This window comes from Papaver somniferum, chromosome 8 (assembly GCF_003573695.1).
Source record: "Papaver somniferum cultivar HN1 chromosome 8, ASM357369v1, whole genome shotgun sequence".
NCBI classification, from domain to species: domain Eukaryota; kingdom Viridiplantae; phylum Streptophyta; class Magnoliopsida; order Ranunculales; family Papaveraceae; genus Papaver; species Papaver somniferum.
Window position 1 is genome coordinate 30,177,619 of NC_039365.1, and position 60,948 is coordinate 30,238,566.

Here is a 60,948-nt window from a genome sequence, read left to right on the forward strand (position 1 = left end):
AATCGGTGATAACAGAGATAACTCAGTTTTAAAAATTTTCAATTCCATCCCATACACATGCATCAGTGAAATCTCTCTAATTTTTTCTCGATTACTTATGTTTTCCTATATCGTTACATCCTGATTTCTCAAGATTTACTGTATTTTGATTTTGATCTGTTCTTAGATTTTTGTTTTTCAAATTTTGAAATGTCTAACTAAAACTGAATCTCCTCGTTGTGTTTACAGATTGCTTAGTCATATTATGTAGTTTGCCGGGTATGCAATGTTGATTATTGCGTTTGCTGTTGTTGTATTATTTCTTGTTAAGCAGAAGTTTTTCATGAGATCATCATTGTTATTAGTTTTTTCATCGGTATTATCAGAGTTCTCAAAGAATCAAAAAAGGATAGACTCACTCATGGAAACTAAACGTGCAAAAACTACAAAGTCCGTTACAAATTCAAAATGGTAATATCCCTCTCTTTCCTTTGGTCAATCATGGCTCATACTCTTATTTTATGTTTCAATTGATTCCAAAAAAATGAAAATATTTCATAGCCGTTCTATTCACAGTAAGCCTAATCTCAATATTACTTATCTAACCTTCAAATCCCAGAAACCTAAAAATCTTGTTTACTTTCCAAGTAAGAAGAAACTTATGGCAAAAAATCAAATGAATAATGAGATGGATCAAAACTCAAGCACTTAACTATCTGATTTATCCTTGAAATTCAAAAAGGCTACTTTGGAGCTCCAATCTGCTGAAGAAGTTGTGATACTAACTAATGATAAAGGGGATGTGGTAGAATGTGATTTTTGTTTGATTGGGAAAATCATTACTGAAGGGAAAATGGCATATGGGATTGTAGAGAAGAATATTCAGTTCACTTGGCCTTTCATCCCTTAAGAAGAAGTCAAGATTATTGAAATTGAAACTAATGTAATGATTTTCATGCTAATGAATCAGGATTTAGTTGATAAAGTTATTGATGAAGGGCCATGGAACATTTATGGGAAGCTATGTATCTTGTATGACTATTTCCAAGGATTGGTACATCATAATCTGGACTCGAGTAAGCAAGTGTATTGGATACAACTTAAATACTTGCAACCATAGCACATGAATGTGAAATCGGTGGAGGAAATGGGTAAATTTTTTAGTGATATTCTTGCTATTGAACTAGCAAATTCCATTCCAGTTAATGGTATACATGTAAAGACCTGTGTTACAATTGAACTCACAATTCCCTAGAGAAGAGGTGTTCTGGCTATCACTGCAGATGGATCGACCAAGTGGGTACGAATCTTCTGAAAGAAAACCAAATAAAATTTATAGGGATTGCTTTATTTTGAATCACTGTAAATGATCGTGTGGAGCAGCAGCTGAGTACCTGAAGGTTGCACATGAAAAACCTCTACCATTTGGTGGTGTAGGAAGAGTTAAAAAGAATACAACTATTCTTAGTAATGCTAACATCACTCCTAAATCAGTTGCTAGGAGGAATGTTAAACCAATACCTTTTGTTCCTCATGTTGATGGCAAGTTAGTGAAGATTCAGACTACTACTGTGGAGGAAGATGAAACGGGAAGATTAAGGAAAAGAAAAAGATTCATAGAGGGAAAGGAAGGAACTAATAACAATGATGAAGAAATAGTGAAACTTGCACCATCTAGAATCACACTAAAGGACAAGCATTATGGAGACATTGCAAGGGAGAATGAGGTAAAATCTAAACTTTACAAAAAGTCAACTTTTTTAGAGCACTGCTCGGTTGAACTCGCAAGCGTTGTTATCTCAAGCTTGTTTGTCAAGTTTAGTTGCCAAAACTATAAGTCTTAATTTCTAGTATATTTATAGCTAAGTATCGGACTAGGATAGAAAGTGTAGTTGAGCTCTAGACTCCACGGCGTTCATCATGCAAAGACGAAGAACTACTCAAGGAACTGGTGGAACTTCGTCGACTAAAAGGTATGTGGAGACTTGAACTTATCTATCACTCAAAAGTCTATCTACTCTATCTCCTATCTTGAGATAAAAGTCGTATTGCTATATAGACTTCGATCATACACATTTTCTATTTCGAGTCGAGTCTATCTCGCTTATCTATTTCTCGAAATATGTGTTGGTAAGCTTTCTATTTGGCCAAGTTCATCTTTACAATTGACGAAAGTCATGTTGATTATTTCAATATCTTGAAAATTGCTTTAATGAAAAATAGTGTGTGAATAACCTTTATTTAACATCCTCTAAGAATGTTTCAATGATTGAAATGAGAGTTTAGAATATATAACCTTGAATGGATATAAACATTGTATGTGAATTCGTACTTGTGTAAGCCCAAAATCCTTGAACTAAAGTATGCGTACTTTACTGGTTCGGGATGTTCGGAAGCTAAGTCCGCGTACCCGTACGCATACTGCCGGAAGTTCACATCCTGTGGATTTATGCTGGAGTTTGTGAACTGAAAAAAAACTCAATCCAGGTACTTAAGTATGCGTACCGATATGCATACTTGAGTAGGTTATTTTCAAAAAACGGTTTATTCGTGAACTAAGACATATATAAACTAAGGAATGCATATTTGCAAACCGTGGTTATAATGTTCATGAATCGATTCAATTGAATCAAAATCGTTTTTGCTTCGATTGTATCTTATATACTTCTATAAGATCTATCAATTGAACAACTCTCTAACTATTTCTTATGAGTCATTTGAACTAGTTATGGTGAAGATGAATAACGTTGATATGAAAGTGCTCATACGGCTAACCATTGGTTAACTACTATTGAACCAATTAGGTGTACATGTTTAGGTGCGGTTACACCAACCTAAATGAACGTGCATTTCATTTTTGTATAACAATCTAAGTTTGATCTAACGGTTGAAAGATATTATCTTGAATCTAATCAGGTTTTCATCTAACGGTGAATATTGAATGCTTTGTTACCAAGGTAACTTAGATTGCAAACCCTGATTTGGAGACTATATAAAGGAGAACTCTAGCAACTGGGAAACCTAATCCCCATACCTCATGCGTGATACTAGTTGTATAAGCTAGAGTCGATTATATTTTAACCTTAGGTTTCTAATGAGACCTTATAGGTTAATGACTTGAAGATTTCATTGGGATTGTGAAGCCAGACCCAACTATTTTCTATGTAGTTGCGTGATATGATCTTGTTGTTTCTATCGTGATTGAGTGCAATCGTAAGATTGGCTTGAGATTAATTTCTCCGATAGGCAAGATAGAAAAGTAGTCACAAACATCTTCGTCTCATCGTTTGTGATTCCAAAATATCTTGTTTTGTTAGTCGATTAAGATTATTGTGAGGTGATTGATATTCCTAGGCTGTTCTTCGGGAATATAATTCCGGTATATCAATTGGTTACATGTTCACCTTGATTTATCAAAAGACGAAACAAAAACTCGTAGGTATCTCTGTGGGATACAAATTTATCTATTCCTGTAGAATTTTCTTTGTGATACAGATTTGTTTATTAAAGTCTTCGACTTTTGGTCGTAGCAACTCTTAGTTGTGGCTGAGATCATCTAAGGGAATCAAGTGCGTAGTATCCTGCTGGGTCACAGATGTAAGGAGAGCAATTTTACCTTGGATCGGTGTGAGATTGATTGGGGTTCAAATACAGTCCATACCGAAGTTAGTTTGTAGTAGGCTAGTGTATGTAGCGGCTTAATACAATTTGTGTTCAATCTGGACTAGGTCTCGGGGTTTTTATGCATTTGCGGTTTCCTCGTTAACAAAACTTCTGGTGTCTGTGTTATTTATTTTCCGCATTATATTCTGTTATATAATTGAAATATCACAGGTTGTGCGTTGAATCGGTCAATTGGGAAATCCAACCTTTGGTTGTTGATTAAAATTGCTTGATCCTTGAACATTGGTCTTTGGTGCCGTTCAAGTTAATTTATCTTGTATTCAATTGGACTCGCATATTTCGATTTGCTTGAGTAAGTATTGTATCGAGAAATTGAGATACAACTCTTTAATATACTTTTTATTAAGATTGAGTCTAACTGTCTAGTTGATTCTCTTAAAAGTATATTGGAGTTAGTCCATACAGATTGCTAAGCGAAATATTGGGTGAGGTTGTTGTACCCCCACTTTTTCAATTGGTATCAGAGCAGGCAAACACGTTTTAGACCTCATAAGTCTGTGTTTGTAGCAATCTATCTCTGTGGACGGAAGATTATCTCTTGTTGTTGCTCACACCAAAATGTCTTCCAAAACTTTCAATTATTCCAAATGTCTTCGGATCACCTCAAAGGATAACTCCTTAGATAATTCTTCTGAATCCCGAGGTAGATGTTTTATCAAATTCTGATAACATTATCTCAAATGAGACATTTGAAATTCTGTCAAAAGCTGAAATGGATCTCACCAGAATCTCAAAAAAATCTACCGTGGCTATTGATTTTCATAATCATGCTCAGCTCATTGATGAATTTGAAAAGTCTCTTGGTAGAGAATGAGAACTCTATAGTATCGTTGAATCCTTCTCCAACAATATCGAAAAACTTATTCAAGAAACTATCCTTCAACGTGAAAAAATTAGTGTTCTTGAGAATATTGTTAAAGAAGACTCAATTAGAGAAAAACTTTTGATCGAGACACATTCATCTGAGCTAAACAGACTTCGTGTGGAAAAAGAGAATCTAGGTGCTTCCCTTATTCTTAGGCCTGCACATAGGCCGGTCGGCCCGGTTTTTAGGCGAAACCGGCCACCGAGCCGACTAGGTGTCGGTGTTCAAATCTGAAACCGTGGCCGAGCCGACCATCCGCCGGTTCGGTTTTAAACTGGTCCGAGTCGGCTCAGTTCAGTATCGGTTTTAGTCGGTGTTTTACCGATTTGATGATGCATTCTAAATCTCTAGTCTAAATCATGTTCTATTTCAGACATGCAAAATAAAAGTGAAGAAGAGTCATTTTATCCTTGATTATTCTGTCGTTGTAATGATGACTTTGGCCATGACCCATTGTAGGACTATTGATATTAAACCAAAATCCTAAGTTTATTTGTATAATCTCAAAATTAAAAATGATCTCAGTAGAAGAAACTAATTCAAATCTCTTAAAAATTTTCATCTGAAAATTAAATCACATCACATATACAAAATTCGCACAATGGTAGACACATTTTTGTGTCTAATTTGATCTCAATACTATATATTGTTGGCACTCGAGTTTGTACCAATTTTGGTGTTTTATATGTTTGTAGGCACCTTTGGAAAATAAACATTTTTTGGAAAATTCGGCTCGAAAAGTTGGTAAAAGCTCCCAGGAGGACAAGTGTTATTCGGACTCTCACTTTGGATAAGGGGCACCCCATGAGGGGCATGTGCTAAAGGGACACCATAACTGGATTAGGGGGAGGTCAGTTTTCTTACCAAATTCAAAACATAATTTTGGCGGGAAAACTGGTTATTTCATGCATATTCACTGGATAATTTTGGACTCGAATTTTGGAGCAGATTTGAAGAGATTCAATCACTAGAAACAGCTGGGCTGAACGTGATTAAGCTAAACATGGCTAGTGCAAGTGATTTCACGAAGCATATTGGGCTGGATAATTTGTTCTCGGCAAAACAGAGCCATGAGTTATTACGGGTCCTGTTTGGTTCCAATTATGGAATTTACGTGACCAGATGGGTAAGAAGATATTCTGATTGATTTGGGTACATCCTATGAAGATTTTGGAGAGGTTAAAACAAGCCAACAGACGCGTACATGGAAAGAAAATTTCTTGGGAATATTTTCATTCACTGCCGAGTAATGGGAAGATTTTTTGGATTAATGAGAAGTTATTCTTGGTCCAAAGGTGTATAAATATAACTCTTGGGTTAGCGGATGGAGAGTTTGGGAGAAGTATAGAGCATTAACAGAGCGAGAAAATCAAGTTACAGGAAAGTTTCTGCTGCTGCTGCTGCCATTGAAGAACACGAAGAACGGACAGACCAGGGCAGTCGTTCTTCAACAGTGATAACGACTAACACGTGAGGGTATTAGAATTACCGTCAACAACAGTTTATTTCTATCGTTGTGTAACAGTGTTCTGCAACAATTATAAGTGTTGCAAACACCCGATTTACTCAATTATTTTCCTTTTCATCATTTGTAAAACACTTATGAGCATCAATGAAATATTTTGAGAGGTTTTCCAACATGATGAGCGGCTAAAATACCTGGTGAATGAGGCGACGGAGGAGCTATTCACTCATGTTTGATTGGTAAATTCTTTTTATAATTTCTTAATTATTTATTTTATTTAATTCACTTGGATCAATAAAAAAAAGAGATAAAAATGATTTTCTTAATTAGTTGTGAATCAGTTTGATGTTTTATGCTTAGAATTAATTCTTTGATAAATCATGCTTAAGGATTAGAATTTAATGTTTGGACACCTTATAGATTAATAAGTGATTTAATGGAAAAAGAGCTAGATAATAATTATGAAATATTTTTGTAACCAATCAACTTGAAGTAATAGTGAATCCGGAGCCTTAGTCCATTTTAAATCTTGAAATCACTCTTTGAAAACTAATTTGCTTTATTTTTATTAAATCTAAAAATTATTTCCTTCATAAATCTGAAACGAATCTTTTTACCACTATCACTACAACAACTTTTGAAAAATCATCAAATTTTTGGCGCCGCCGACGCGGATTTGTGCTTAGGTAGAATTTTTAGGTTTTTATTATTTTCATTTGTTCCTCTTTATGTTTCTTTGTTTGTGTCTTTGATTTGCAGGTTTGAAGATTGGACACTAAGGACTTGGAACAAGGCTCAAAGCTAAAAGAAAAGAAAAAAAGAAGACAAATAATTTTTTAGGATTTAGTTTTATTATTATTTTTTTTAATTTTTAATTTTTTTTAGAATTGTATTAGGAAATTTTTGTAATATTTTTGCACTTTACTTTGGACTTTGGATTTTTTTTTTTAAACCCTACGGAAGAGTACCCTTAAATACAAACTGTTTGCAGGGAAGGACGACGATTACAATATCGTCTCGGCCCCTCGGATTCGTACACGACATAGGAGTCGTGGCCCGAGTCGAGTTCAGCGGTTCTTCGCCCGTCTGGTACGGGAGGTAAGTCTTTCGAAACACCCGCGAATCTCCTGCAAGCGGGTTTACTGTATGCCTTAAGGTGATTATATGTTGAGGACTGAACCAGTTGCTTTAAATTCCTAGTAAAGGGCAAGGACTGGCCATACAAGATAAGGGTTCGGATTTCATCACCGTTCTCTTCTTGCCCACCTTAGGAAAACGAAACCAAACGCGAACCTAAGCCTAAAATTTTGAATAGAACGAGACCTATAGGGTAACGAGCTTAATAATACAGTCATTCGAAAAATATTGGTTACTCTTTTGAGCATACTTCGAAGTTCAGGATGGTTTCTGTGAGTTGAATGCGTGACTGCGGCGTCTTGAATACCGGTGAGACCTTGGGTATCAAAGCTCCACTGAGCTTCCCTCACCTCTATTCAACTCACTTTGACTCGTACTGATTCCAGAGAATTCGCTCAGATTGTAACGAATTCCTTTTCGAAGGATCAGAAGCTGGTCTAGAAACAATCTAAGTGGAGCCATCATGATTTTTGTTTGCTAGAAAATTTTAGGTTTGATTTGGTGGAGTCGGCCTGCTGTGTGTTTGCTTAGAACCTCCTTTCCTTAGGATTTTTGTTTGTGTATGCCAAGAGCGCTCGATTCCTTTACAGAGCGTGCTTGGAAAAGAGATAATTTTGGCCGTTTGATTAGTGACGAGCCTAAAAGATCTTCTTGTGGAAGCGGGGAGCTCGAAGACTCTTCTTTTGAGAGCCCCGTTTTTGGAAACTTCAGTTTTGAGAACCTATCTCTTCGTGAGGAAATTACCCCTAGTACTTCTGCTGTGCCACTGATGGCAACTTTGAAAGATTACATGTTCCCAACTAGGTCCAACCGAGCTTCGTGCATTAAATTGCCAGCCACTACGGCTAATTTCGAGATAAAACCTAGCGTTCTTCAGATAATCCCTATATACTTAGGAAAGGATGATGAGAACCCTTATTTTCATATTAGAGACTTTGAGGAAATTTGTGGGACAATTAGAATAAAAGACCTTACTGATGAGGTCTTGAAACTTAAGATGTTTCCCTTTTCCTTGAGAGATAAAGCCAAGACCTAGCTAAACAACCTACCATCTGAATCCATTGAAACATGGCAGGAACTTATTGCTGCTTTCTATATGAAATTCTACCATAAGCATAAAACTACAGCTGTTAGGCAGAAAATTAGTGCTAGTATGCAACAAGAGGGAGAATCTCTTTATAGGTTTTTAGAGAGATTCAATGATCTCCTATCCCAGTGTCCTCACCATGGATTTGATAAGATGAAACTTGTAGAGATTATTTATAATGGTTTAGACTATTCGACCAAAGCCATGGTCGAGTCTATGTGCGCTGGTGAGTTCACTAGTAAAAATGTTGATGATGCTTTTAACTTCTTAGGAGCTATCGCTGAATAATCCCAATATTGGGAGTCTTGTGTTGAACCCCCTAAAAGACTCTTGGTCAATAGAAGTAGCACCAATATGGTAAATACGAGTTTTGCGTCAGATGCTAAGTTTGCTGCTTTATCTAGAAGGTTAGAAGCATTGGAAATGGGTCAATCTAAAAATAAGTCCCTTGTTGAACCTAATAGAGCCTCTCAAGTCTCTAGTTGTGGAATAGAGCCCGATAACTCATTCTGGGAAGGTCAGGTTAGTGAAGAGCAAGCTCATGCTGTTTATAACAATGTTAGGTTTGAAAATCGTCAGAAGTTTGACCCCTACTCAGAGACCTACAACCCTGGTTGGAGAAACCATCCCAATTTCTCTTGGTCTAAGGGCCAGAATCAAGGCCAGTCTAGTAATTCTCAGCCTCCCCCAGGTTTTGGTTATACTAAGAACTCTTCAGGTCAGACCCAGAACCCATCTGAGAATAGAATAACTAGCTTAGAGGAAACCCTTAGTATATTAAGGAAGAGCCAGGAGATGCTATCACAAAGCCATGAAATGTTAGTAAAAATGCCAGGGTAATTTTCAAGAGGAAACCAAACAGAATTTTAAGAATAGTGCCCACTTGCTAAATTAGAGCTTCAAGTCGGCCAAATAGCTAAGTTTATAAATGAGAGAGAAGAAGGAAGGTTCCCTAGTCATACTGATCCTAACCCTAGAGGAGATAAATCGTACAATCATGTGAACTCTGTTACAACCCTTAGGAGTGGAAAGAAAGTTGATAATAAGGTCGACATACCTGAAAGTGAACATGTTGTAGTTCACCCTTATGAGCCAGAAAATGAGGAGACTGATAGAGTCTCCAAAGAGACCAATGAGGGTCCTGATGAGCCCGGCTTTGTTCCCAGAGCCCCGTTCCCCCAGCTGCTAGTTCCGACTAAGAGGGAATCCAACTATAATGATATATTGGAGGTTTTTAAGCAGGTTAATATCAACCTTCCATTATTAGATGCAATTAAGCAGATTCCCTCTTATGCCAAGTTCCTTAAGGACTTGTGTACGCGAAAGCGTAAGCTCAGTGTCCAGAAGAAAGCCTTCATAGCTAGTCATGTGAGTTCTATTATTCAGAATACCACTACTCCTAAGTATAAAGACCCAGGGTCCCCTACCATTGCTTGCACAATAGGTAAATACCGTGTTGAGAAAACGTTGCTTGACTTAGGAGCCAGTGTGAAATTACTTCCGTACCATGTGTACCTTAAGATAGGACTTGGTGAGATGAAACCTACCCAGATAACACTTCAGTTAGCTGATAGGTCCGTTAAAGTTCCTCGTGGTGTGATCGAGGATGTTCTCATAGAGGTTTACAAGTTTATTTATCCAGTGGATTTTATTATCCTAGATACCCAACCTGTCCCTGACCTAGAGAACCAAATACCAGTGATTTTAGGTCGCTCGTTTTTAGCCACGTCTAATGCGATCATAAACTATCGAAATGGTATTATGAATCTATCTTTTGGTAATATGACTATTGAGTTGAATATTTTTAATGTCAATAAGCTACATTCTGAGCTAGATGACACGTGCATTGAAGAGGTCAACATGATAGGAACCTTAGTTCCGAAGTCTGTACCAAACACCGAATCGGAAGATCCATTAGAGAGTTGTCTAGCCCGTTTTAGCATGGATTTCGACGATGATAGGAACATTGAACAAGTAAATGCTCTGTTGGATTCTATTCCTATGTTAGATACCGAAAGATGGAAATCTAGGTTTGAACCATTACTAGCTACCGAATCTACCTTAAGCCCTTATTTCGAAGAGCCTAAAGATCCTCCTAAGTTGGACCCCAATTATGTATTTGTAGGACCATCTGAGATTTTGCGTATAACTTCCGATTTGGATAGTGATCATGAGATTAGGCCAGTAATCGTGCTTCAACACAATAAGGAAACTCTAGGGATGACCATAGAGGATATGAAACATATAAGTCCTATAGCTAGTATACCTCAAAATAATTTAGAGGATGAACCACCTGATTATAACTCAGAGAAAGCAATTGACCTTTTTCAGGAACCGGATGGTCTAGAAATTAGGAATACTGTGACTAGTTCATCTAGAGACACCCAAAACTCTAAGTTTGGGGATAGTGAACTAGAAGAAGCTCTAGAGTATTTTAAATACTCTCCGGATCCGGAAATTCAAGCCATAGTTAAAGGTCTTACGGAGAATAGTGATTACCCTAAATTTGGGGGTAGAGATTGTCAATTATCCCCAGTAGAAGTCCCTAACTTGGGATTCAAGCCTAGTGCATCTGAGGTATCGCTTGAGTCTATTCAGACTCCACAACCTGATCCGCCTGATACTGTTCAGGAGGAAATCCATATATTAGAAACCCGTTTTTCGGATGAATCTATTTTTCAAGACACTCTTATGAATCCCAACTGGAGGCTCTGGATAGATCCAGTTGTCTTGCAAGAAACCTTAGATGAGGATGTGCTCCTTCTGTTCATTTTTCTGAACCAGTGCAGTTGTCTCATATTGGATCCGCCTGATACTGTTCAGGAGGAAATCCTAGAGATTTATGCGTATTCAGGATGACACTAACTAATCTAAGTGGATGGAAGCATCTTGGTTGTAGGAGTTGAGGAACCAATCTGATTAGATGGAAACATCTATAGAGTCTATTCATAAAAGCACAGAGCTCAGGTGTTAGAAATAACATGATAGTTGCACCATATCTCGTTGAGTCCTTTTCATTTTTTTATTTTTTTTATTTTTTCATTTTAAACTATGTTTCTCTAAGTGATTAGGTGGGGCACACGATTCAAGTTGTTACCACTGCTAGGGTGAATTAGAGTGACTGAGTTACTAAAAAAAAAAAAAAGAGACCGGACCAGTTAGACCAATCGGAATAAGTATTAACACTTGGATAGCAATATGCGTGTGTTCTCCCTGTTTCTGTCGCCTAAGCAAGCGTGGAATGCAGGACCCGTGGGAACTATCGTGTAATCTGGTGACAAGAAGCATGAGCTTGGATCAAAAAGATCTATTCATGCCGTTAAGTTAAAAAAAAATGGTTATTGTTCTGTGTAGTCAACTGCTGGTTCCCTTGTATTTGCCAGTTTGTTGATCTAGATTTAAGTTATTGACCACTGGTTCCCTTTTATATGCCAGTTGTCTTGATATTAGTCAGACCGGTATCTCAGTCTATTAGGATAGGTTCATTCTGGCAGTGGCCTTTAGACAGATATGTGAAACATCGATCATTTGGTTAACATCAAAACCATCTACATTTTTCTATTTCCATCTCCTTTTTTATCCATATGATTAGTTTGACTCCGAATATGATGTCCATAGTGCAACTATCTGAGTAGAGCTCTGTCACTTTATATGAATTTTAGTATGCTTGAGTGCAAACTCGTGTACAACAATTGGAATTTCGCATCAGGGTACTTCCTCCTATAGTCAATGATTGTATGCCAACCAAGGAGATTCTTTAGTGCCTTCCAAGGTTCGTTGTAGATAGCTAGGGTCTGGAGTAAAGGTTTTGTGGGTACACCTCTGGTAAACCCTCCGGAGACAACACTCCGCCACTAGGGACACCTAGTGGTTTAACGGCTTGCTGCACGTGCTAAGTATAGTCATTTTACTTTCTAGATTAGATTTGCTCGAGGACTAGCAAATAATAAGTTTGGGGGTATGTGATAGACACATTTTTGTGTCTAATTTGATCTCAATACTGTATATTGTTGGCACTCGATTTTGTACTAATTTTGGTGTTTTATATGTTTGTATGCACCTTTGGAAAATAAACATTTTTTGGAAAATTCGGCTCGAAAAGTTGGTAAAAGCTCCCAGGAGGACAAGTGTTATTCGGACTCTCACTTTGGATAAGGGGCACCCCATGAGGGGCATGTGCTAAAGGGACACCATAACTGGATTAGGGGGAGGTCAGTTTTCTTACCAAATTCAAAACATAATTTTGGCGGGAAAACTGGTTATTTCATGCATATTCACTGGATAATTTTGGAGCAGATTTGAAGAGATTCAATCGCTAGAAACAGCTGGGCTGAACGTGATTAAGCTAAACATGGCTAGTGCAAGTGATTTCACGAAGCAGATTGGGCTGAATAATTTGTTCTCGGCAAAACAGAGCCATGAGTTATTACGGGTCCTGTTTGGTTCCAATTATGGAAGTTACGTGACCAGATGGGTAAGAAGATATTCTATTTGATTTGGGTACATCCTATGAAGATTTTGGAGAGGTTAAAACAAGCCAGCAGACGCGTGCATGGAAAGAAAATTTCTTGGGAATATTTTCATTCACTGCCGAGTAATGAGAAGATTTTTTGGATTAATGAGAAGTTATTCTTGGTCCAAAGGTGTATAAATATAACTCTTGGGTTAGCATAGAGGGGATGGAGAGTTTGGTAGAAGTATAGAGCATTAACAGAGCGAGAAAATCAAGTTACATGAAAGTTTCTGCTGCTGCTGCTGCCATTGAAGAACACGAAGAACGGACAGACCAGGGCAGTCGTTCTTCAACAGTGATAACGACTAACACGTGAGGGTCTTAGAATTACCGTCAGCAGCAGTTTATTTCTATCGTTTCTGTAACAGTGTTCTGCAACAATTATAAGTGTTGCAAACACCTGATTTACTCAATTATTTTCCTTTTCATCATTTGTAAAACACTTGTGAGCATCAATGAAATATTTTGAGAGGTTTTCCAACATGATGAGCGGCTAAAATACCTGGTGACTGAGGCGACGGAGGAGCTATTCACTCATGTTTTATTGGTAAATTCTTTTTATAATTTCTTAATTATTTATTTTATTTAATTCACTTGGATCAATAAAAAAAGAGATAAAAATGGTTTTCTTAATTAGTTGTGAATCAGTTTGATGTTTTATGCTTAGAATTAATTCTTTGATAAATCATGCTTAAGGATTACAATTTAATATTTGGACACCTTATAGATTAATAAGTGATTTAATGGAAAAAGAGCTAGATAATAATTATGAAATATTTTTGTAACCAATCAACTTGAAGTAATAGTGAATCCGGAGCCTTAGTCCATTTTAAATCTTGACATCACTCTTTGAAAATTAATTTGCTTTATTTTTATTAAATCTAAAAATTATTTCCTTCATAAATCTGAAACGAATCTTTTTACCACTATCACTACAACAACTTTTGAAAAATCATCACACAACTAAATTAAGCTTCAAAGTAACAAATATCTAATTTTATTCATCATGGTTACAAACTTACAATTACCTATTTCAATAATCAATGGCATCCAAATCCCTCTTTTCAATTGATTATTTGAAACTTGCTCAAATCCATGAATGAAAACTATTAGAGTGAAACTCATTCAATAAAAAGGAATAAAAAGTAACATAAGAAGAAGAAGATAAAGAAAAAAACATGGTGGTGGTGGTCGCCGTTATCGCTGGTCGTGGTGATGGAGGTGGTGGCAGGGGCTGTTGCTGTAAGGAAAACGAAAAAATCTGTTTGATGATCATATTCATATAAAGATCCTATTACTCGTAGTGGTGGTGAACTGATGAAGGAGGTTTGTTTGAGTGGAGGTGGTGACTGTTGAGATGAGACACTGAGTGAGAGGAGGAGAGCGGAAGAAAAAGACTAGAAGATGAAAAGAGAAAAAGAAAATAAGTGATTAAATTTTCTAGGGTTTTGTTTAGGTTATATGGATAGCTAGGATTAACTTGACCTATGGCTAATAGGAGTCGGTTTTCTCCACTCAGTTTGGCCGGTTTTTTCCCTCATATCGTGCACCGAGCCGTGGGGTAGACGGTTATGATATCAGATACCGTCACCGGCCGTTGGACAATCGGTACGGCTCGGTTTCAGCTCGGTGCAGCCGGTTTTGGCCCGGTGTCTCGACCCGGACGGTTTCCTGTGCAGGCCTACTTATTCTAGCCCAAGAACAGTGCAAACTCTTGAAAAAGGAAAACTCTGTTTTAATAAGAGATTCTTCTGTACTCGATAATCAATTCTCAGACAGAATAGCAGTACATGAAGAGATGCTCTCCAAAGAAAGATTTTGCTAAGAAGTGTTTACATAACTTGTAATCTTCTAATAGGGCTATGAATTCAAAACAGGTTCCTGTTAATGTTTCTCCTCCACGAACATGATCCTTCTGTGGGAAAAAGAATCACTATGTTCATCATTTTTTTGCTAGAAAGAAACAGATTATGATCTTCAAAATCTACTTCTTTTCGCTGTCGAAAAAGTAAACTCTCTAACGACCACTATAATGGATTTCATCCCTGCAAAAAAACAGGATTCTCATAAGATAGATTTGAGTGGTCACTCATATCGATACCCACAGGAATCGTGTTCCTCCGAATGGTGCAAAAATACACTTTCTCAACATTTATGAGAATAAGTCTGGTAAATCTAAGTCTAGATGGTAGAGACATGTCTCTCCTAATTTTATGGAACCGATTTCTAGAGTTCCTAAACTTAATCCTCAGAACAATGTTTCTGATGGATCACCTGACAAGGTTATATTGAATTCTTATGGAATAAAAAATAACCGAAGGAAGAGAAGAAATACCAGGTTCAAACCTTCAGATGGAATTTACAACTCATCTCTCAATACTCATAGTGGGATTACATCTCACTTGACTACCTAATCATAGGCGTTCTTATTCTTGTATCTAACTTGAGAGATGCAAGCATGACTTTTGGGAGATACTCAAGTCGACTGTAGTTTTCCATTTGTATTATGTTTAACTATGTTGTTTTCTTTTGTTGTGAAAGTAGAGTCTCTTGACTCGTTGTTTCTATGTATCTCACTCTCATGCTCTGATTAAACTTTTAATTATTGAGTCATGATGATGTGGGATATATGAAAACACAAGTATTTTATTCTTTTTGAATCTTTTCTATTCTGTTATTTTCAACCAGTCCACGAACGTCCGTGTCTCTCTTGGGAGTTTAGGGTTTCCACAACAAGGGTGTCACTCTCTTTCTTGAATATATATATATATATATATATATATATATATCTTATATTGTATGGAAAACTCCTCGAGACCTCAAGAAGTTGTGAATCTTGAGATGGAAGAAGACTCTAAAGGATGCAATTCTATTCAAGAACTTTTCTTGAAAAAGATGATGGAAAGGAAAGAGTACAACTCCTGGGTTGGAGAATCTGTCAAGGATTTAATTCTTTTTCGGAATGACTCTAGGGTCGAGTTTGCAAATCTTCAACTGCAAATAAATCAGCTTATTGATGGACATGCCAAAATCCTTGATAATCAAAACACCTTGATCAGGAATCAGAAGAATCTCATCATGGATTGTGTCAAACCTAGGCATCTTGCCCGTATTGTTGATCGAAAAGTTAATGTTCTCACTCATGAACATGGGGTCTCTACGGTAAAAAGAATCAAGGATATCAGTGTCACCTTTTATGATGGACCCTTTCAAAGGTATGATGTTATCAAAGAAAGTTGATTTCTTATTTTGTCTAGGAAAACTTCTTATGGGAATTTTATTCTTGTGTTTTTAAGAAGAATAACTAGAGTTTGGAATAGCCATTATTGTGATTACACATAGCTATGTCCAATGTTTTTCATCTTCAATGTTTTTAGATTTATTTATTTAAATTCTAAAGTTTGTTTGGAAGATGATTTTTTGCAGTATTAATCTTTATGGTTTTTTATATTGCAATTTGTAATGGGATATATGTGTTTGCGTCCGTGAACTATGATTGTCCCATACGTGGTCAAAAGTTAAGTCTGTCATATGTCGATATGCAAGTATTGATAAAAGATTGAATGAACTTTTGACAAACAAAAGTTAAGTCTTTTATGTCATTATGCAAGTATTGATGGAAGAAAGGATGAGCTTTTGTTTACAAAGTTTAAATCTATTATATGTCATTGTGCAAATAGTGATGAAAGATAGAATGAATCTTTGATTATTCCGTATTATTGATCTTCCCCGATCCATATTTATTATGTATATATTGTGTGGCTCCGTAAGTTCTCTTATGTTGAGCATTTCCCGATTAAATTAATCATGGGTTCTCTTGTGGTTAATTTAATTGAGAATTTGGATACAAATTCATGTTTCACGTGATTTGTTAATGTCCAAAGAAATCATTCTTTTCTTGTGAAAGTAAGGTCGCTCTTGTTGTTCTTTCGGGAATGACATTTTATGTGGGAGAGTTCTTAATTGAACTTGTGCTTAATTGCCAAATCTTTGTGGGGAGTGCAGCTGTGGAATATTATAGGGGTTATCGTGTATCTTTATAAAATCCTTGATGAATGCACTTAGTTTCGGCTATATGATTGCATCTAAAAAGTTGATATGTGCTTTATTTTGGTCATGAAGTGTCTCTATGGAAATTTCATTAGGATCCCACTAGTTTTCCTACCTTTGCCAATTTTATTGACAAAAAGGGGGAGAATTAATGTGTAGTTCATACTACAAATACATATGGTTTTCGGATCATTATGTAAGGGGAAGTAGTTTTCATGTGAGATGAAGTATTGACTAAGGGGGGTGATACATATCACCATAGTATTGTTGTCAAAGTTCGGATCATTATGTAAGGGGGAGTGGTTTTCATGTGAGATGGAGTATTGACTAAGGGGGGGTGATACATATCACCATAGTATTGTTGTCAAAGTTGTGATACAATTTAAATTTGATGATGTGTAATAATACTATGACACTGTGTAACAATGATTGAGAACTTTTGTTTTCTCATTGTTATGGCTACGTATCTTCAACAAAGACGATGTTGATTTGAATATCTTTGGAATCATTGGAGTACTTGGAAGTGACGAAGATTTCGAGTAATGTTGAAGAACCAAGGAGATCACGCATGTGGAAGAGAAGCTGTTGCAGATGGGGAAAAACGGTTCGCAGGTTTTTCAGGGAATTGAAGAGACGAGTGTGTTGTTGATACTCCTCAACCGAGAAAACTGTTCAACCCCACACAGATGCACTGCAAAAGGAGCGCTTAGATTCTAGAGATCAATATGTAGGACTCCGGCGTAAACCAAGTCAATGGCCGTTCCAAAGTCAATTCGGTCGCAAAGAGGGAGATAGGTTGATCTGTATGAGGCAAGCTGAGATTTGTGTGGGATCAATGATGATCAATAATTGTGGATGTGTTGATGGTTTCTGCAATTTTCTGTGAACTGATGAGTTCAAATAAGTTCTGGGAGATTGACGAATTCTTGAGAGTAATTGCTCGAGAAATTATATGTAGATGAATGTTGTCCATGTCCTTCAATCATGGATTCAGAGACTTATTTATATTGTCAGAATAGTAAACACCTTGATCCCTGTAAGTGTGACGGTTTCTTGAGTGAAAGAATGGGAAATCGTGGTGAAACCAGTTCCAGGTCGTGCGGAGACTTGGTTAACCGTCCACCCAATACTTTGTTAACTCCTTCAACCGCTTACACGACTTACTCACATTTCTCATCGTGGATTAATCCACGTGCCGTAGGCCGCCAGACCAAAACCCTAATTGATATCCCATGTGACGTGATTGATGTCTCGCGATTGTGAAGTCTGCATGACAGGCGTGTATTTAATTAGTCAATTGTTGACTATTTAGACAATGAGTCTAGGTTTTTATTGAATTGAGCATGAGTGATGAATGCTCAGTGATTCATGGATCGAACATGTCTGTTGAGACGTAGTTCTTTGAATGATGTTGATATTGCGCGTATTAACAAAGATTGTAAATTCGACGATGAATTACTGAATATTAATAGTTGGATCAATATTCAAGCAACTGAGAAAGTATTGCTCAATTCGACAGATTACTGATAAATTACTGAATATTGATATTGATAATTGGATTAATATTCGAGTGATTGAGAAAGTATTGCTCAATTCGACGAATTATTTTATTGGTAACGTGATCCAATAAAATATTAATTAAAATATTGGTAGACTACCAAATATTATATAAATCCAGACGTTGATTGCTGGATCAACATAAATTTTATTAGTGTTTGAACTTACTCGGAATGATGATTTCGTGGAGCGTTTGTTCAAAACCCTAATTTTTGATGAATTGTTGAAAATAAGTCATGAGAGAGGGAGGGACCGAACACATGGAATGAGAGAGTCCATGTGGCGCCCAAGTGCTCGAGTGAGCGTGCACCAGGTCCTTAGTTGTCCAGTTGGTGAAAGAATGATGATTTAAATCCCGGTTTCATCATTTATTGAAATAGTGCTCGATTGAGCATTAGGTGATAAAACCTAATTATGGAAAAGTAAGGGACCGACCAATAGGTCATGAGACCGGCCCTCGGTGGTCGTGGGACCATATGATGGTCGTTTGAGAAAACTCCAGGTTGGTTGGAAAGAGTTTGGACCCAGTATGAGCGGTTGCGCAAATTAGGTCAAAATTATGAAAATGTGTGGGACCGGCTCCTTGCAAGCCTTAGGACCGGCCTTGGTCGGTCAAGGAAGCATGCTCGTGTCACCATAATTCCCTTGTCTCAGTCCTGAGAGCTTCGGTATTTTCTGATGTGCGTTTGAGCAATATTTTGAATTTTCAGAAGAGTGATCTTTGACTGAAATTCTTGATTTTGCTCGAATGAGCAAGTAGAACTTTTGCTCGTTTGATCAAAATTTGGAAAGTATGAAAATAATAATATTTTAATATTTGGCGTGAGTAGCCTAGTCGGTCATGTGACCATCTGGGTTTTTGGCTTTTTCATGGTTTGACCAATATTTGAGAAAATATGAAGAAATCATGATATTTTGCTTAAACGGAGGAGTTTCGTGAGTAGTTATTTATTATCAATCCATAGGATCAGCCGTGGATTCGATAATGAATTCGGAATAATAAAACGAGTATTACCATTCCATGGGATCGTGGATTCGACCACAAAATCTGAGTAATGAAATTATCTATTACTATTCCAGATTATCTATTACCATTCCATGAGATCAGCCGTGGATTCAATCATGAAATCGGAGTAATGAGATAAAATAGATTATCTTCTAGGAATTCAGTGGTGAATATCACGTTAGAATTAATCTATTGCAGAAGAGATATTAGCCAGTTAAAGTGTCATACCCGTTCTAAAAGTTGCATAGTCAGGAAACAACGAGTGTTGCCGAAGTCCTGAATGCGTTAATTCTCTCAATCTTACGGAGAACCGCCTGGATCTATACACGGTCTCTCTACATAGTCAGGGAACAGTGAGTGTCACCGACGTCCTGAAGGCGTTATTGCTCTCAATCTTACGGAGAACCGCCCAATCGTTCTTCTATGTAGAGAGGAATCTCTATGTAGTCGGGGAACAATGAGTATCACCGACGTCCTGAAGGCGTTATTGCTCTCAATCATACGGAGAACCGCTCAATTATGTTATTCTACATAGAGAGGTCATGATGAAATTCATATCATCGAACGCTCAGCTGGGAGGCCTTTCGAGAATCATATTCATCATGGATCTGAGAGGAACTCGATCAGAGATCGTGAAACGGTTCACGAATCGTAAAATATGAATCATCACATGCGTTCCTGAAGTCGGGTCAGAAACATGTAGTATCATGATTTTACGATTTTGACCTTTGTCGAAAATCCACCATCAACAGCTGCAAAGTTTATTTATTTTGTATTTCATATGTATTGATAGTTTTGTCACTACAATCGACAAAGGGGGAGATTGTTAGAGCACTGCTCGGTCGAACTCGCAAACGTTGTTATCTCAAGCTTGTTTGCCAAGTTTAATTACCAAAACTATAAGTCTTGATTTCTAGTCTACTTATAGCTAAGTCTCGGACTAGGATATAAAGTGTAGTTGATCTCTAGACTCCACGACGTTCATCATGCAAAGACGAAGAACTACTCAAGGAACTGGTGGAACTTCATCGACTAAAAGGCATGTGGAGACTTGAACTTATCTATCACTCAAAATTCTATCTACTTTATCTCCTATCTTGAGACACAAGTCGTATTGCTGTATAGACTTCGATTATACACATTTGCTATTTCGGGCCGAGTCTATCTCGCTTATCTATTTCTCGAAATATGTGTTGCTAAGCTTTCGCTTTGGCCAAGTTCATCTTTACAAATGACGAAAGTCATGTTGATTATTTCAATATCTTGAAAATTGCTTTGATGAAAAATAGTGTGTGAATAACCTCTATTTAACATCCTCTAAGAATGTTTCAATGATTGAAATGAGAGTTTAGAATATATAACCTTGAATGGAGATAAACATTGTATGTGAATTCATACTTGTGTAAGTCCAAAATCCTTGAAATAAAGTATGCGTACTTTACTGGTTCGGGGTGTCCGGAAGCTAAGTCTGCATACCCGTAAACGTACTGCCGGAAGTTCACATCCCGTGAATTTCTGATGGAGTTTGTGAACCGAAAACAAACTCAATCCGTGTACTTAAGTATGCGTACCGGTATGCATACTTGAGTGGGTTATTTTCAAAAAACGGTTTATTCGTGAACTAAGACATATATAAACTAAGGAATGCATATTTGCAATCCGTGGATATAATGTTCATGAATCGATTCGAGTGAATCAAAATCGTTTTTGCTTCGATTATATCTTATATACTTCTACGAGATTTAATAAATTGAACAACTCTATCTAGTTCTTATGAGTCATTTGAACTAGTTATGGTGAAGATGAATAAGGTTGATATGAAAGTGCTCATATGACTAACCATAGGTTAACTACTATTGAAGCAACTAGGTGTACACGTTTAGGTAAGGTTACACAAATCTAAATGAACGTGCATTTCATTTGTATATGACAATCTAAGTTATATCTAACGGTTGAAAGATATTAGCTTGAACCTAATAAGGTTTTCATATAACGGTGAATATTGAACGCTTTGTTACCAAGGTAACTTAGATTGCAAACCCTGATTTGGAGACTATATAAAAGAGAACTCTAGCAACTGGGAAACCTAATACCCACACCTCCTGTGTGATACTAGTTGTATAAGCTAGAGTTGATTCTCCTTTAACCTTAGGTTTCTACCGAGACCCTATAGGTTAACGACTTCAATTCTTTATTGTGTGATATGATCTTGTTGTTTCTATCGTGATTGAGTGCAATCATAAGATTTGCTTGAGATTAATTTCTCCCATAGGCAAGATAGAAAAGTAGTCACAAACATGTTCGCCTCATCGTTTGTGATTCCACAATATCTTGTTTCGCTAGTCGATTAAGATTATCGTGAGGTGATTGATATTTCTAGGCTGTTCTTCGGGAATATAAGTCCAGTATATCAATTGGTTCCTGTTCACCTTGATTTATCAAAAGACGGAACAAAAACTTGTAGGTATCTCTGTGAGAGACAGATTTATCTATTCCTGTAGACTTTTTTGTGTAATACAGATTCGTTTATTAAAGTCTTCGACTTTGGGTCGTAGTAACTCTTAGTTGTGGGTGAGATCTGCTAAGGAAATCAAGTACGTAGTATCCTGCTGGGATCAGAGACGTAAGGAGCGCAACTGTACCTTGGATCAGTGTGAGATTGATTGGGGTTCAACTACAGTCTAGACCGAAGTTAGTTTGTAGTAGGCTAGTGTTTGTATCCGCTTAATGATAGACGCATTTATGTGTCTATATTGTCCTCAATTTTCTGTATTGTTGGTATTCGATTTCGTACTTATTATGGCGTTTTTTGTATTTCTAGGTATTTTTGGGAAATAAACATTTTTGAAAAATTCGGCTTGAAAAGTTGCTCGGGGCACCCGGAGGACATTTGCTATACGAACCCCAGATTTGTCTAAGGAGCGCCCATGGCTATGTGTAGCCCAAATTCATCCACAACACCCATTTTCTATCGGCACCCCCACTCTGGTTAGGGGGCCACCCATATTCACGGTTTGGAAGAACAGATTTTGCGGGAAAGTCCACCTTCACCCGTGAATCTTTGGATTGAATTTTTGGAGAGATTTTCTCGGGATTTTTCGTTGATATGGATTGGGATACACCTGTTTAAGTCAAAAAGGGTTGGTAATAGTCTTTAAAACATAAAAGGAGAAGATTCGCAACAAAACAAGGAGGTTTACGTGGTTTTATTGAAAAAGGGAAACAAAATATTATCGAGATATTTTGAGTTATTCTCGTGTGTACACAGCGTGTCTAACTACTTCAGAATTGAGGGAGAAACGATTTGGAAAGATTCTGCATGAGACAGCTGAGGATATTCGTACGAGAAGAGAAAACAGGGAAATATTTCCCGTAATTAGCTTTGGAGATTATATCGAGTTATTACCAAGATTTCTTGGCCCTGTGGTGATTATAAATAGGGTTAGGATGTCATAGAATAAAAAGGAAGAGTGAGGGGTAGTCTGAGGTCGAAGAATCACGCTGCAGGAGGAGTTGTAGCAGCAGCAGGAAGGAGAAGTTCCAAACGACGCACAAAGAGTGTCGTTGTGAAGAACACGAAGAACAGACGCAATAAAACAGTCGTTTCTGTACAGTGACAACAGCAGAACATTTGTAACGGCTTTATTCAGAATTGTAATAGTTATCTTCGTGAGCCACAGTTCTTTAGGTTTTATTCGTAACAGTGTGTTCTGTGACGCTCGTACAGCGTTGCGAATCTCTGTTTTATCTTATTTCTTCATTAAAAACACCATTTGAGCTATGAGTTATCTTTTTGAGTGTGTTTTTATTATGAGGAGCTAGACCCCATCACTGGGACGACGGAGGAAGTTGTTTTTCACCCATGTGGTAATTAAATTAATTCTTTTATAACTATTTGCATAGAATTTAATTGTTTTATGATTTCTATTAATTATTTGTTATTTTGTCTGATGTCGCTTGCTTAGTTTTAATTACTTTTGATGCGCCATGCTCACAACTTACAACTAATGTTTTATGAAATCTACTTTGGCAAAGAATAGAGTTAATATTTCTTTTATTTTGAGCTATAATTTCCTAGGATTAATTTCTGAACCACTTGAATATGAAAAACAATGAAATCCTGAGTCTCAGTAAATTCTTCATCCTGTGACATATTTTGTATATATTTTCTTATTTTTAGTATTTTCATATTTAAGCCTAGAATCAATCTCAATAAAGTCCGAGTGAACGACAACTTTATTTACCACTATCTAAAATTCGATTACTTAATACAGTGTGTGTTCAATCTGTACTAGGTCCCGGGGTTTTCTGCATATGCGGTTTCCTCGTTAACAAAACTTCTCGTGTCTGTGTTATTTCTTTTCCGCATCATATTTTGTTATATAATTGAAATATCACAGGTTGTGCGTTGAATCGATCAATTGGTAAATCCAACCTTTGGTTGTTGATTGAAATTGATTGATCCTTGAATATTGGTCTTTGGTACCATTCAAGTTAATTTCTCTTGTATTCAATTGTACTCGCAGATTTCTATTTGCTTGAGTAAGAATCGAGAAATTGAGATATAAATCTTTGATATAATTTTTATTAAGATTGAGTCTAACTGTCTAATTGATTCTTTTAAAAGTATATTGGAGTTAGTCCATAAAGATTTTTAAGCAAAATGTTGGGTGAGGTTGTTGTACCCCCACTTTTTCAAACTTTAAAATTTGTTTGCAAACTAAATTTCAATCCATTCTCAAGTTTTTTGTTGGGGTCCAATTTTAAAAATATGAAGTTGTTGTCTTGGAATGTCCAAGGTTTTGGAAACAAAGACACTAGAAACCACCTTCAAACTCTCATTAGAGGCCATAATCCTGATGTTTTCTTTATTTCAGATTCAAAGAATCAACTCAAGACAATGCAATTTTTAACTGCAAGATTCAAATTCCCAAATATTGTCTTTCACAATCCTGTTGGCCAATATGGAGGGCTGTGCCTTATGTGGAAAGATGGAGTTGATCTTATTGCGATAAACATTAATTATAGTATCATTAATTGTCTAGTTAAACTTGACTCTATGAAATCTGCTTCCCTGGTCTCTTTCATGTACGGTGCTCTGAATGATAACAATAGAGATCTTTAATGAAACTATTTAGATGATATTAGAATATCCTATAATAATTCCTGGATAATAATAGGAGATTTAAATTTCATTCTAAATTGTGATGAAAAAGAAGGAGGTAATGTGGCATCTCAAATAGATTTAGAATCTTACAATGATTTGATTGATAACAGGGGCCTTCATAGTATGAACTACATTGGTAACCCTTTCACCTAGACAAATAGGAGAGAAGGTGATGAATTAATCTTAGAAAGGTTAGATAGAGATTCTGCCACTCTGTACTGGTTTAATAAATTCAATAATGTTATTGTTTATCATTTAACTTCTCTAGGAAGTGATCACTGCCCTATCATGCTTGTAACTTCTAAAATGGACAATTCTACTAAGAAACCTTTTAGAGTTAATAAGGCTTGGTTTAAAGATTCTACTTGTGCTGCTCTAATAAAGAATAAATGGGGTGGTCATAATTCTGGTTCTTCTGCTTTCAGACTCACTAGAAATCTGTTTGATACCAAATTTATTCTAAAGGACTGGAACTACAACCATTTTGGTAACATTAGCAACCAAATTTCTAAGATTCAAGCTCGTCTATCTGTCATAACTAGGAATAGGAGCAACCAAAAATTTTTTTAGGTTAGAGAGTTAACTGAGAAGCTTAAATTTTGGTACCAAGCTGAAGAGGACTTCTGGAAACAAAGAAATATGGATGATAATATAAGATTTGATGATAAAAACATTGCATACTTCACCAGAAAGCTAATTTTAGGAGGAAAAGAACTCAAATTGACACTCTTCAAAGTAGAATAGGTCAATGGCTTACTGAAAGAGAAGAAATTGCCGAGGAACTGTTAGAACATTTCTCAAGCATGAGCAAAACCACAAATCCTAGTGATCCTGTTAGTTATTTGAATAATGTTACTCCTTGCATTTCTCAGTTTGATAATTGTATGTTTACTGAATGTCCATCTTATGATGAAGTTAAGGTAATTGTTTTTGATATAAAATTATGGACCACTCCAGGACCAGATGGTTTCCCTAATGGTTTTTACCAGATCATGTGGGATACAATAGGTCAAGATGTAGTAAATATGGTAAATCTTTCTTTGAATCTCAGCACATTTTAAAACAGCTAAACCACAATTTTGCTACTCTTGTACCTAAACTAATTGTACAGCGCATGTTGTAGACTTTAGACACATTAGTTTATGTAACGTTGCTTATAAAATTATATCAAAACTTTTGGCTTCAAGATTGTTAGAGAACTTATCGGTCGAACTTGCAAGCGTTGCTATCTCAAGCTTGTTTGTCAAGTTTAGTTTCCAAAACTATAAGTCTTGATTTCTAGTCTACTTAAAGCTAAGTCTCGGATTAAGATAATAAGTGTAGTTGAGCTTTAGACTTCACGGCATTCATCGAATGAAGACAAAAAACTACTCAAGGGAACTTGTGGAGACTTGAACTCATCTATCACTTAAAAGTCTATCTACCCTATCTCCTATTTGAGACAAAAGTTGTATTGCTATATAAACTTCAATTATACACATTTGATATTTCGAGCCGAGTTTATCTCGCTTATCTATTTCTCGAAATATGTGTTGGTAAGCTTTCTCTTTAACCAAGTTCATATTTTATTCATGACGAAAGTCAAAGGATGATCATGTGAAAATCTCCTTGTAACACCTTACATGATTTGTGTGAGACAGTCATTTTATGTAGACTCGGAATGTTTCGTATTGGTCATTCGATCACTTGGAAATTGCTTTGAAGATAATAGTTTGTGTGAGACAGCTATTGTCGTCTTCCAAGAATGTTTCAATGATTGAAATGAGGGTTTAGAACATGTAACCATGATTGGATATAAACATAGCGTGTATTCAAATTTGTGTAAAGTCCAAAACCGAGAACCATAGAATGCGTACCCCTTACGCGTACTGGTTGGTTGTTAGAAGTCCGGGAACTAAGTATGGTACCCGTATGCATACTGGCGGAAGGTCAAGTTCCGCGAATTTTTGTTGGAGTTTGGAAGTGTAGTATGGTATGCGTACCCGTACGCGTACTGGCGTAACCAAACTTAGTCCGACTACTTAGGTATGCGTACCCATTTGCATACTTAAGTAGCTTATGTTCTAAAATCGGTTTGTTCATGAACTAATACATTTATATAATAAGTAATGAAATATTTTTCAAACCATGGCTATAATGTTTACGAAATGATTCGAGTGAATCAAAATGATTCGAGGGTACCAAAATATACCTCAAGCTAAAACTTTTCCTACCTATAAGTCCTTTCTCCGAAAGTGATTGTCTATGGACTGAGTCGAGACAATACAACTAACCGGTTCACACTTCGTGTGATCGTCTATGGATACGAGATCGAGACAATACAACAACGAAGTATGTTTACTTGATACAAAGGTTCGGACTTAACCAAACACAATAGGATTGCTTATCAAGTAAATAGGAATTAACGTTTGTGTAATTTACTTTAATTATAATAAAAAAATTATAATGCGGAAAATAAAAGTAAATAACACAGCAAAATTTTGTTGACGAGGAAAACTGCAAATGCAGAAAAACCTCGGGACCTAGTCCAGAATTGAATACTCTTAGGATTAAGCCGCTACACAAAATTACACTAACTTCGTATAGTTGAGACCAAGTAACTGACCCTATAGTTCACCTAGTTCCGTCTATATTCCCACACCTCCAACTTATAAATAAGTCACGTACTTGGATCAATCCCTTTGGTTCGTATTCCAAACAGTAAAGGAACAAGAAATCTGTTTGGTATCAACTCTATTCAACCAAGTGATATGAGTCGGACAAAGGATCTTCCGTTTATCTCAACATAAACTCCTTCGTCAGGTCTAGATCTATCTTATGTTCAATCACCCAAAGGTAATCGATTTATATTAAGCCAACAACACCTTTAATCCGAAGAACCGTGTTGATGCCGATCTACTCAATTAATCAATCCAATCTACCACAAGGATAAACCGATCATTAATTGGATCCTCTTTAACGAAACAAGTATTGTGCACACCAAAGATTGCAAAACCCAAGTCAGATCTTCAATATCTTCTTTGTCTTCAAATCTTCTTAAATCTTCAATAAAAACCCGCACACAATCACTTGAATCTCTTGTGATCAATCACGCACAGAACGGAGTCTGTTAACAATGGATTATCACAAGATCGTCTTTAGAACTAACAACAGTCTAAAGATCCCTGTCGAAACTCTGAACTATTTTGAGTGAATCTTATATCAGAAGAGAAGATTCTCAAGAATAAACAAACTAGGTGCAATCAGATTTCAACCACTGTTAGTCAATCAAATCAATCGAAAACAAAGATAAACCGCAATTATCTAGTTTCCCACCAACCGGTCGCGCTAGAGCTTCTCAATCCCAAAGAAGACTTTAAACTGAGCGACCGTAAGATATTTCCTAATTAGATTACTCTCCTCTCCGATAGGAGGCTACACCAGTAACAACAACAAAAGACTAAATCTGTTGTTACGAAGGATTAGTTTGCTAGAAAGGCAAACTTCGTGTATTTATAAACAAGGAAGTTTGGACACCAAGGAATTTCCAAAACCGAAAATATTCTCAAGATATTCATTAAAGCACAAATTTGTTTTCCATAATTCCTGGAAATGCTTTGTCCAAGAATAACGATCGAAATCTCTCGGAAAATATAATTATTAAATGCACATTACTAATTCTGTAATTTCCATACAAAATGAAATTATTAACCTTAATTAAAAGATTCTTAACTTACTTATGTTTCGATCCTGGGATTCTCTTCCCTTAGCCGTTAAGGAATATCTTTGAACAATTATAGAAATAAACATTCACAGCACGTTTTCAAAGTTTGTCGACATCTTTACTTTGTAAGCTCTCTTTCACACTTACAACCTTGAAACCGATTTGTCACAGTTCCAAACAAGTTTATAATTGGTTCATCTGACTTTCAAGAACTATGTGATTGATCAAACCAACATTTAATCACAATCATGGGTTTAACGGTTCTACCAAAACAAGTTTCGGTTCTACCTCCATGTGAGTACTACGCATAGTCACACTAGCTTCCCAAAGATTCGGTTGACTAGGTACTAGGATCGGTTCCCCACATATATATGGTATCTAAATTATATGTGTTGCACATGTCCATAGGATCGGTTACCCTTTCTGCTATAAACCTTGTTGCACCCCATACAAGGATCGGTTCCCCTTGATGTACTGCACCCCTTACAAGGATCAGTTTCCTTTCCCTTACTAGAATCGGTTACCTTTCCCTTACAAGGATCGGTTCCCTTTCCCTTACTAGGATCGGTTCCCTTTCCCCAAGGTCAGACATAATCCGATCATACCACAAGTGATTACTTAAGATTGGTTTTACTAATAAAAGTTATACCAATACATAAGTCAGGACTTTGTGAATAGTTCTACCAAGAACACAACAAGTTGTGAACGGTTATACTCTATCACACATATTGGTTGTTCATAAGATATGCAATGAATAAAAAAACCAATAACTCATGACAATTTCCTTTTCGGTTCACAAACAAGTTTATGAACTTACTTCCTTAGAACACATGTAAACATTGTTCCCTAAGATGAAATCCCCACCTCATACCCATACATAATCACAATATCATTCAAATGATTATGGCGATGTCTTATCTACAAAGTTTAATGGTTAAGCAATAAACCTCGTATTGTATTCCTTAATACTATGTCTATCTAGAGTTCATATATGCTTCGCAGTTATGTTTTCAATATGCACGACTTGAAAGATACGTTAGGGAATGAAACAGTTCAAGTCAAATATCACTAACCTCAAGTGGAAGGATGATTGTTGTTGTTGTAGCTCCTTGCTTCTTCACATCTTCAAGACTTCGCAATACTTGTAATGTCTCATATCCTAATACTTTCAAGCTAACCTATACGAAGTTTAACTCTAGTACATAATCAAGCGACTCTTAACATGATTTTTGATTCACTAAAGTATGACAACCAAACTTGACATACCAACGCTTGGAACCGAGCAATGCTCTAACAATCTCCCTCTTTGTCAATTTTAGTGACAAAACTCTTACATCATATGGATAAAAAAATTACAAGAATTCATTACACTTCGCTTGATTCCCGATTCAATAGCACAGTAAAACTGCTTACATTCAATCCTTGAAAATGCCGCTGTTGACATTATAATAACAAAGAAAATACTCCCGCTGTACACAATCACTTGAATCTCTTGTGATCAATCACGCAAATAACAGACTCTGTTAACAATGGATTATCACAAGATCGTCTTTAGAACTAACAACAGTCTAAAGATCCTCGTCGAAACTCTGAACTAGTTTGAGTGAATCTTATATCAGAAGAGAAGATTCTCAAGAATAAACAAACTAGGTGCAATCATATTTCAACCACCGTTAGTCAATCAAATCAATCAAAAACAAAGATAAACCACAATTATCTAGTTTCCCACCAATGGGTCGCGCTAGAGCTTCTCAATCCCAAAGAAGACTTTAAACTGAGCGGCGTAAGAGATTTCACCTAATTATATTACCCTCCTCTCCGTTAGGCGGATACACCAGTAACAACAACAAAAGAGTAAATCCGTTGTTACGAAGGATTAGTTTGCTAGAAAAACAAACTTTGTATATTTATAGACAAGGAAGTTTGGAAACCAAGGAATTTCCAAAACCGAAAATATTCTCAAGATATTCATTAAAGAACAAATTCGGTTTTCATAATTCCTGGAAATGCTCTGTTCAAAAATAACGACCGAAATATCTCGGAAAATCTAATTAGTAAATGCACATTACTAATTCTGTAATTTCCCTAAAAAAAGAAATTAATAACCTTAATTAAAAGATTCTTAACTTACTTATGTTTCGATCCTGGGATTCTCTTCCCTTAGCCGTTAAGGAATATCTTTGAACAATTATAGAAATAAACATTCACAACAGGTTTTCAAAGTTTGTCGACATCTTTACTTTGTAAGTTCTCTTTCACACTTACAACCTTGAAACCGATTTTCCACACTTCCAAACAAGTTTAGAATTGGTTCATCTGACTTTCAAGAACTATGTGATTGATCAAACCAACATTCAATCACAATCATGGGTTTAACGGTTCTACCAAAACAAGTTTCGGTTCTACCTCCATGTGAGTACTACGCATAGTCATACTAGCTTCCCAAAGATTCGGTTGACTAGGTATTAGGATCGGTTCCCCACATATATATGGTATCTAACTTATATGTGTTGCACATGTCCATAGGATCGGTTCCCCTTTCTGCTATAAACCTTGTTGCACCCCATACAAGGATCGGTTCCCTTTCCCTTTTAAGGATCGGTTCCCTTTCCCTTACTAGGATCGGTTCCCTTTCCTCAAGGTCAGAAATAATCCGATCATACCACATGTGATTTCTTAAGATTGGTTTTACTAATAAAAGTTATACCAATACATAAGTCAGGACTTTGTGAATAGTTCTACCAAGAACACAACAAGTTGTGAGAGGTTATACTCTATCACACATATTGGTTGTTCATAAGATATGAAATGAATAACAAAACCAATAACTCTTGGGAATTTCCTTTTCGGTTCACAAACAAGTTTATGAACTTACTTCCTTAGAACATATGTAAACATTGTTCCCTAGGATGAAATCCTCACCTCATACCCATACATAATCACAATACCATTCAAATGATTATGGCTATGTCTTATCTACAAAGTTTAGTGGTTAAGCAATAAACCTTGTATTGTATTCCTTAATACTATGTCTATCTAGAGTTCATATATGCTTCGCAGTTATGTTTTCAATATGCACGACTTGAAAGATACGTTAGGGAATGAAACAGTTCAAGTCAAATATCACTAACCTCAAGTGGAAGGATGATTGTTGTCGTTGTAGCTCCTTGCTTCTTCACATCTTCAAGACTTCGCAATACTTTTAATGTCTCATATCCTAATACTTTCAAGATAACCTATACGAAGTTTAACTCTAGTACATAATCAAGCGAATCTTAACATGAGTTTTGATTCACTAAAATATGACAACCAAACTTGACATACCAACGCTTGGTGGGTTCAACCGAGCAATGCTCTAACACTTAATAGCAAAACTTAAAAGCTCTTGGTTTCTCTGGCATTTGGTGTAACATGATTGAGCAGTGCATATCAACAGTGTTCACATCCATTATTCTAAATGGAGCTCCAGGTAAGTTATATTATCCTCAAAGGGGATTAAGACAAGGAGATCCTCTTCATTCCTATCTTTTTATCCTATGTATGGAAGCTTTCTCTAGATCTATTAAGTTTGCTGAAGACAGTAACATGATTTATGGATTTAAAGTAACTAAATATGTTCCCCCTATTATCCAGTTATTTTTTGCAGATGATTATTTAGTCTTCATAAAATCTAGAGTTAGAGAAGCTAATCATTTTGTCTCTATTATTGAGCAATTTAGTAAATTTTCTGGCCAAGATGTTAACTTTGATAAGTCTGTTGTTGCTTTCAGTTCTAGAGTCCCAGGTGATGTTAAAAAATACTATTTCTAATATTTTGCAAATTAAGAGAATGAATTTGCAGGAGAATATCTTAGTGTTCCTTTACTCCTGCAAAGGGATAAGTGTCAATCTTTTTCTCATTTGATAGACATGTACAAGGTTAATTTGGCCACCTGGAAAGGAAAGTTTGTAGCACCCCCAGGTAGAACTGTTCTAATGCAACATGTCTTAGGGAATATGGTTAATCATCAACTGGCTGTTTTTCCTATGCCCAAAAATATCACTGATAAAATGGATTCTGTCCAAATGAATTTTCAGTGGGGTAAGGATGAAAAAGGAGGAGGTGTTTATCCCAAAAGATGGTTAGATGTTGCTCTTCCTAAAGTATTAGGAGGACTGAATATAAGAAGGACATATATCTTAAACCTATCTCTTCTAACCAAACTTGCATGGAGAATGCTAAACCATCAAGATGAGTTGTGGGTTAAAATTTTGAATTGCAAGTATTTTTATGATACTAATCCTCTATATGGTATTGATTCTTCTCAGGGATCATGGGTCTGGAAAGGAATTTGCCAAGGTTTAGATATAGTCAAAAGGCATTATGTGTGGGAAATAGGAGATGGTAACCAAATATCTATTTGCAGATATAACTGGATACCAAATAAGAATAAACCACCAGATTCTGCTAATTACTCAGCAAATATGGAACATGTCAGTCAACTTATTGATAGGGACACACAGAATTGGAATTTGGATACCATCAAAGTTCTTTTTGATGAGGATACTGTTAATGAAATATCAAGGACTAGAATTCCTTTCTCAGGTTATGATAAACTAAGATGGTCTCCTGCTCACAATGGTTGTTTCTCAGTTAAAATTGCTTACAGGGTCATTCTTGAAGAGTCTCTAGCAGTCTGTAATACTAAAAATAATATGTCTGTTAACTGGAAATCTTTATGGAAGATAAAACTTCCCCCAAGAATCCAACACTTTATGTAGAAATGCCTTCATAAGTATCTCTCTACTAAAGAGAAGCTAGCCAGAGTTACTAAACATAGGAATTCTACATGTTCTTTACGTTCTAATGAAATTGAGACCATTCAACATATTTTTATTGACTGTCCTGTGGATTCTAATGTTTGGAACAAAGTTAACCCTAATTTGTATCACACAATTTGAAATTCTAATCTGCATGATTGGTTGTGTCACATTCTCAATGCAGGTTACTCTGGAGTACAGGTAGATCATAAAAGCTTTATGTTTGTTTCATATTTTGGTATATTTGGAAAGCTAGATGCTCTAAGAATTTTGAAAATATCCAGATTAATGTGGATCACATTGATGATAATATTGTTAATAACCTTGAAGACTGGCATAGTTCTTTTCCAACTCATAATGCTTTGAGTAATCCTAATAATCAGGATAGATATATATGGAAACTTCCATCAATTAGTGAGGAAAAAATAGATTTTTATGCTTCTTTTATTGATAGCTCAATATTTACTGGTATTACACTAATCTCAAGAAACTTTACAGGTCAATGCATTGGAGTGCGATGTCTCCCAGCAAAAGTAGTAGATGCAGAGCAAGTTGAGGCTTTTTTAGGAGCTTTGGAAGCAGTACTATGGGCGAAAGAAAGGGGACTCAGAAGAATATGTCTAGAAGGAGATTGCTTGAATGTTGTGAAAGCTATCCAAGGAAATCCTAACTCAGTGAAGTGGACAACAAACAATATAATTGGAGATGTTCTTTTTCTGTTTTCAGATTTTGAGTGTTGAGAATGTAGTTATATTCATAGGCTTGTAAAAAGTCTAGCTGATTCTCTAGCTAAATTTACAAAAACCTTAGTAAGTTCAGTAGATTGGTATTATGATTGTCCTACTTGGATCAATACTTTGATTGACCAAGACAACATAACTATTTCTTAAATTCAATAAAATCTCAATTTTCTATTAACAAAAAATAAAAAAACATTCGTTACTTATATTTGTCCCCAATCAAGGAGCATCACAGGTTGGTGATTGTTGCACACTGTACCATAAGAACTCAGGTGAACAAGCTAAAGGTCCATTTAGCATCGTGTATTTGGAGGAGGGAGTGCAGCCAAAGGAAGTAATAGGAGGCTACTTCTAAAATTTCATGTTTGGCACGCCCAAATGCACGACATAAGAACTACCTAAGTAGTCCGACTACCTCAATAGGGCGTAATAGAATGCAGACCTCCAAACCAAGTTTTTCAATGTTGCCCGTTTTTACTCTCTATTACCTATGTCAAACTACACTTGACTTGATTTGACTAAAATTTTATATTTTTTTTTTCATTATCTTCCCATAAGAAAACTCATCATCTTTCTGATGTTCTTCTTCTTCTTCAACTTCAAACGTCTGCAACCTAGGGTTTCATAAGTAGATGAATTTTTTTTATTGATAATTAATCAAAACACATAATCATCTCCTTCTTCATTTAATTCTTTGTTCCTTAATGATCATAGATATTGATTTCGTAGATCGGTAAATCGGAAGATTCTATTTGGGTTTTGATAGAAAAATTAAATTTCCGATCTAGGTATTTTGGGTTTGGTAAAATGATCCACATAATCATTGGTTATGGAAAGAAAATATCAAGATTTAATGAATCTTTATGTTGATGATAACCCTTGATAAAGATTTTATATTTGATTTATATATGTTGATGATGAATTAAGATGATGTATATGGATAATCAACTATCAAGCAAACTGGAATGAAAATCAGAAAATGAAATTTTTTGATTTAATAAAACAAATCAAATAACAGATAATCATGTTTCCATGGGGTTGATTATCATTTTCAAAAATGAGCAATAATATAGAAATAAAAAGGTTAGTTCTTCTGTCCCATGCCAAACACCAAAATCCCATTACGGGTGATTCCAGTGTCAAGTAATTACAACTACGTGTAGTACAATAAATTGTGTGCTAAACGGATCCTAAATGACTTGTAGAGTTGTAGTTGGTAAGAGATCAAACACCTAACATTTTGTGAAACTCTTTAACATTTTTTTAGTTTGTACCAATGTGCGCTTTCTTCCTTCAATTGTTCGACAAGTCAATTGCATTAGTCAACCTGAAAGTAAGTAGTAAACAAAAATATTTACCTCCTGCCATTCAACAAGTCAAATGCTTCGATCGGAAAAGCAGATAAAAACATTCATTTCCCAACAACAAGCCTATCTAAGACAAATATCTGATCTCATTTTCATTGGATCCCAAAGCTTACACATCACGTCACGTGGCTAGCATGTGCCTCAATCAACCAACCGTAACGGTCACATTCAAAATCATTCCATACTTTAATTTCCATTCGAAATTTACAAAAATATAATAAAAATAAAAATAAATCACGGAGTAAATTTGTTTTTTCATTTAAAGTACAGAGACATTTTTATACTCCCTCCGTCCCACTCCTAAGTGACCTATTTGATTTTAGATTTTGTCCCAATGATAAATGACCTATATCACTAAACAATGAGATATTCCGGAATTATCCTTTTAGTTAATTATAAATAATATATGAAATATGTATAATTTGATAGGCATGTTTATATTCGTTACGTAGGTGTTTTAAAATGCTTTTTAATTGTATGAAATTTGCGAACATCCGTGGAGTATTTTGAGAGATAAACCATTTTTAAATTTCACTAGTTATTATTCATAAGGGTATAATTGTAAAAAATGATTAAAAATACTATTTTCCTTGCTTGCCTTAAAAATTGTGCAAATTTCAAATAGGTCACTTAGGAGTGGGACGGTGGGAGTATCTTTCTTATTTCTCTCTTTTTTACCAACAGAAGAATATACACCATGTATCCGAATCTTATCACAAACACACATCCCCATCTGTTTCACCACAAATCTCAAGAAAAGTTTCCATCCAACGCTCTAAATATAATATCCATCCGCTTTGATGTTACTAGGATATATCTGTATATTTGTCTACTTTTTATTATTACTAAAAAAGAATCCGTTGCAACAAATTTACAGGCGGAGACTTTGTCTTTCTTTCTTTTATTTATCTCTCTGATATTTAAATTTCAAAATCTCCTCTCTTTTTCTCTTTCCCCAATTTCCTCCAAGTCCCCACACCTCCAGAGCTTCTCTCATTATCATCAGAAGAACATTAAAAATTCTCACAAGAAAAAAACGCTCAAAAACGTCTCATTCATCTAAACGGCTACATTTCCCCCCCTATTTTCTGATCTCAAAATCAAAACCTATTTGACGAAATCACCAAAAGTATTTCCTAGGGATTTGAAATTCTTTCTTCTTTTTCGGTTTTTTGTTTGGATCGGTTGAACTTCTTCTTCAATTTCAGAGAGATTTAGTTATTACTGTACAAATTGGAGGTTGTTATAACACGATTTTTCAGTTTCTCTAGATCTTCCTCTTCGATCAGGTTCGTTTTCATTTGTCTTTTTTTTTGTTTGATTTGTTTTATAATGGTGTGGATTTAGCTATGTTGAAGTTCGGAATGTAGGTTATTTGTAGATCTGTTTAGGGATTTATGTTTTTTCCTGAATTATTGAGAAAACTCGTCCATGATTGAAGGTGTTGTGGAAGAATCACAGTTATTATGTTAGTAGATAACGATTTTTTTTTATGTAATTTTGTTTTGAGCTTTATTAACAATTCATGAGATTGATGGATAAACTTGTTACACGAGGTTTGCGGTTTGGATTAGGGTTTGAAATTAGTGTTTATAATCTTATCTTATGTTGTGGTTCTGAAATAATTTTGTCTAGGTAAATTTGAAGCACACAAACAAAGGCATGCCTAATTTTGAATTGCAGTGTTCTTTTGTCATCAATTTATCCTCCTCAAGTTATGTTAATTGTCTGAGTATTTGTGTCAAATATAATGCTGTCTGAAACATTGGTGGGGATAATTTTAGATGTAATACTAAAATCATATCCTGTTTGCAGAGAAAAATTGCATCAACATGTCTAATACTCCAAATGATCAGCTTCTCCAAGCAGAAACAACTTGTGGATCTCTGCTATATGAGCTTCAGGTGAATGTTAAACCTTAATTTCCAGAGACGAGTTTATCATGTTTCTTCTTACTGAAATAGTTCTTTGAGATGACAAAGCCTTAGTAAATCTTAATTTTATTCTTGTGTACTAGATAATATGGGATGAAGTTGGAGAGTCTGATGCTGACAGAGACAAGATGTTATATGAACTTGAACAAGAGTGTCTAGAAGTATACAGAAGAAAGGTAGACCAAGCTAACAAGTCTAGAGCTCAGCTAAGGCAAGCAATTGCAGATTCTGAAGCAGAGGTAGCAGCTATTTGTTCAGCAATGGGTGAACGGCCTGTGCACATCAGACAGGTGTGTACGCGTGAGTTAATGTTCATTCTCCATCAGTGTCGCACTTAATTTTTTGCAGATAACTGCTTGATTTTCTCTAAACATACTAGCATGTTTTCTGGTCAGTCTGTCTATTTTGACAAATCTGGTACCTTACCCCTTGCTGCCCAACTCTATCAAAATTGATGTTGCTAAAAAAACTTGGGTATTCTTATGTTACTTCAGAAGAGTAAAGTTCAATCGTTTTCTACCAACATCGATAAGTTTAGGGAAAGACTAGCTAGCACCAGGGAGGGAGTCTAAGTTCTTAAAACTTTTCCAGTATTTGGTAAGATGGATTCCATCCGAATGAGATTTTGGTGGGATATTAAAGAAGGTAATAAGGGGGTGTTTCTTAGCATTTGGAAGGACATTGCTCAACCCTAGATATCTTGGTGGCATAAACATTAAACAAACTGTTGATCTTAATTAATAAGGCTCTTTTCTGTAAGCTTGCTCGGATACTATTATATTCTCTTGATGTTTTGTGGGTGCAAGTTCTACAAGGTAAGTATTTTTATTAATGTTCATCCTTTTAGCGATAATGTTAATAAAAATGGCTAGGGTTTGGAGGGGTATTTGTCAAGGGCTGAATTATGTTAGAAAATTTCACTGTTGGGAAGTAGGTAATGATGAGTCTACCAACATTTGGAAGTATAAATCAGTACTTGTATCCCTGATCTTTTAAACTCTCATTTTGCTTCTATTAATATGAATAAAGTTTCTCAATTTATTGACAATTAGACTAGGAAATCAAAAGTGCATGCTCATTCTATTTGATACTGATAATGTTGCCAAGATATTGGAAATTAGGATTTTCTTTAAGGTATTGACCATCTTAAATGACAACATCATAATGAGATCTTCTCTGTTAACTCTGCTTATAAAGCAATTCTGAATGATGATAAACATGCTAGTACTGTTTCTCTGAATTTCTCTATGGTTGGTGACTAAAGTGAATAACCTGTATGCTGTATCTTTACAGTTGAAATGGCCCTTGAGTTTTAAGATTTCTTTACTTGTTTGATATCTACTCTTTTTAAACAATTCGTTTCATGTTTTCAGGCTGATCGGAAGAGCACTGGCAAATTAAAGGAAGAGCTGAGGGCCATTATTCCACAGCTTGAGGAGATGAAGAAAAGAAAATGGGAGAGGCGGAATCAGTTTGTCGAAGTTCTTGACCATATTCAGAAAATTGCAAGTGAGATATTTACACCTGCCGAAAATTCCTTTGCCAAAACAGTTATTGATGAAACTGATTTATCCTTAAAGAAGCTTGAAGACTTGCATAGACAGATGCAGGCACTACAAATGGAGAAGGTCTGTATATTTATTCTCCTTGAGATTTCAGGTTCTAAGAATTGCCAATTGGCTTTCTGAAGTCGTGTTCTTTTGTTTATCTGCAGAGTGACAGGATGAAGCAAGTCCTGGATCACCTAAGCACTTTAAACTCACTGTGCTTGGTACTTGGCATTGACTTCAATCACACAGTGAGGGAGGTTCATTCCAGTTTGGATGATTCTGAAGGAGCCAAGAATATAAGCAATGATACAATTCACAGGCTTGCTGCTGCAATAGATGGACTAAGAGAAGTGAAGAGGCAAAGAATGCAGAAGGTTTGGAATGATAATAGTTTCCTCTCTCTTGACAATTATCTCTCTTTACAATCTTAAATTTATGTACATAGATAGGATAAAAGCTTATGTTTCTGTGGACTAGCAGAGTGTTTAAGAATAAAATATGTGTAAAATTCTTCCTTGCTGAGTTTTGGAGTCTTTGCAGCTTCAAGATCTTGCCAGCAGTATGTTGGAGCTATGGAACTTAATGGATACACCGGTTGAGGAGCAGCAAATGTTCCAAAATGTTACCTGTAATATTGCTGCCTCAGAGCATGAAATTACAGAGCCCAACACTCTGTCTGTTGACTTCATTAACTATGTGAGTACCAAAACAGGTTCAAAAGAGTAAGAAAAAAGTGAAAGGAAAAGTTCTTGAAATAATGTTGGTGATTTTATGATGCAGGTGGCCACAGAAGTTTCCAGGTTGGAAGAGCTGAAGTCAAGCAAGATGAAAGAGCTTGTGTTGAAGAAAAGGTCAGAGCTGGAGGAAATTTGCAGGCGTACCCACATGGTTGTAGAGGCAGAGTGTGGGATGCAACATGCAATTGAAGCTATTGAATCAGGTATCCTAAATATTTCCCTAGTATGTATTAGTTTTGCCAAAAGTTGAACACCAAATCGCCTTGCTAATATACATAAGCTATCATTCGTGTAAATGTTTCCTGATCTCCAGGAGCCATTGACCCTGCTTCCGTTTTGGAACAAACGGAGCTTCAAGTTGCAAAGGTCAAAGAGGAAGCTTTTAGTAGGAAAGATATACTTGAAAGGGTTGAAAAATGGATGACTGCCTGCGAGGAGGAGGCCTGGCTTGAGGAGTATAATAGGGTTGGTTATTACATCTAGTCTTTGGTGAACTACTGGGAACATGTTATTCTTCTCCTTTTGGCTGGACTGATATGGCGTGGCTTATTTCAGGATGATAATCGTTATAATGCCGGGCGAGGTGCACATCTGACCTTGAAGCGCGCTGAAAAAGCTCGTGCAGCAGTTAACAAGCTGCCAGGTAAATACTCAACACTGTCTATTTCCATTATGGGGCTTGTTTAGTTAAATCAATACATTGTTCTGAACTTCTGAGTGAACTGTGGTATTTTCCAATGGGGGAGCAGCAATGGTTGAGGCCCTGGCATCTAAAATCACAGCTTGGGAGAATGAAAGAGGTGTCGAGTTTACTTATGATGGCGTAAGACCTTCCCTCTTTCCTTTTCAAATCTTCCATTCTTTAGTTTTGAAGCACCAATCAGGACCAAAAGCAATTTCCTTCATTAGTTGAGATTGTTGGAATTCTCAAAAATCTATCTGATTTGACTGGTTTTTATTTTTCATCAGACTAAGGCACTTTCTTCTTTTGCTCTGATATGCAGATTCGACTTCTTTCTATGCTCGAAGAGTACAGTATTGTACGACAAGAAAAAGAGCAGGAAGTTAAAAGGCAGCGAGACCAAAAGAAGCGGCAGGGACAACTAATAGCAGAGCAGGAAGTTCTGTTTGGGTCAAAGCCAAGTCCTTCGAAACCTCAGAGTACAAAGAAGGTACCAAGCAGACCATCAACTGGAGGTGGTGGTGGTCACCATAGAAGACTCTCTCTTGGTGGAGCCAACTTGCAAACTCCCAAACCTACGCCAAAATCAATGCGAAAGAGTGATCGTGTACATCAGCAGGAGGATGGTGCAGGTTTATCCGCAGGTTGTTAAAATTTTTATATCCGACTATTTGAACCTTGGTTTTCCGCTTTATTTTCAGGTTAATATTTATATTTCATATGATATTTCAACATCCCTTGGTAATAATCCTTGCAGACATGATCTTTTTCTAACACTTCATATGTTCTTTGGATTTTTTTTTGGTACAGGAAGTAGAGGTTTAGATATTGCTGGTCTCCCTGTGAAAAAGCACTCATTCAATTCCACTAATGCTTATCAAACCGAATCACCCATGACACGAAAACCCTTCTCTCCTGTTACTTCTGCTGTCTCAGCAAAGGTCAACACAGCAAATCTTCTACAACCAGTTTACACGACACCTTCAAAGGTAAATAGTCTGGTGGATGAAGAGAACATGACCCCCAGAGTGGTGGTGCCTAAGACTCCTTATACACCCATGCAGACTGCTATGACACCGGCTCCTGCTCCTCCAGTTACACGTGAGATTGAGTACTCATTCGAGGAGAGAAGAGCTGGTTTTGTCTGATTATGTTTTCTGGTTTTCCTTTGCTGTTTCTGTTCTTTTTTTTCTTTTGGAAAGATTTTGTGATGGTTGAAGTCAATTTGTAATTGGCTTGTTTTATAATTCATGTATATATACGTAAGCCAGACATAGCTGAACGTGAATTAGAATGTCAACTCTTGCTAGATGTCCATCTCTTTTCATATGAATGTGTAGGATTTGGTATTTCCTCTTCAAGATGTAACAGTAGATGTTTAGGAATGTATCTATACATGTTGATTTCGGTTTTTTGAACCGCTCGGTACGCGAATTTTTTTTTTGATTCAAAATAGAATTGCATTGATTTAAATATGGTGATTACATATAGTGAAATCTTCCTTTGCCCAATCTAAGATGTCTGGAGGAAGATTTAGGATTTGGTATTTCCTCTTCAAGATGTAACACTAGATGTTTAGGAATGTATCTATACATGTTGATTTCGGTTTTTTGAACCGCTCAGTACGCGAATTTTTTTTTTGATTCAAAATAGAATTGCATTGATTTAAATATGGTGATTACATATAGTGAAATCTTCCTTTGCCCAATCTAAGATGTCTTGAGGAAGATTATGAACATATTCAAAATCCATTCTAAAAGATCTAGCTTTTTTAGCTACATTGTCTGTTAAAGAATTCTTAAGCCTATTGACTGACTGACAGGAATAAAAACCATAGTTTTGTAAAAGAAACTTAATGTCAAGGATAGTTCCATGGTTTCTCCAATGAACATAAGATATTTGTTCATTTATTGACTTCACTACTGATTCATTATCAGATTCAAAAATAACTTTTAGATAGTCTCTAGTAATTGCCCATTCCACTGCTTGCTTCATTGCTAAGCACTCCAGCTTCTCCACCTCCTGGTTCTCTATCATTCTTCCATTGAAGAAGCTCCCTTTTGCTCCAAGACATTGACCTACAGAATTTCTCACTATTAAACTAGTTCCCCCTGTATAAGGTATCTTAATAAAGGATGCATCTATATTAATTTTCACATAATCCATAACTGGTGGTACCCATCTGTACGCGAATTTGGATCCCAAAGTTTAATACAGTTTAATACTGGTGCTTATCAATGTTGTTGTTGATCATATACAAATGCGAAGAGTTTATAAATGGACTGGGGATGACCACTGAAACGGTTTCCTTGAGGGCTGGAAAATTTATGCTAATAAATGGAATAGATTGCAATAATTCAACTAACCCATTGTAAACTGGAATTTAAATCACGCGTCTTGAGATGTCTTGATTTTGGCATCACCTATGCAACGCCTCTGAGGAGCTGCTTCCCACCATCTCTTCTTCTTACGCTCTTGGGTTTACATTTGCAGCAGCAGCAGCGACCAAGAATAGTGGAAACTTCTTGTGCACTGTGACCCCAGGAGCTCCTTGCATATCGATTTCATCCTTTTTCATTCCAAGGGGCAATTCCCACTTAAAACAGTATAGAAGATTTGCAAGAACAAGTTCAATTATGACCATAGCAGAGCTAATACCAGGGCAACCCCTCCGTCCAATCCCAAATGGTACCATCTCAAAGTCTTGCCCTTTAAAATCTATGTTCTTAGTTATGAATCTCTCTGGTCGGAACTCTTCCGGATCTTCCCAAAATTTTGGGTCCGTTGCAATGGCTTTAGCATTATAGAACACCCTCGTTTTCGCTGGGATGTCGTACCCATTTACTATTGTAGGTACACATTTCATTTTCCGCCACGTGCCCACAAAGACACACGTGGAGGACATGCGGCTAAGGGCATCAAGATATGATATCACGCGTGGACAGCCAAGAGTCACTTTATCCTATCCCTAGAAAGATCTAAGATCTACGGCTGGGGATAGTCAGACTGACGCAAACAAGATAGGGGCAGAGGACAGCTGTCTACCACGGACAGACATCTCAACTACCTGCATTAAATACCCTCAAACAGCATACCTGTCAGTCAACCTGTATTGGAAGCGCAGATAATACTGCGTATCCAGACAGAACACGCAGATACAGCCGAGAACGCGAAGACTTCTGCGTGAGTGGCACAAAACACAAGAGGATAAGGTTATAACGGGCTTCAGAAGTGGACCCCACGTAACCTCCCTATAAATACCCCCACTCTCCCAAGTGAAGAGGGAGGCCGAAAAACATTGAGAGGAGAATAGGAGAGAGACAAAGAGATAAAGAAAGTGTAAGTGAAGTTCCTCCTGCTACGCAAGCTTATATTGGTCTCAAAGTCATTCGACTATTTCTGTAACCTTCATACATATAATGAAAAACCCAAACCCGTAGACAGAGATCTGAGTGATGAATCATATAAGTTAATCGTTTCATCTATATTCATGCATTTACACTTTATATGTTCAATTCGATACTTATGGTATATCATGTTCGTACATTTTATATTTCATCCACTATTTATCTTATTGTATGAGCCAAGAACAATGATTGTAGTTGATGAGACGAGGAAGAGTATTAGAACTCCGAGTCAAGGATTCGACATAACCTATCCATTCCCCTCAGGCGCAGCTTATTTACTGTATTGTCATGAGTCTGCGCGCATTATTTGTGAATACTCAGATGACACCAGATCTTTGTGTTCACAATCTGGCGCTATAAACAGGGATCTTCATCCCGGTAAAAGATTTATCTTCTCCTGTGACTTGTTCCAGGCTTCGTTTTTCTGAAAATAACGATGTATGGAACACTACGGTTTTTTCCGTTCATGATTTCAAAAACCAAAATTTTTAACAGATCCGCGTTTATCTAAGTAGATCTGATTCTTCATGCATTTTCTAAGTTTTCACGTCTTTGAAAATCAAAATTATGAACAGATCCGCGTTTATCTAAGTAGATCTGATTCTTCATGCATTTTCTAAGTTTTCACGTCTTTGAAAATCAAAATTATGAACAGATCCGCGTTTATCTAAGTAGATCTGATTCTTCATGCATTTTCTAAGTTTTTAGGTCTTTGAAAATCAAAACTTCGAACAGATCTGCGGTCATCTACACAGATGGACGCCTTAAGTATTTTCAAGATTTTACACCTTTGAGGACTCAAAACGCTAATAGATATCACATGGGGCCCATTGTCTTCGTGATTTTTTCTCTCTCTTTCAGGAAAATATTAAAAGATGGAGAGAAGCAAAGATTTCGGGAAGGCTAAAGCTCCTTCAAAAGAGATGCCAAGGACAACCCCAGTGGTAACTAGGAGTAAGCAGAGAGGTGAAAAGCTAAAGGCAGCGGATAGGGCGCAGGATAATGCAGAAAGCATGTCCCCCATCAATGCCAACATCATCGCAGCAAACGCAGTAAATGCTGCGGCATCCAAAGCAGGAGCTTCAAGAGCTGGCGGATCCAAAGTTGGAGCTCCCAGAGTAACCAATGCTCAACTACAGGAACATCAGGAAGTCGTGGCAGAGTCAGGAATACAACAACCCCTCTATGGGATGCCCTTAACCAACGAACAGAACATACCCTTTCCATCCAAGCAACCGCTTCTAATAGCAGGCCAACCCTCACAACAACCGTCGAGGTCCCAAGGTGCACAGTTAGACCCACCATAACCAGTAATACAGATCGTGGATGAGGAACAAACCATAGCCGCTGATGAGAAATTGCGGGCAGGAACACCAAATCAAGGGTCAAATCATTCCGCTCAGATGATGGCCGAGCTGACAAAATTAAGGAAGAACCAGAAGGCATACGCAGATGCTGTGGCGATATTAGCACAAGAGAACCAAACACTAAAGGAAAGAATCATTCATAGCGCAGAGGTAGAAAACCAACGCGACGAAGCCAACTCCAAAGTTGTAGCACCTAATGAAGATAGAAGAGTGGTGATCGCAAACAACCCACTTCCATTGAATCGAAGAGGAGCAAGGAGCAACCAAAGATCAGACCCTGATTACAATCCCGAGAAGTCGGACTACTACGACGGTACCACCTTCCCACGAGCAAAATCTACCATTCATGAGGAACACCAGATCGCAATGGAAAGTATGTGTGCTGAGATGCTGGCAGAAATCAAGGAGCTAAAGACTAGGCAGGGAGGCGGAAGGCTAGAGCAAGTGATGAAGGAAGCAAATACTACTCCGCTGACACCACACTTGGACAGGGCTTCCATACCGCAGAAGTGTTCGGTTTCTGCTTTCGATTGCTATGACGGATCAACTGATCCTGCGGCTCATCTTCGATATTATAATCGAATGATGCCCCGTTGGATAACGAAGACTCCATACTGTGGATACTTCCAAGTTTAAAAGGGTATGTGTTGTCATGGTTTGATAACTTGCCATCAAACTCCACCGACTCCTACGACCAACTCACAGAAAAATTTCTAGCAACATACATGTACAACAAGGTTGTCAATACCGGCATGGACAAACTATTCTCGCTGGATATGAAATACAAAGAGATCATCAGAGAATACACTAATAGATGGCACAAGATTTTCCAAGCTATTGGCAACGTAGATTCTGTGGTTAGTATCAACTGCTACAAATGGGGGATGGACAGGATGAGTCCTTTATTTGTCGAGATCCACGGAACCATCCCTACCACCGAAGGAGATCTCCGGATAATCATAGAAAAGCATGCAAGGTTATAAGAAATTCAGCGTGAAAATCCCAGAGCTCATACTCAACGTCCCACACGCACAAATTCCGTGGATCAAGCCAGCGGGTCCAAAATAGGAATCACAGAAGAACGTCCCAACGAAGAAAGAAAAGAACAAAGGGATGATAGACGAAGAGGTGATCGAAAATTTGAAGATCAAATCTATACCAAGATGAATACCAGTTATTCACGCATCCTGAGAGAGATCAAAGGGAGGGAGAACTTCGATTGGCCATGGTCCAAGGGAAAGCAGCCTCCTAGATCAGAAAAATCCAAGGAATACTGTGAATACCATTGTTTCAACGGTCATCAAACAGAAAAGTGCAAAAATCTCAAGATAATGATTCAAAAACTAATTGACGCAGGAGACCTGAAGCAATATATACAGAAGATTGATAACGAAGATAGAACCAAGAGAGGCAAGCAGGTTCAATTACCAGAAGGCAACCGCACCCTCAACACGATTTCATGTTCAGAGATTCAAGGACCATCCTAACCGCCCAGATTGGGAAGAGATTGAGAAAACAATTCGAAGATTATTGTGAGCTTTATAAGATCGATGGGAAAGAGGTAAACGAGCACGAAAAATGGATGGACGCGCCCATGACTTTCGATGCAGACGATGTGGAAGAAGACATGGAAGACCATAATGATCCTCTAGTCCTCACACTCCCAATAGCAGGGTGCAATGTCAAGAAAATTCTCATCGATGGAGGAATCTCAGTCAACGTCCTGTTCTATGACACGTTCAAACGTATGGAACTCAACGACGAGCAACTGCTGTCATCTTACTACACCATCTACGGATTCAACGGCGCAGCTACAAAGCCCCTAGGGGACATTGCCTTACAAGTAGACGCGGGGCCCATGAAAGTGGACACTCGATTCAGCATCGTAGATGCACCTTCACCTTAAAACGCCATCATCGGAAGAAGATGGGTTCACAAGCTCAAGGGAGTAGCGGCAACCTACCATCAATATCTCAGATTCCCAACACCCCAGGGAGTTATGGAAATTAAAGGAGACCAAGTAACTGCGCGGGAATGTCAGACCTTACAAAATCAGATCAATAATGAGCGGGAAGAAAAGCACCAGTCCCGAAGAGCCAAAAATAAGGAGATAACCATAGATACATATCTGGAAGAAATCTCCGGAAAGAGCCTTCTGAACGTAAGCACCACTGGCAGCGCAGAAGCAAGCACCTCAGCGACAAAAGAAGACGGAGAGCCCACCAAATATCAATCAAAGAATATTCCGCTCTTGGGGGAACCAAAACCCACGTTTACACCTGTCGAAGCAGCTAAAGAAGTCAACATAGGTACTGAGGGAAACCCGAAGATTATCAGAATAGGCACCTTGATGGATGAAGAAAGAGAAGCCGCGCTAATCAAACTTCTAAAGGAATACGCGGACATCTTTTCTTAGAAATTGGGGGACATGCCGGGAATTGACCCAAAGTTAGTTCATCACGAACTTCGAATAAAACCAGGTACCCCCCCCCCCTTTTAGGCAGAAGGTGCGCAAAGTAGCTCCAGAATACCATCGAGCAGTTGAAGTGGAACTCCGCAAACTACTGGACGCAGGATTCATCAAAGAAGTTAAGTACCCAACATGGATCTCTAACATGGTCATCGTACCGAAAAAAATGGCGGAGTAAGGATATGCATCGACTTCACCAACCTCAATAAGGCTTGCCCTAGATAGCTATCCACTGCCAAGCATTGACCAACTTGTCAAGGAAGTTGAAGGATACGAAGAAATGTCATTCATGGATGAATACTCTGAATACAATCAATTATTCCTAGCAGAAGAAGATCAGCAATATACATCATTCTATACACCACACGGCCTCTATTGCTAGGTAAGAATGCCCTTTGGACTGCGAAACGCATGGGCAACCTACCAAAGAATGGTGGATGCAATTTTCAAACCATGGATTGGAAGTACGCTGGAAGTATATGTGGATGATATGCTCGTTAAAAGCAAGCTGCGCAAAGATCATCACCAAGACCTAAAAGATATTTTCCAAGCAATGATAGTGCACAACATGAAGGTAAAACCAGAGAAGTTCACTTTTGGTGTCACTTCCGGAAAGTTCCTCGGATATTTGGTGACGAAGAGGGGCATTGAAGTCGATCACGCTAAAATTGAAGCCATCGTAAGAATGCCATCCCCAAAGAATTTAAAAGAGGTTCAGAAACTCAATGGTTTGCTGGCTGCGCTGGGGAGGTTCATATCCATGTCCTCGGATAGATGTAAGCACTTTTTTAACATTCTCAAAAAAGGAAGCAAATTCGAATGGACGGCAGAGTGCGAGGAAGCTTTTCGAAATATCAAAGAATACCTGGCTGAGATCCCTATATTACAAAAACCAAACCCTGATGAAGTGTTGGCACTATACATAGCAGCAACAGAAGATGCAGTCAGCGCAGTATTGGTTAAAACTAACACGAAGATAGAGCAGCCCATCTATTACATCAGCAAGACTCTGAACACAGCAGAAAGGAACTACACGAAGATCGAGCAGCTCATCTTGGAATTAGTATGGGCAACCCTGAAACTCGGAACTTACTTTTTGACTCACTACGTCCGCGTCCCATGCAAAGATCCGCTAGAAGCAGTCCTTAAGAACGCAGGAAAAGTAGGCAGAATTGTAAAATGGAATACTCACCTAGATCAATTCAATATCATCCATGAGCTACAACACTCTCAGAAGTCACAAGTGTTAGCAGATTTCCTAGCAGACTTACCATTGGATAACTGCGAAGAAGTCATCATCGAAGGACGAAAGGCAGCAGGACTACCAGAAATGGACGAAGGTAAAAACCCTATAGACATCTTGGAACCAAAAAATCCTAGGCAATGGGAAGTCTTCGTATATGGGTCGAAAAATAAAGAAGGGGCGGGGATAGGCATCGTAATCACCACCCCAACAGGAGACAGGATCATACATGCTTTCAGGTTAGAATTCAAGGGGCATACCAACAACATAGTTGAATATGAAGCAGTGGTGCATGCCCTTAAGTTGATAATAGAAATGGGCATAACTGACGTGCGTCTGACAAGCGATTCACAGCTGGTCATCCGACAAATAGGGTTGCAATATAATGTTTATGACAGAATATTGTCAGCATACATGGAATTGGTGCAAACACTGGCGTCACAAATCCCAAACATCAAATTCCGACACCTGGAAAGGAAGGAACTCAGGCACGCGGATGCCCTGGCCTACATATCATCGATGCTCAGAAACGAGGACGTCAAAGCAATCAAAGTAACCAGGATTTACGAGCCTTCAATTGATATTCAAGAACTCTGCGCTGCACAGCAGAGGAACCACGCAGAAAAAGATATTGCAGATGATGACGTGGGAGAATTCATCGCGGATGATTTCCAAGAAGACGACATCATGGCTAAGGAAGATCAAGATGAAGACTTCAGCAAAGAAGAAGATTGGAGATCTGATATTCATCTTTTCCTAAAAGAAAGAATACTACCCTCGGATCTAAAGCAATCCAGAAAAATACAGTCAAAGGCAGGAAGATATGATCTGAGAAAAGAAATTTTGTACAGAAAATATTTTCTCGGACCATTATTAAGTTTCCTATCCAGATCCGAAGGACATTTGATTTTGAAAGACATACACCGCGGAGACGCAGGCAATCACAGCGGAATGAGATCCCCTAGCAGATAAGGCGAAAACTCAAGGATATTACTGGCCAACAATGATACGAGACGCTGCAAGAATGTCACGAAGATGCGAAGAATGCCAGCGTTTCGCCAAAAAAATCCACGCACCCGCAAAAATGTTGAACCCAGTAGACAGCCCTTGGCCATTCTCAAAATGGGGCATAGACATCATGGGTCCCTAATCGAAGGATCAGGGAAGAGAAGATTTTTGATAGTGGCCTGATGGTTTATCAAATAGTGATTGTAGTAGTAGTGGTAAAAAGGGGTCTTTTCAGACTTGTGAAGAAAACAATTTTTTTTAGATTTAAATTAAACACACAAATAAATAAAATAGTTCAAACCTTTAGAGAAAAACACCAAGACTTGGATTCCACCATTGACCCATTATTTGATAAATTCTAATAATTAATATTCATGCAATTTTTCTTTTAGAGTGATTCTAATATTATGCCTTTTGTAGATTTTTGAAGTAATAAATGTAAACACCAAGCATGAAACATCAAGAGTCTTAAACTAAGCATGCTCCATCAAAATGAATCACAATTATTCAATAAAAATCAATTTTTCAATTAAAATTCCATGCAAATAATCATGTAATAATATTGCAAATAAATAATAAAGTTAGAATTATACCATAAATAAGGACCAATGGATTCCTCCGTCGCCTTGGCTAATGGGTTTAGCTCCTCATCCCAAAAACACACTCACAAGATAAATTCATGGCTAAAATAGGTGTTTTTATTGATGATTATATGATGAAATAGGAATTAGCAACGCTGTAAAAGTGTTACAGCGTCACTGTTACAAATGGTGTAAGTGCTGAGAAGAAACGATAGAACTAAAGTGTTGTAAAAGAAAACGACTGCCGTAAAGAACGATACAAGTCGTGTGCTGTAAACAGCGACACAGCGTTTCTGGTTTTAAGACTGATGAAGAACGACTGCCTTAGCAGGTCTGTTCTTTGTCTTCTTCTTCCTCCTCGAACAGCAGCAGCAGCAGCAACAATAACTCTCTGTAATCGCTTCTCCTCGGCTCTCCTGGACTCTAAACTCTCTCCTCAGGGTTTCTCCCCCTTTCTTTGATGTAAACCAACACTTATATAGCCCAACAGATCCATAAATCTCGACTAAATCCGAGAGTATTTCTCTTTTTTTCTTCTCGAGCAGTTGAGAGAATAATCTCTTTTCTGTTGCTTTGTACGCGTCCTATAGCTATAAAATAGGTACCAAACTCTTCTTAAGACGTGAACAAGACTAAATACATTAATTTCCAGCGTCAAACTCTCCCAAATATCTCTCACAAATCTTTGAAACTTGAACAGATAGTACGTGTCCTGTTTGAACTTTGATTACTTCTCCCGGCCATTCCAGCCCAATTCGATCAGCCCAATCACTTGCATAGGGTCTGTTTAGGTCTAACTGGATTATCCCAACTGATTTCCGGTGTTTAATCGCATTAAAACTCCTCCAATAATCGAACCAAAATCTGCCAGACGCTGCCAAGTTCTTTCCCGCCAAAATTCTGTTTTAAACGTGAAGAAGGGTGTCCCCCTATCCAGCTCCGGTGTCCCTTTAGCAGCTGCCTGGAAATGGGTCACCCCTTAGTAATTAGGTTACCCCTTATCCAAAAATTGAGGGTCCGTATAGCAAGTGTCCTCTAGGGCATTTTCCGCACTTTTTCAGGGTTCCTCCGGGGTATTTCTGGGATACTTCCGGTACACTTCTGAGGCTCTTCCGGTACGTTATCAACGGAGGTCCAAATGCCACATTTTTAGCCAAATTCGCCGCAAGAGATTATTTTCCAAAAACACCTACAAATACATAAAATAACCAAATTCGCCACAGACTATTTCAGCAAATGGGTAGAGGCTAAAGCCCTGGCAAGGATCCGAGACGCAGATGTCTTCACATTCATTTTTCAAAACATCATTTGCAGGTTTGGCATACCAGGTGAGATTGTATCTGACAATGGCATGCAATTCCAGGGAAAAAACATCGACTTACTCTTCGATACTTTCAAAATTCGAAAGAACAAGTCAATACCAATTTACCCTCAAAGCAATGGTCAGGCAGAAGCCACAAACAAAACCTTCGCACTCATCCTAAAAAAGCAGTTGGACGGATACAAGAAGCGTTGGTGTGAGCAACTACACAACGTTTTGTGGGCTTATAGGACAACTCGAAGATCAGACACGGGAGAATCCCCATTCTTACTCACCTATGGAGCTGAAGCTAATATCCCAACAAAAATAATCATGCCAACACGAAGACTGAAGCATGGAAGAAGAACCTCACAGCGGACATGATGTTGGAAAGGTTGGATGATCTAGAGGAGAGGAGGGAGGCAGCACTACAAAAAATGGAAAACTATCAAAGGAAACTAGCAAGGGAGTATAATAAGAGGGTTAAGCTTAGAAATTTCGTAGAAGGGCAGTATGTGCTGAGGACCATTCCCCAAATACCAACGAGAAAAGAAGTGGGGAAAATTAGCACCAACATGGGGGGGGGGGACCCTTCGTCATACATGATGTTGCAGGAAATGGGTCTTATTATCTGCGCAACCTAAAAGGGGAGATCCTCAAAAACCCATGGAATGCAAAATATCTCAAGCCATACTACCCGTAGAGGGCAACGCAGACATGCATCTGCGTGAAGAGCGCCAGAAGAAGAAAACGACGCTTGCGATCGGCATGTTTCTATCTCTGAGAGAGGAATAGCAAACCTCAACCTATCAATCAAGCAAACTTTTGGCAAAAAATAGTCACAATACATGGAGCAACATAGTAACAAGACAACTGCGCGTAAATATAACACCTCACGAGAACCCTACACCTGTAAATACAGCCTCCGCGTCAATACTTCATCCTCCTATTTTTTACTATTTACTACCTCAGAGGTTCCATCAATGGAATTCTTCTAAATGTAACTCAACAAACTGAATAGACACTTTAACCCTCTTTCACTTGTGGACGTAGACACTCTGCTGTTGAACCACGTAACACTGGTGTTAATTGTTGTTCTATTTTACTTGGGGAAAGTAGTCACCTACAATCTCTCGGGACTCCCCTATCAGCGTCTATAAGTGTAGGACCATGGGGAAGGCATCCAGCAGAAAGAGATACCCAACCAATCTTATGGAAGCGGGTTGACGGAATGAACGTACATTCCAAACAACTCATATCCTAGAACGCTGCCCCGACCCCCACCGTCTGGGAATCCTATGGCCAGGATTAGCCAGCGGGGTGACAGGTCTCAAACACTTCGCTATCCCTGATTACATTCAGTTATATTCCAAATTAACCATAACAATATTTAAAAAAAAAAAAAAAAGCCGGACAACACAGATAAAAGTTAAAACAATGATCAATTCATTAAAAGTTGATTACATGCTTGGAAATGATACGCGGAAACAAGAAAATACAAAAGAAATCTCACGAAGCCTCATAATCAACAAAGATCAACTCTCTACAAAAATCTACTTGTATGGTCCAACCCCACCAGCAGGTTTAGCAATCTTCCCCTTCTGCGTTGAAGGTACGCTCCCACCCGAGGAAGGCCCTGAAGAACCAGATGTAGGGGCGGGGGTTTCTCACGGCGCGGATAACTCTTGATAAGGCCATGCTCGGTCTTAAGATCATACTCGATGCTATCCAGAATTTTGTTAGTCTCTTCCACTAGTTGACACCGAGCCTTGTACGCAATAACAATATTCATCATCTCAGCCTTTGACAACAACGAGGAAAGGCGGCTCACTTCCTTCGAAGCGGCTTGGGCAGCCTCGTCCCTTGCTGTAGCTAAACCTTTGTGATAATTAATCTGGCTTTCCTGATACACTAATTGAGATTGAGCCTCCGCAAGCTCTTCATTTGCAGTGCGAAGCTGTCCCTGGAGCTCTGCAAGGAAAAGAAAAATGCAGATGGTTAGGTCCAGGAAATTACAGAATCACACTCGATAATATAATCATATACCTTCGAATCTCGCCGAAGCTATTTCATATTCTTTAACAACAGCATCACGGTCTTCATCAAGAAAATCATACTCATCTGACAACTTCTTATAATCCGCTTGAAGGGTTGAAAGGACGTACTGACTCGCATCTAATTCTACCTGTTTCATTGAATCCAAGTGACGAAGATGGTTGACCTCATTGTTTAAACCCTCCAGACCCTTGTTGAGACGATACATATTTACTTCAAGATTTCTCTCAGACTCAGCTTGGCGTACCACATTAGCCCTAGACACAGCTAAAGCTTTGCTAAGAGCACCAGCCTCAGCCCTAGCGTCATCTCTCTCCCTAGCAAGACGCTGAATGTAATCTTTAACATCAGAAGACTGAGAAGAACGAGCTTGACGCAATTCTTCTTCCAAGAGATTGATTTTAGCTTCCAATGATGAGACCTGTTCTCGGGATTCACGAAGATTATCACGCGTCCACAACAACGTTCCATTAAACAAACGACGATCATTGTTATATTTGTTCTGCATATCAATCATTTGGACTCGTCTGACCCGCCACTCCTCTGCCAGAGCATTATATTCATCGGAACGAGCATTCCACTTATCAGCCTCTCTCTTTATCTTCTCTACCAACTCTGCGATGCGAGATTTCTGATGCTGCCGCTCTTTTCGAAGCCATACTAACTCAGGAACCACCCATTGAAGATAGGGTGGGGGAGGGAGACTCAGACAGAACACTAATTACAGTAAAGGACAATATCAAGGAAGAGAACATATAATCAAACCTGTAACAGCCGAAGAATTCTTCTTGGCCTCCTCCAACTCACTACGAGCCATATCAATATCCAAGCGAAGATTCTCCTCCTCCTTTCCTTGTTGCTCCTTAGACTTGAGGAGACTCTTTAACTCACATATCTCACTATCCCTATCAGCAATGACAGTCTCAGCCGCAGTAAGCTCCTCTTCCCGAAGACGAAGCTTAGCCTCCAAATTAAGGGATTTGGCCTTAAAAAACTGGTACAACATGTGATTGTAATGCTCAATCCTCATCATCTGCGAATCAGAATATTAGAACACCCTGACTCTAAAAATTGCTAAAAATTGATACAAGGCAAAATGATGAGAGAACTCACCTCTAACATCCGCTGTTGGGGAAATCCATACTGATACCCATCAGCCAACGCCATCATATCAGCAACATTCGAGGGAGCGTCGACTACTAGAGCAGCCTTCAAGGCCCGAAGATTCTTATCCCACGCTTCTACAACCTGGTCCTCGGGAGACAATTGCATCATCTTACGGGTATAGGCATCAGATTTCTTCTCACCCTCCACCACAGGAGCTGGATTGGGTATGAACATCAAGTTATTCTTTTTAAACCAAGCTAAGATGGCATCATCACCCTCAAGGATCAGTGACTGAGGAAAATCATCTCCAGAAGACCCAACCGAGGCCTTACCCATGTCCATGAATTTAGCACCCGAAGAGTTCGAGGATACTCCCGCATCCAAATCTGGAAGGTCTCTAACACCGCTCCCCTCTGGAACATCACTAGCATCCACGACTCCCTTTCCCTTTCCATCCGCCTTGCTAGAGTTACCAAGCACATCCCAATCATCGTTTGGGGAAAGCAGGTTGAACTCAGAAGCCATGCCCAGGGCAGCGTTTATGACAAAACTATCCTCCGCAGAATAAATCCGACCAAAGGAAAACTCCTGAGACATAGCAGGAATTTCACCACCAACACCCTCATCACCAAGGCCAGTGTTATCATCACCAGCATCACTGCAACCCGCAGGATTAGCTTCGGCACCAGCATCATGACAACCTGCGGGATTAATTTCACCACCAGACATATCTTCATCCTCAACAAATTCTTCATCATCATGACCTGGAGGGGATGTATCAGTACGCTCTTCCATATCAGACATATCTTCATCCTCTCCAAGCTCAGTCACAGGACTGTTAACTTCTTCATAAACCTCCGCCTCCTCGATTGTTGCGGTGGTGGACTGCTTGGGATTTATCCTCCTCTTCTTCGTCGCCTAAAAAGACAAGGCACAAGAATAAAAATCCCTGACTTTGAAAAGAATTAAAACTTCCTCAACTAAAGGACAAGGCATATGGAAATCTTACCTTGACAACCGCAGCATTCTTCGCCTGAAGATCAGCATCGGAACTCTCTTCGTCATCTCCATCAACAACATCGAGGGAATATTGGAAATTCATTCCCTCAAAATTCAAATGCCAAGGACGGAAATTCCCATAACGAGCAGGAGGAGCCGCACGTATCTGGCTATCTGCGGTAGGACGCCATCCTTGCGGACCTGGAACCCACCCCCAAGCCCAGGGACCAACAACCTCAATAACAGTTGCGTGCCATTCATATTCATGATCACGCTTGATCCGCTCACGAGTAGGAAATACCAGTTTGTTAGTAGAATTCTCTGTACCCGGGACGTACTTCACCTTAGCACCACTTACTTCACTCAGAAGGCGGATCTCACCATGAGGAGCGGCAATATTCCGAAGACTCACACTCCACGGTTTATGATTCCTACTGTTTACATAGTCACCGGAAGACTTGTTAAAATTCTCAGGCGTATACCACTCCCTTTCCTCAGGATTGGGAACATAAAGAGTCATCATTGTCTCTCCTTTGCTCCGAAGATAACACTCCCTCAGTGTACGAAGATAATTCCCATGAAGTTGGGAAATAGAGCGACAATGTGTGTTCTTCGAAGAACCCTCTCGACCAGCCAGCACATCATAATAAAAAGAATCCCCAGACTTGTACAAAGGCAACATAAGACCCGCTTCAAAGGCCCCCACCGTGGTCAGCAGATAAAATTCATCAAACTTATATGTCGATATCATCTCATAAGTAATATCATCATCAGCAGCGTAAAAACGAACATCGAATAGATGAAGACCATGCTTTTCCTTGAAAACCTCCAGATCAATATGTTTGAAGGTCATTTTCTTCTCCCCAACAGCGACGCTACGTATTTCCTGAGAAATATCTTCCTCCTCCACGGGATCAGGCGCAGAACCCTTTGGAAGGGTTTCTCTCGGAAGCTTTCCTCTTAGGATGAACCTTAGATACATCAGTCTTCGAAACCACTTCTTTCTAAGACCTCCCCTTGGGTTGAGACACTGGAGGGGGAGGTAGAGGATGTTGATGAGACGCAGAAGGAGGCGCCACTGACCGAAGAGGTAGGACATCCCGTGTTCTCTTAGGATCATCACGCGAATTAACTAAGGGACGAGAAACAGCATACCGGGAGACAGGAGCCTCTTTTGGCCGGTCCCCCTTCTGCGTATTCCCTCTATGCGACTCACCCCTCTTAGAAGATAAGTGTCTCTGACCAGAAGAAAAAGAAACCCTATGAACGCGGGCATCACCTTGGGAAGATTTAGACGAACCTCCACCAGGCGGAGAAACATCAGGATCCCTATGCGGAGGAGATCTACGCGGACTAGGCGGTGGAGTTTGATAAGAAACCCGCGGACGTCCAGCCATGTATGCGTAGTACACAAACAAGTTTCAGATTTTCGCGAAGACAAAACAGAAATCAAAAAACCCAATTTCATCCAGTTCTTCATAATCATGAACCAGATGGAAAATAAGAACAAACCCTAAATAAAAAGGGAAATAACAAATAGGGGCAAGCATATACGAAGGAAGAAATCATTACTGTTTGTAATAACGAACATGGGCAATCATACACACACTTATATATATGTTCTTCATCACAAACACATATAGCAACAGTTCGTCAAAAGATAATCAAGACACAGTAAAACCACCTACCTATAAACAAAAAATTAAGCAGAAAGCCTCGACGAACAATAGCAGCAGCAGAAAACCTCGACGAACAACAGTAGCAGCAGCAGAAAACCTCGACGAACAACAGTAGCAACAGCAGCAGAAAACTTTGAGGAACAACAGTAGCAGCAGCAGCAGTTAATAACAAGGATACAAAAACAGAGAACAAAGAATGAAAATTCCGAGGAAAGAGAAGGAATGAAATTTATGATTAGAGAATTTTCACATTCCTTCTCATATATATATGCAAAGAGAAATAAAAACCGCCCCACTACCCAAGAAGAAGTTATTACAAATAGTGGGGAACGTGCCCTAAAATCTAGGAAAATAGTAAAAAGAAGATGAAGAGAGTAACATGTTTTTTCTTCCCACTTCGACTAACCGCCCAGTAGGAGGAAAAGGGGCAAATTGTAGGTACACATTTCATCTTCCGCCACGTGCCCACAAAGACACACGTGGAGGACATGCGGCTAAGGGAATCAAGATATGATATCACGCGTGGACAGCCAAGAGTCACTTTATCCTATCCCTAGAAAGATCTAAGATCTACGGCTGGGGATAGTCAGACTGACGCAGACAAGACAGGGGCAGAGGACAGTTGTCTACCGCGGACAGACATCTCAGCTACCCGCATTAAATACCCTCAAACATCATACGCGTCAGTCAGCCTGTATTGGAAGCGCAGATAATACTGCGTATCCAGACAGAACACGCAGATACAGCCGAGAACACGAAGACTTCTACGTGAGTGGCACAAAACACAAGAGGATAAGGTTATAACGGGATTCAGAAGTGGACCCCACGTAACCTCCCTAGAAATACCCCTCTCTCCCAAGTGAAGAGGGAGGCCGAAAAACATTGAGAGGAGAATAGGAGAGAGACAAAGAGATAGAGAAAGTGTAAGTGAAGTTCCTCCTTCTACGCAGACTTATATTGGTCTCAAAGTCATTCGACTATTTCTGTAACCTTCATACATATAATGAAAAACCCAAACCCGTAGACAGAGATCTGAGTGATGAATCATATAAGTTAATCGTTTCATCTATATTCATGGATTTACACTTTATATGTTCAATTCGATACTTATGGTATATCATGTTCGTACATTTTATATTTCATCCACTATTTATCTTATTGTATGAGCCAAGAACAATGATTTTAGTTGATGAGACGAGGAAGAGTATTAGAACTCTGAGTCAAGGATTCGATGTAACCTATCCATTCCCCTCAGGCGCAGCTTATTTACTGTATTGTCATGAGTCTGCGCGCATTATTTGTGAATACTCAGATGACACCAGATCTTTGTGTTCACAACTATGCAGTCATCTGTGGTTTGCCTCGGGACTAGTAAGGGAGCTGGAGTATGAAGTCGCAACGTCTCTTTTACCACTAACTTCAAGTAGTTCAGTTTGGGAAGATCACTTTCTTCTACGAACTCCTTATTGCCTAGGATTCTTCTCACTTCCTCCTGTACTCTTTCCATCACTACTGGATTCCTAACCAGTTCTGTCATAGTCCACACTATTGTTGCAGAAGATGTATCGGTTCCAGCAACAAATATGTCCTGTAATTAAATACCATTCAGAATTAATAAAGTAGTTGCTCCAAGGAGATAAATCAAACATAAGAACACTGAAATACTCCAAAATAGAAGCTTTACATACCGTGAGGATTCCCTTAATTTGATCTCTACTAAAGGAGATGCTCTGACTAGGGTCCTTCTGAAGCCGGAACAACACATCGACAAAATCTTCAAATTCAGGGCTAGGCCTCTGGGGCTCGAGGTGTTCATCCATTATGATCTCATAAAGATTGTCTAGTTGCTGAAAAGTATCCTCTAATTTTGCGTCTACTCCATCAAACCTGTGGATCCAACCCATGCATGGGAAGATATCTGCAATCTGGGGCGTACCAATCATTTCTTGGGTTACTTGAAGAATTCTACGAAGCTTACCTCCTCCCTCTCCGAATTTTCTACCAAAAGCAGTTCGACAAACTACATCATTTATAACACACAACGACATCTCGCTTAGATTTATGGGAACCATAGATGCAGAAGATTTGCGGACGGAATCGATGAAGATAGACACTTCCTCTTCCCTCACAGCTCGAAACGATGCAACTCTCTTTGGACTCAACAGTTCCGATATTGATATCTTTCTGATCTCTCGCCAGTATTCGCCGTAAGGAGCAAAATTTACGTCAGTGCATCAATAACAAATCCTGTTTGCTGAATATAACGCAGGTCTTCCAGAAAACACAATATCATGATTTTTGAAGACTTCTTTAGCTACATCTGTTGATGAGATCACCAAAGCAGGAACTGAGCCTAATTGGAGAAACATTAGAGGTCCATATTATATTCTACCATATTTATAGGACCCAGAATATTCTCATTAATTAAGGATAATAATAATATATATTTCCCCTTCTCCTAAAAGGAAGGGCATGGGAGTTTTACCATAATCTGACATGGTATCACGATCCTAAAACCGATCCTTCTTCTCCTTCTTCTTCCCTAGAATCCTAGAAAATCTATGGCAAGTGATAAAAAATCACTGCATCCAGCCTTTGCTGTGACAAACATAAGAACCCTAATCCCTATTCTCCTTGATATGAATACTCTTCATGGGTTTTTCTTTTTAAACTACACCTTCAAACTCACGGTCTTCTATTCCTCATTGATGGATCCGCACCACCAACGGAGATTGAAAAAAAATATCTTGACTCAACTCGACGCTTTGTTTCGTCAATGGATGTTCTCCACCATGGCCAAGGACTTGATGCTCACGGTTTTAAAATCCGGAAAAACCGCTAGAGAACTTTGGGATCATCTTCAAAAGTTGTTTCAAGATAACAAAGGTAATCGTGCTGCGACCCTTGAAAGTAAATTTGTCAATTTAAAGTTTGTTGATTGTGCTAGCATTGATGACTACTGTGACAAGCTCAAGTCATTGTCGGATCGATTGACTGATCTTGACTTCCCCATGAATGACAAACGGTTGGTTATCCAACTTGTCAATGGTCTTCCGGAGGAATAAAATACCGTTGCATCCTTCATTCAACAGTCTATGCCAACGTTTGACGCTGCCCGTTCACAACTACGCACCGAAGAAATTCGTCGTACACAACAAACTTCCATGGCATCATCTACAACACTAGCACCCACTGGCTCCTACACAGGACAACGTCCTCTACGCCCTAGCAAGCGGAATCAGCTCAACCAACGACCTCCAGCCCATCAACATTCAGCAGAACCCCCACTTCTGCCAACCCCGGCCCAGTTCCGTGAGCCCAATTACCCACGAGTTGCTGTCTACCCAAACTCTGCATACCCAACTCCTTACATGCCTTACTGGGCTGCACCTCCAAGCCCATACCCTATCGTCCCCCACTGGCAGCCCACTGCTCCTGTTGCTTCTTCTCCAGCTCGCTCCCGCCAGACCCAACAGCGTCCACAGCGTCCACGAACTGCCGCATATGGACATGCCCAGGCGCATGTTATTCCTTCCACAGAGATGTTGCATCCTTCAGACTTTGAGGAAGCCTATAGCTCCATGAGTCTGCAGTCACCGGACGACACGTTCTATATGGACACTGGTGCAACCTCACATATTACTGCGGATCCAGGTACGTTACACACTGTTTTCAATACTCGCAATGTTAAATCCATCTTAGTTGGCAA

General features: G+C 38.3%; 2 protein-coding genes across 3 annotated transcripts; one reads left to right on the top strand and one right to left on the bottom strand.

Annotated features, from left to right (window-relative positions):
• The first annotated feature begins 36,013 nt into the window (after window positions 1-36,013).
• Window positions 36,014-41,441, top strand: LOC113306992 (65-kDa microtubule-associated protein 3-like). Of its 2 annotated transcripts, none has more exons than XM_026555931.1 (12): window positions 36,014-36,409; window positions 36,936-37,024; window positions 37,138-37,344; window positions 38,428-38,682; window positions 38,769-38,978; window positions 39,145-39,300; window positions 39,385-39,544; window positions 39,655-39,806; window positions 39,897-39,984; window positions 40,091-40,164; window positions 40,346-40,724; window positions 40,834-40,975. In XM_026555931.1, the coding sequence occupies exons 2-11, from the start codon at window positions 36,953-36,955 to the stop codon at window positions 40,673-40,675; spliced, it is 1,704 nt and encodes a 567-aa protein (XP_026411716.1). In that variant the 5' UTR covers window positions 36,014-36,409; window positions 36,936-36,952; the 3' UTR covers window positions 40,676-40,724; window positions 40,834-40,975. The 2 variants fall into 2 exon arrangements, with proteins under 2 accessions (XP_026411716.1, XP_026411715.1); XM_026555930.1 differs by having other exon boundaries at window positions 36,015-36,409; window positions 40,346-40,667; window positions 40,834-41,441.
• A 1,664-nt stretch (window positions 41,442-43,105) lies between these two features.
• Window positions 43,106-59,287, bottom strand: LOC113305338 (cytochrome P450 71A9-like). The gene is made up of 3 exons (XM_026554395.1): window positions 58,928-59,287; window positions 58,651-58,827; window positions 43,106-43,153 (listed from the first exon to the last, which is right to left on the bottom strand). The coding sequence occupies exons 1-3, from the start codon at window positions 59,285-59,287 to the stop codon at window positions 43,106-43,108; spliced, it is 585 nt and encodes a 194-aa protein (XP_026410180.1).
• Between the last annotated feature and the right edge of the window lie 1,661 nt (window positions 59,288-60,948).

What these genes read in the sequence shown, in the direction of transcription:
- LOC113305338 (XM_026554395.1), bottom strand. Translation starts at nt 59,287, where the DNA reads ATGTCGTTGTGTGTTATAAATGATGTAGTTTGTCGAACTGCTTTTGGT. An exon ending in AAATTAAGGGAATCCTCACG is followed by an intron (nt 58,828 to 58,927) that starts GTATGTAAAGCT and finishes ATTTAATTACAG; the next exon opens with GACATATTTGTTGCTGGAAC. An exon ending in TGAACTACTTGAAGTTAGTG is followed by an intron (nt 43,154 to 58,650) that starts GTAAAAGAGACG and finishes CTGGATACGCAG; the next exon opens with TATTATCTGCGCTTCCAATA.
- LOC113306992 (XM_026555930.1), top strand. Translation starts at nt 36,953, where the DNA reads ATGTCTAATACTCCAAATGATCAGCTTCTCCAAGCAGAAACAACTTGT. An exon ending in GGCTTGAGGAGTATAATAGG is followed by an intron (nt 39,807 to 39,896) that starts GTTGGTTATTAC and finishes GGCTTATTTCAG; the next exon opens with GATGATAATCGTTATAATGC. An exon ending in AGCAGTTAACAAGCTGCCAG is followed by an intron (nt 39,985 to 40,090) that starts GTAAATACTCAA and finishes ATGGGGGAGCAG; the next exon opens with CAATGGTTGAGGCCCTGGCA.